The following is a 72,089-nucleotide window of genomic DNA, read 5'->3' as shown; positions in this document are numbered from 1 at the left end:
CAAGGAACTATCGTGAAATGAAAACTGGAAAGAGGCTTTGTGAGAAACTTCTCAGTGAAACGTGAATTCATCTCACAGAGTTCCCACTTAGTCTTCACGAAGCAGTTTGCTAACACCGTTTCCGTGGAATCTGCATAGTGCTATCTGGGAGCGCACTGAGGGCCCACGGTGAAAACGGAAACATCCTCAGGTCGTGACGAGAAAGAAGCTGTCTCCGAAATTGCTTTGTGATGTGTCAATTCACCACACAGAGATTCACCTTCCCTTCTTGTAGCAGTTGGCTAGCACTGTTTTCCTGGATTCCGCAAAGTGATATTTGGGAGCTCATTGAGGGCTACGGGGAAAAGGAAATAGCCTCCGATAAAAACTGGAAGGAAGCGTTCTGAGAAACTGCGTTGCGATGTGCGAATGCAACTCCCAGAGTGACACTTTTCTCTTCAGTGACCAGTTTGCTCACACAGTTTCCTTGAAATCTGCCTTGGGATGCTTCTTAGCGCAATGAAGCTTACGGGGACAAAGGAAATCTCCTCAGATCAAATGAAAAGAAGCTTTCTTAGAAACTGGTTTGTGATGTGTGAAATCATCTCCCAGCGTCACACCGGCGTTTCGTGGGGCAGTCGTTTAACACTGTCTCTCAGGAACCCGAGAAGGGCTACTTTGGATGGAATTGAGGCCTACGCTGAGGAAGGACATATCCCCAATTAAAAACGTGAGAGAAGCTTTGTGAGACACTTCTCTGTGCTACGTGAATTCAACACACAGAGTTACAGCTGAATCTTCAGGAAGCAGTTTGCTACCACTGGTTTCCTGGAATCTGCAAGGCGATATTTGGGGGCGCATTCAGGGCCCATGGTGCAAACGGAAACGTCCTCAGATGATAACTAGAGAGAAGCCGTCTCAGACATTGCTTTGTGATGTTGAATTCCCCACACGGAGCGTCACCTTTACCATCTTGTAGCAGTATGCTAACACTGTTTTCATGGATTCCGCAAAGGGATATTTGGGAGCTCATTGAGGCCTATGGTGAAAAGGGAAATGTCCTCAGACAAAAACAGGAAAGAAGTGTTTTGAGAAACGGCGTCGGGATGTGTGAATGCAACTCACGGAGTTACAGTTTTCTCTTCAGTGATCAACTTGCTAACACAGTTTTCCTGAAATCTGCCATGGCATATTTCTTAGCGCAATGAAGCTTACAGAGGACATATCCTCAGATAAAATGAGAAAGAAGCTGTCTTAGAAACTGGATTGTGATGTGAGAATTCATCTCACAGAGTTACACGCCCCTTTCATGGAAGAGTCATTTAACACGGTCTTTGAGGAACCTGAGGAGGGCTACTTTGGTTCGAATTCAGGCCTACGCTGAAATACCCTCGATGCAAAACGTGAGCGAAGCTGCGTGAGAAACTTCTCTGTGATACGTGAATTCATCACACAGAGTTACAACCGAGTCTTCAGGAAGCCGTTCGCTAACACTGTTTCCGTGGAATCTGCAAAGTGATATTTGGGGGCGCATTGAGGCCCATGGTGAACACGGAGACATCCTCCGATAATAACTAGAAAGAAGCTGTCTCAGAAATTGCTCTGTGATGTTGAATCCACCACACAGAGATTCACCTTTACCTTCTCGTAGCGGTTTGCTAACACCGTTGCCGTGGATTCTGCAAAGTGATCTTTGGGAGCTCATTGTGGGCTACGGGGAACAGAAAATATCCTCAGATAAGAACCGGAAAGAAGCTTTCTGAGAAACTGCCTTGCGGTGTGTGAATGCGCCTCACGGAGTTACACTTTTCTCTTCAGTGATCAGTTTGCCAGCACCTCGTTTTCTTGAAGTTTGCGACGAGATACTTCTCAGCGCTATGCAGCTTACGGTGACAAAGGAAATATCCTCAGATAAGAAATGAAAGAAGCTTCCTCGGGAATTGCTTTCAGATACGAGACTTCAGCTCCCGGAGTTGCATCACTGGGTCTTGGAGCCGTTTCCTAGCACGGTTTTTGTGGATTCTGAGAACTCACAATTTCGGATGGGCTTGAAGAGTATAGGGGGACAGGAACTATCCTCCGAGAAAAACCGGAAGGAAGCTCTCTGAGAAACTGCTTCGTGATGTGTGAATTCATTTCACAGGGTTACACCACTCCTTCCTGGAGGAGTTTGCTAGCACTGTGTTTGTAGAATCTCACGAGTGATATCTTGGATAGCGTTGAATCCCATGGTGAATCGTGAAATCTCGAGACTCAGACAAATCCGCAGGGAGGATTCTCCTCAGAAACTCAAAGGAGTTTCTCCTCAGAAACTCCTTTGCTGTGGGTGAATTCGGCTCACAGAGTTCTATCATTGTTTCCATGGAGAAGCTTGCTAACAGTGTTTTCGCAGAACCTGCTCTAAGACACATAGTGGAGCTCCGAGACCACAAATAACCTCAGCTCGAAAACAAAAATATAGAAGCTTTCTGAGAAACTGCTTTGTGATGTGTGACTTCAACTCACTGAATTACACCTGTGCTTCATGGAGCCGTTGGCTACCCCTGTTTCTGTGGAATCTGGAAACTGATATTTCAGACCCCTTTGAGGACTACGGGGCCAAAGGAAATATCCTCCGTTACAAAGGAGAGGGAAGCTTTCTGAGAAACTTCTTTGTGATCTGTGAATTCATCTCACAGAATTGCAGCTTTCTCCTCCTGAAGCCCTTCGCGAAGACTGTTCTCGTGGAATTTGCAAAGCGATATTTGGGAGCTCATTGAGGGCTCCGGTGAAAAGGAAATAGCCTCAGATGCACACTGGCAAGAAGCTTTGTGAGAAACTGCATTGCGCTGTGTGAGTGCACCTCACAGAGTTACACTTTTCTCTTCAGTGATGAGTTTGACAAGACCGTTTCCTTGAAATCCGCAATGGGAGACTTCTTGGAGCTACGCAGCTTACCGTGACAAAGGAAGTATCCTCAGATAAAAATGACAGAAGCTTCCTCAGAAATTGCTTTCAGATACGTGACTTCATCTGACCGAGTTACATCACTGTTTCTTGGAGCCGTTCCCCAGCGCTGTTTTTGTGGATTCTGAGAACCGATATTTCGGATGGGTTTGGAGAGTGTGGGGAGAAAGGGAATATCCTCCGAGAAAAACCGGAGTGCAGCTTTCTGAGAAACAGCTTTGTGACGTGTGAGTTCATTTCAAAGGCTTACACCACTCTTGGGAGCCCACGGAGGGATATGGTGAAAAGAGAAACGTCCTCAGATACAAACTGGAAAGAAGCCTTCGGAGAAACTGCATTGTGACATGTGAATGCGACTCCTAGACTTCCACGCACCTTTTCACTGACCCGTTTGCTAACACTGTTTGATTGCAATCTGCACTGGGCTATTTCTCAGCGCAATGAAGCTCATGGTGACCAAGGAACTATCGTGAAATGAAAACTGGAAAGAGGCTTTGTGAGAAACTTCTCAGTGAAACGTGAATTCATCTCACAGAGTTCCCACTTAGTCTTCACGAAGCAGTTTGCTAACACCGTTTCCGTGGAATCTGCATAGTGCTATCTGGGAGCGCACTGAGGGCCCACGGTGAAAACGGAAACATCCTCAGGTCGTGACGAGAAAGAAGCTGTCTCCGAAATTGCTTTGTGATGTGTCAATTCACCACACAGAGATTCACCTTCCCTTCTTGTAGCAGTTGGCTAGCACTGTTTTCCTGGATTCCGCAAAGTGATATTTGGGAGCTCATTGAGGGCTACGGGGAAAAGGAAATAGCCTCCGATAAAAACTGGAAGGAAGCGTTCTGAGAAACTGCGTTGCGATGTGCGAATGCAACTCCCAGAGTGACACTTTTCTCTTCAGTGACCAGTTTGCTCACACAGTTTCCTTGAAATCTGCCTTGGGATGCTTCTTAGCGCAATGAAGCTTACGGGGACAAAGGAAATCTCCTCAGATCAAATGAAAAGAAGCTTTCTTAGAAACTGGTTTGCGATGTGTGAAATGATCTCCCAGCGTCACACCGGCGTTTCGTGGGGCAGTCGTTTAACACTGTCTCTCAGGAACCCGAGAAGGGCTACTTTGGATGGAATTGAGGCCTACGCTGAGGAAGGACATATCCCCAATTAAAAACGTGAGAGAAGCTTTGTGAGACACTTCTCTGTGCTACGTGAATTCAACACACAGAGTTACAGCTGAATCTTCAGGAAGCAGTTTGCTACCACTGGTTTCCTGGAATCTGCAAGGCGATATTTGGGGGCGCATTCAGGGCCCATGGTGCAAACGGAAACGTCCTCAGATGATAACTAGAGAGAAGCCGTCTCAGACATTGCTTTGTGATGTTGAATTCCCCACACGGAGCGTCACCTTTACCATCTTGTAGCAGTATGCTAACACTGTTTTCATGGATTCCGCAAAGGGATATTTGGGAGCTCATTGAGGCCTATGGTGAAAAGGGAAATGTCCTCAGACAAAAACAGGAAAGAAGTGTTTTGAGAAACGGCGTCGGGATGTGTGAATGCAACTCACGGAGTTACAGTTTTCTCTTCAGTGATCAACTTGCTAACACAGTTTTCCTGAAATCTGCCATGGCATATTTCTTAGCGCAATGAAGCTTACAGAGGACATATCCTCAGATAAAATGAGAAAGAAGCTGTCTTAGAAACTGGATTGTGATGTGAGAATTCATCTCACAGAGTTACACGCCCCTTTCATGGAAGAGTCATTTAACACGGTCTTTGAGGAACCTGAGGAGGGCTACTTTGGTTCGAATTCAGGCCTACGCTGAAATACCCTCGATGCAAAACGTGAGCGAAGCTGCGTGAGAAACTTCTCTGTGATACGTGAATTCATCACACAGAGTTACAACCGAGTCTTCAGGAAGCCGTTCGCTAACACTGTTTCCGTGGAATCTGCAAAGTGATATTTGGGGGCGCATTGAGGCCCATGGTGAACACGGAGACATCCTCCGATAATAACTACAAAGAAGCTGTCTCAGAAATTGCTCTGTGATGTTGAATCCACCACACAGAGATTCACCTTTACCTTCTCGTAGCGGTTTGCTAACACCGTTGCCGTGGATTCTGCAAAGTGATCTTTGGGAGCTCATTGTGGGCTACGGGGAACAGAAAATATCCTCAGATAAGAACCGGAAAGAAGCTTTCTGAGAAACTGCCTTGCGGTGTGTGAATGCGCCTCACGGAGTTACACTTTTCTCTTCAGTGATCAGTTTGCCAGCACCTCGTTTTCTTGAAGTTTGCGACGAGATACTTCTCAGCGCTATGCAGCTTACGGTGACAAAGGAAATATCCTCAGATAAGAAATGAAAGAAGCTTCCTCGGGAATTGCTTTCAGATACGAGACTTCAGCTCCCGGAGTTGCATCACTGGGTCTTGGAGCCGTTTCCTAGCACGGTTTTTGTGGATTCTGAGAACTCATAATTTCGGATGGGCTTGAAGAGTATAGGGGGACAGGAACTATCCTCCGAGAAAAACCGGAAGGAAGCTCTCTGAGAAACTGCTTCGTGATGTGTGAATTCATTTCACAGGGTTACACCACTCCTTCCTGGAGGAGTTTGCTAGCACTGTGTTTGTAGAATCTCACGAGTGATATCTTGGATAGCGTTGAATCCCATGGTGAATCGTGAAATCTCGAGACTCAGACAAATCCGCAGGGAGGATTCTCCTCAGAAACTCAAAGGAGTTTCTCCTCAGAAACTCCTTTGCTGTGGGTGAATTCGGCTCACAGAGTTCTATCATTGTTTCCATGGAGAAGCTTGCTAACAGTGTTTTCGCAGAACCTGCTCTAAGACACACAGTGGAGCTCCGAGACCACAAATAACCTCAGCTCGAAAACAAAAATATAGAAGCTTTCTGAGAAACTGCTTTGTGATGTGTGACTTCAACTCACTGAATTACACCTGTGCTTCATGGAGCCGTTGGCTACCCCTGTTTCTGTGGAATCTGGAAACTGATATTTCAGACCCCTTTGAGGACTACGGGGCCAAAGGAAATATCCTCCGTTACAAAGGAGAGGGAAGCTTTCTGAGAAACTTCTTTGTGATCTGTGAATTCATCTCACAGAATTGCAGCTTTCTCCTCCTGAAGCCCTTCGCGAAGACTGTTCTCGTGGAATTTGCAAAGCGATATTTGGGAGCTCATTGAGGGCTCCGGTGAAAAGGAAATAGCCTCAGATGCACACTGGCAAGAAGCTTTGTGAGAAACTGCATTGCGCTGTGTGAGTGCACCTCACAGAGTTACACTTTGCTCTTCAGTGATGAGTTTGACAAGACCGTTTCCTTGAAATCCGCAATGGGAGACTTCTTGGAGCTACGCAGCTTACCGTGACAAAGGAAGTATCCTCAGATAAAAATGACAGAAGCTTCCTCAGAAATTGCTTTCAGATACGTGACTTCATCTGACCGAGTTACATCACTGTTTCTTGGAGCCGTTCCCCAGCGCTGTTTTTGTGGATTCTGAGAACCGATATTTCGGATGGGTTTGGAGAGTGTGGGGAGAAAGGGAATATCCTCCGAGAAAAACCGGAGTGCAGCTTTCTGAGAAACAGCTTTGTGACGTGTGAGTTCATTTCAAAGGCTTACACCACTCTTGGGAGCCCACGGAGGGATATGGTGAAAAGAGAAACGTCCTCAGATACAAACTGGAAAGAAGCCTTCGGAGAAACTGCATTGTGACATGTGAATGCGACTCCTAGACTTCCACGCACCTTTTCACTGACCCGTTTGCTAACACTGTTTGATTGCAATCTGCACTGGGCTATTTCTCAGCGCAATGAAGCTCATGGTGACCAAGGAACTATCGTGAAATGAAAACTGGAAAGAGGCTTTGTGAGAAACTTCTCAGTGAAACGTGAATTCATCTCACAGAGTTCCCACTTAGTCTTCACGAAGCAGTTTGCTAACACCGTTTCCGTGGAATCTGCATAGTGCTATCTGGGAGCGCACTGAGGGCCCACGGTGAAAACGGAAACATCCTCAGGTCGTGACGAGAAAGAAGCTGTCTCCGAAATTGCTTTGTGATGTGTCAATTCACCACACAGAGATTCACCTTCCCTTCTTGTAGCAGTTGGCTAGCACTGTTTTCCTGGATTCCGCAAAGTGATATTTGGGAGCTCATTGAGGGCTACGGGGAAAAGGAAATAGCCTCCGATAAAAACTGGAAGGAAGCGTTCTGAGAAACTGCGTTGCGATGTGCGAATGCAACTCCCAGAGTGACACTTTTCTCTTCAGTGACCAGTTTGCTCACACAGTTTCCTTGAAATCTGCCTTGGGATGCTTCTTAGCGCAATGAAGCTTACGGGGACAAAGGAAATCTCCTCAGATCAAATGAAAAGAAGCTTTCTTAGAAACTGGTTTGCGATGTGTGAAATCATCTCCCAGCGTCACACCGGCGTTTCGTGGGGCAGTCGTTTAACACTGTCTCTCAGGAACCCGAGAAGGGCTACTTTGGATGGAATTGAGGCCTACGCTGAGGAAGGACATATCCCCAATTAAAAACGTGAGAGAAGCTTTGTGAGACACTTCTCTGTGCTACGTGAATTCAACACACAGAGTTACAGCTGAATCTTCAGGAAGCAGTTTGCTACCACTGTTTTCCTGGAATCTGCAAGGCGATATTTGGGGGCGCATTCAGGGCCCATGGTGCAAACGGAAACGTCCTCAGATGATAACTAGAAAGAAGCCGTCTCAGACATTGCTTTGTGATGTTGAATTCCCCACACGGAGCGTCACCTTTACCATCTTGTAGCAGTATGCTAACACTGTTTTCATGGATTCCGCAAAGGGATATTTGGGAGCTCATTGAGGCCTATGGTGAAAAGGGAAATGTCCTCAGACAAAAACAGGAAAGAAGTGTTTTGAGAAACGGCGTCGGGATGTGTGAATGCAACTCACGGAGTTACAGTTTTCTCTTCAGTGATCAACTTGCTAACACAGTTTTCCTGAAATCTGCCATGGCATATTTCTTAGCGCAATGAAGCTTACAGAGGACATATCCTCAGATAAAATGAGAAAGAAGCTGTCTTAGAAACTGGATTGTGATGTGAGAATTCATCTCACAGAGTTACACGCCCCTTTCATGGAAGAGTCATTTAACACGGTCTTTGAGGAACCTGAGGAGGGCTACTTTGGTTCGAATTCAGGCCTATGCTGAAATACCCTCGATGCAAAACGTGAGCGAAGCTGCGTGAGAAACTTCTCTGTGATACGTGAATTCATCACACAGAGTTACAACCGAGTCTTCAGGAAGCCGTTCGCTAACACTGTTTCCGTGGAATCTGCAAAGTGATATTTGCGGGCGCATTGAGGCCCATGGTGAACACGGAGACATCCTCCGATAATAACTAGAAAGAAGCTGTCTCAGAAATTGCTCTGTGATGTTGAATCCACCACACAGAGATTCACCTTTACCTTCTCGTAGCGGTTTGCTAACACCGTTGCCGTGGATTCTGCAAAGTGATCTTTGGGAGCTCATTGTGGGCTACGGGGAACAGAAAATATCCTCAGATAAGAACCGGAAAGAAGCTTTCTGAGAAACTGCCTTGCGGTGTGTGAATGCGTCTCACGGAGTTACACTTTTCTCTTCAGTGATCAGTTTGCCAGCACCTCGTTTTCTTGAAGTTTGCGACGAGATACTTCTCAGCGCTATGCAGCTTACGGTGACAAAGGAAATATCCTCAGATAAGAAATGAAAGAAGCTTCCTCGGGAATCGCTTTCAGATACGAGACTTCAGCTCCCGGAGTTGCATCACTGGGTCTTGGAGCCGTTTCCTAGCACGGTTTTTGTGGATTCTGAGAACTCATAATTTCGGATGGGCTTGAAGAGTATAGGGGGACAGGAACTATCCTCCGAGAAAAACCGGAAGGAAGCTCTCTGAGAAACTGCTTCGTGATGTGTGAATTCATTTCACAGGGTTACACCACTCCTTCCTGGAGGAGTTTGCTAGCACTGTGTGTGTAGAATCTCACGAGTGATATCTTGGATAGCGTTGAATCCCATGGTGAATCGTGAAATCTCGAGACTCAGACAAATCCGCAGGGAGGATTCTCCTCAGAAACTCAAAGGAGTTTCTCCTCAGAAACTCCTTTGCTGTGGGTGAATTCGGCTCACAGAGTTCTATCATTGTTTCCATGGAGAAGCTTGCTAACAGTGTTTTCGCAGAACCTGCTCTAAGACACACAGTGGAGCTCCGAGACCACAAATAACCTCAGCTCGAAAACAAAAATATAGAAGCTTTCTGAGAAACTGCTTTGTGATGTGTGACTTCAACTCACTGAATTACACCTGTGCTTCATGGAGCCGTTGGCTACCCCTGTTTCTGTGGAATCTGGAAACTGATATTTCAGACCCCTTTGAGGACTACGGGGCCAAAGGAAATATCCTCCGTTACAAAGGAGAGGGAAGCTTTCTGAGAAACTTCTTTGTGATCTGTGAATTCATCTCACAGAATTGCAGCTTTCTCCTCCTGAAGCCCTTCGCGAAGACTGTTCTCGTGGAATTTGCAAAGCGATATTTGGGAGCTCATTGAGGGCTCCGGTGAAAAGGAAATAGCCTCAGATGCACACTGGCAAGAAGCTTTGTGAGAAACTGCATTGCGCTGTGTGAGTGCACCTCACAGAGTTACACTTTTCTCTTCAGTGATGAGTTTGACAAGACCGTTTCCTTGAAATCCGCAATGGGAGACTTCTTGGAGCTACGCAGCTTACCGTGACAAAGGAAGTATCCTCAGATAAAAATGACAGAAGCTTCCTCAGAAATTGCTTTCAGATACGTGACTTCATCTGACCGAGTTACATCACTGTTTCTTGGAGCCGTTCCCCAGCGCTGTTTTTGTGGATTCTGAGAACCGATATTTCGGATGGGTTTGGAGAGTGTGGGGAGAAAGGGAATATCCTCCGAGAAAAACCGGAGTGCAGCTTTCTGAGAAACAGCTTTGTGACGTGTGAGTTCATTTCAAAGGCTTACACCACTCTTGGGAGCCCACGGAGGGATATGGTGAAAAGAGAAACGTCCTCAGATACAAACTGGAAAGAAGCCTTCGGAGAAACTGCATTGTGACATGTGAATGCGACTCCTAGACTTCCACGCACCTTTTCACTGACCCGTTTGCTAACACTGTTTGATTGCAATCTGCACTGGGCTATTTCTCAGCGCAATGAAGCTCATGGTGACCAAGGAACTATCGTGAAATGAAAACTGGAAAGAGGCTTTGTGAGAAACTTCTCAGTGAAACGTGAATTCCTCTCACAGAGTTCCCACTTAGTCTTCACGAAGCAGTTTGCTAACACCGTTTCCGTGGAATCTGCATAGTGCTATCTGGGAGCGCACTGAGGGCCCACGGTGAAAACGGAAACATCCTCAGGTCGTGACGAGAAAGAAGCTGTCTCCGAAATTGCTTTGTGATGTGTCAATTCACCACACAGAGATTCACCTTCCCTTCTTGTAGCAGTTGGCTAGCACTGTTTTCCTGGATTCCGCAAAGTGATATTTGGGAGCTCATTGAGGGCTACGGGGAAAAGGAAATAGCCTCCGATAAAAACTGGAAGGAAGCGTTCTGAGAAACTGCGTTGCGATGTGCGAATGCAACTCCCAGAGTGACACTTTTCTCTTCAGTGACCAGTTTGCTCACACAGTTTCCTTGAAATCTGCCTTGGGATGCTTCTTAGCGCAATGAAGCTTACGGGGACAAAGGAAATCTCCTCAGATCAAATGAAAAGAAGCTTTCTTAGAAACTGGTTTGCGATGTGTGAAATCATCTCCCAGCGTCACACCGGCGTTTCGTGGGGCAGTCGTTTAACACTGTCTCTCAGGAACCCGAGAAGGGCTACTTTGGATGGAATTGAGGCCTACGCTGAGGAAGGACATATCCCCAATTAAAAACGTGAGAGAAGCTTTGTGAGACACTTCTCTGTGCTACGTGAATTCAACACACAGAGTTACAGCTGAATCTTCAGGAAGCAGTTTGCTACCACTGTTTTCCTGGAATCTGCAAGGCGATATTTGGGGGCGCATTCAGGGCCCATGGTGCAAACGGAAACGTCCTCAGATGATAACTAGAAAGAAGCCGTCTCAGACATTGCTTTGTGATGTTGAATTCCCCACACGGAGCGTCACCTTTACCATCTTGTAGCAGTATGCTAACACTGTTTTCATGGATTCCGCAAAGGGATATTTGGGAGCTCATTGAGGCCTATGGTGAAAAGGGAAATGTCCTCAGACAAAAACAGGAAAGAAGTGTTTTGAGAAACGGCGTCGGGATGTGTGAATGCAACTCACGGAGTTACAGTTTTCTCTTCAGTGATCAACTTGCTAACACAGTTTTCCTGAAATCTGCCATGGCATATTTCTTAGCGCAATGAAGCTTACAGAGGACATATCCTCAGATAAAATGAGAAAGAAGCTGTCTTAGAAACTGGATTGTGATGTGAGAATTCATCTCACAGAGTTACACGCCCCTTTCATGGAAGAGTCATTTAACACGGTCTTTGAGGAACCTGAGGAGGGCTACTTTGGTTCGAATTCAGGCCTACGCTGAAATACCCTCGATGCAAAACGTGAGCGAAGCTGCGTGAGAAACTTCTCTGTGATACGTGAATTCATCACACAGAGTTACAACCGAGTCTTCAGGAAGCCGTTCGCTAACACTGTTTCCGTGGAATCTGCAAAGTGATATTTGCGGGCGCATTGAGGCCCATGGTGAACACGGAGACATCCTCCGATAATAACTAGAAAGAAGCTGTCTCAGAAATTGCTCTGTGATGTTGAATCCACCACACAGAGATTCACCTTTACCTTCTCGTAGCGGTTTGCTAACACCGTTGCCGTGGATTCTGCAAAGTGATCTTTGGGAGCTCATTGTGGGCTACGGGGAACAGAAAATATCCTCAGATAAGAACCGGAAAGAAGCTTTCTGAGAAACTGCCTTGCGGTGTGTGAATGCGCCTCACGGAGTTACACTTTTCTCTTCAGTGATCAGTTTGCCAGCACCTCGTTTTCTTGAAGTTTGCGACGAGATACTTCTCAGCGCTATGCAGCTTACGGTGACAAAGGAAATATCCTCAGATAAGAAATGAAAGAAGCTTCCTCGGGAATTGCTTTCAGATACGAGACTTCAGCTCCCGGAGTTGCATCACTGGGTCTTGGAGCCGTTTCCTAGCACGGTTTTTGTGGATTCTGAGAACTCATAATTTCGGATGGGCTTGAAGAGTATAGGGGGACAGGAACTATCCTCCGAGAAAAACCGGAAGGAAGCTCTCTGAGAAACTGCTTCGTGATGTGTGAATTCATTTCACAGGGTTACACCACTCCTTCCTGGAGGAGTTTGCAAGCACTGTGTGTGTAGAATCTCACGAGTGATATCTTGGATAGCGTTGAATCCCATGGTGAATCGTGAAATCTCGAGACTCAGACAAATCCGCAGGGAGGATTCTCCTCAGAAACTCAAAGGGGTTTCTCCTCAGAAACTCCTTTGCTGTGGGTGAATTCGGCTCACAGAGTTCTATCATTGTTTCCATGGAGAAGCTTGCTAACAGTGTTTTCGCAGAACCTGCTCTAAGACACACAGTGGAGCTCCGAGACCACCAATAACCTCAGCTCGAAAACAAAAATATAGAAGCTTTCTGAGAAACTGCTTTGTGATGTGTGACTTCAACTCACTGAATTACACCTGTGCTTCATGGAGCCGTTGGCTACCCCTGTTTCTGTGGAATCTGGAAACTGATATTTCAGACCCCTTTGAGGACTACGGGGCCAAAGGAAATATCCTCCGTTACAAAGGAGAGGGAAGCTTTCTGAGAAACTTCTTTGTGATCTGTGAATTCATCTCACAGAATTGCAGCTTTCTCCTCCTGAAGCCCTTCGCGAAGACTGTTCTCGTGGAATTTGCAAAGCGATATTTGGGAGCTCATTGAGGGCTCCGGTGAAAAGGAAATAGCCTCAGATGCACACTGGCAAGAAGCTTTGTGAGAAACTGCATTGCGCTGTGTGAGTGCACCTCACAGAGTTACACTTTGCTCTTCAGTGATGAGTTTGACAAGACCGTTTCCTTGAAATCCGCAATGGGAGACTTCTTGGAGCTACGCAGCTTACCGTGACAAAGGAAGTATCCTCAGATAAAAATGACAGAAGCTTACTCAGAAATTGCTTTCAGATACGTGATTTCATCTGACCGAGTTACATCACTGTTTCTTGGAGCCGTTCCCCAGCGCTGTTTTTGTGGATTCTGAGAACCGATATTTCGGATGGGTTTGGAGAGTGTGGGGAGAAAGGGAATATCCTCCGAGAAAAACCGGAGTGCAGCTTTCTGAGAAACAGCTTTGTGACGTGTGAGTTCATTTCAAAGGCTTACACCACACTTGGGAGCCCACGGAGGGATATGGTGAAAAGAGAAACGTCCTCAGATACAAACTGGAAAGAAGCCTTCGGAAAAACTGCATTGTGACATGTGAATGCGACTCCTAGACTTCCACGCACCTTTTCACTGACCCGTTTGCTAACACTGTTTGATTGCAATCTGCACTGGGCTATTTCTCAGCGCAATGAAGCTCATGGTGACCAAGGAACTATCGTGAAATGAAAACTGGAAAGAGGCTTTGTGAGAAACTTCTCAGTGAAACGTGAATTCATCTCACAGAGTTCCCACTTAGTCTTCACGAAGCAGTTTGCTAACACCGTTTCCGTGGAATCTGCATAGTGCTATCTGGGAGCGCACTGAGGGCCCACGGTGAAAACGGAAACATCCTCAGGTCGTGACGAGAAAGAAGCTGTCTCCGAAATTGCTTTGTGATGTGTCAATTCACCACACAGAGATTCACCTTCCCTTCTTGTAGCAGTTGGCTAGCACTGTTTTCCTGGATTCCGCAAAGTGATATTTGGGAGCTCATTGAGGGCTACGGGGAAAAGGAAATAGCCTCCGATAAAAACTGGAAGGAAGCGTTCTGAGAAACTGCGTTGCGATGTGCGAATGCAACTCCCAGAGTGACACTTTTCTCTTCAGTGACCAGTTTGCTCACACAGTTTCCTTGAAATCTGCCTTGGGATGCTTCTTAGCGCAATGAAGCTTACGGGGACAAAGGAAATCTCCTCAGATCAAATGAAAAGAAGCTTTCTTAGAAACTGGTTTGCGATGTGTGAAATCATCTCCCAGCGTCACACCGGCGTTTCGTGGGGCAGTCGTTTAACACTGTCTCTCAGGAACCCGAGAAGGGCTACTTTGGATGGAATTGAGGCCTACGCTGAGGAAGGACATATCCCCAATTAAAAACGTGAGAGAAGCTTTGTGAGACACTTCTCTGTGCTACGTGAATTCAACACACAGAGTTACAGCTGAATCTTCAGGAAGCAGTTTGCTACCACTGTTTTCCTGGAATCTGCAAGGCGATATTTGGGGGCGCATTCAGGGCCCATGGTGCAAACGGAAACGTCCTCAGATGATAACTAGAAAGAAGCCGTCTCAGACATTGCTTTGTGATGTTGAATTCCCCACACGGAGCGTCACCTTTACCATCTTGTAGCAGTATGCTAACACTGTTTTCATGGATTCCGCAAAGGGATATTTGGGAGCTCATTGAGGCCTATGGTGAAAAGGGAAATGTCCTCAGACAAAAACAGGAAAGAAGTGTTTTGAGAAACGGCGTCGGGATGTGTGAATGCAACTCACGGAGTTACAGTTTTCTCTTCAGTGATCAACTTGCTAACACAGTTTTCCTGAAATCTGCCATGGCATATTTCTTAGCGCAATGAAGCTTACAGAGGACATATCCTCAGATAAAATGAGAAAGAAGCTGTCTTAGAAACTGGATTGTGATGTGAGAATTCATCTCACAGAGTTACACGCCCCTTTCATGGAAGAGTCATTTAACACGGTCTTTGAGGAACCTGAGGAGGGCTACTTTGGTTCGAATTCAGGCCTACGCTGAAATACCCTCGATGCAAAACGTGAGCGAAGCTGCGTGAGAAACTTCTCTGTGATACGTGAATTCATCACACAGAGTTACAACCGAGTCTTCAGGAAGCCGTTCGCTAACACTGTTTCCGTGGAATCTGCAAAGAGATATTTGGGGGCGCATTGAGGCCCATGGTGAACACGGAGACATCCTCCGATAATAACTAGAAAGAAGCTGTCTCAGAAATTGCTCTGTGATGTTGAATCCACCACACAGAGATTCACCTTTACCTTCTCGTAGCGGTTTGCTAACACCGTTGCCGTGGATTCTGCAAAGTGATCTTTGGGAGCTCATTGTGGGCTACGGGGAACAGAAAATATCCTCAGATAAGAACCGGAAAGAAGCTTTCTGAGAAACTGCCTTGCGGTGTGTGAATGCGCCTCACGGAGTTACACTTTTCTCTTCAGTGATCAGTTTGCCAGCACCTCGTTTTCTTGAAGTTTGCGACGAGATACTTCTCAGCGCTATGCAGCTTACGGTGACAAAGGAAATATCCTCAGATAAGAAATGAAAGAAGCTTCCTCGGGAATTGCTTTCAGATACGAGACTTCAGCTCCCGGAGTTGCATCACTGGGTCTTGGAGCCGTTTCCTAGCACGGTTTTTGTGGATTCTGAGAACTCACAATTTCGGATGGGCTTGAAGAGTATAGGGGGACAGGAACTATCCTCCGAGAAAAACCGGAAGGAAGCTCTCTGAGAAACTGCTTCGTGATGTGTGAATTCATTTCACAGGGTTACACCACTCCTTCCTGGAGGAGTTTGCTAGCACTGTGTGTGTAGAATCTCACGAGTGATATCTTGGATAGCGTTGAATCCCATGGTGAATCGTGAAATCTCGAGACTCAGACAAATCCGCAGGGAGGATTCTCCTCAGAAACTCAAAGGAGTTTCTCCTCAGAAACTCCTTTGCTGTGGGTGAATTCGGCTCACAGAGTTCTATCATTGTTTCCATGGAGAAGCTTGCTAACAGTGTTTTCGCAGAACCTGCTCTAAGACACACAGTGGAGCTCCGAGACCACAAATAACCTCAGCTCGAAAACAAAAATATAGAAGCTTTCTGAGAAACTGCTTTGTGATGTGTGACTTCAACTCACTGAATTACACCTGTGCTTCATGGAGCCGTTGGCTACCCCTGTTTCTGTGGAATCTGGAAACTGATATTTCAGACCCCTTTGAGGACTACGGGGCCAAAGGAAATATCCTCCGTTACAAAGGAGAGGGAAGCTTTCTGAGAAACTTCTTTGTGATCTGTGAATTCATCTCACAGAATTGCAGCTTTCTCCTCCTGAAGCCCTTCGCGAAGACTGTTCTCGTGGAATTTGCAAAGCGATATTTGGGAGCTCATTGAGGGCTCCGGTGAAAAGGAAATAGCCTCAGATGCACACTGGCAAGAAGCTTTGTGAGAAACTGCATTGCGCTGTGTGAGTGCACCTCACAGAGTTACACTTTTCTCTTCAGTGATGAGTTTGACAAGACCGTTTCCTTGAAATCCGCAATGGGAGACTTCTTGGAGCTACGCAGCTTACCGTGACAAAGGAAGTATCCTCAGATAAAAATGACAGAAGCTTCCTCAGAAATTGCTTTCAGATACGTGACTTCATCTGACCGAGTTACATCACTGTTTCTTGGAGCCGTTCCCCAGCGCTGTTTTTGTGGATTCTGAGAACCGATATTTCGGATGGGTTTGGAGAGTGTGGGGAGAAAGGGAATATCCTCCGAGAAAAACCGGAGTGCAGCTTTCTGAGAAACAGCTTTGTGACGTGTGAGTTCATTTCAAAGGCTTACACCACTCTTGGGAGCCCACGGAGGGATATGGTGAAAAGAGAAACGTCCTCAGATACAAACTGGAAAGAAGCCTTCGGAGAAACTGCATTGTGACATGTGAATGCGACTCCTAGACTTCCACGCACCTTTTCACTGACCCGTTTGCTAACACTGTTTGATTGCAATCTGCACTGGGCTATTTCTCAGCGCAATGAAGCTCATGGTGACCAAGGAACTATCGTGAAATGAAAACTGGAAAGAGGCTTTGTGAGAAACTTCTCAGTGAAACGTGAATTCATCTCACAGAGTTCCCACTTAGTCTTCACGAAGCAGTTTGCTAACACCGTTTCCGTGGAATCTGCATAGTGCTATCTGGGAGCGCACTGAGGGCCCACGGTGAAAACGGAAACATCCTCAGGTCGTGACGAGAAAGAAGCTGTCTCCGAAATTGCTTTGTGATGTGTCAATTCACCACACAGAGATTCACCTTCCCTTCTTGTAGCAGTTGGCTAGCACTGTTTTCCTGGATTCCGCAAAGTGATATTTGGGAGCTCATTGAGGGCTACGGGGAAAAGGAAATAGCCTCCGATAAAAACTGGAAGGAAGCGTTCTGAGAAACTGCGTTGCGATGTGCGAATGCAACTCCCAGAGTGACACTTTTCTCTTCAGTGACCAGTTTGCTCACACAGTTTCCTTGAAATCTGCCTTGGGATGCTTCTTAGCGCAATGAAGCTTACGGGGACAAAGGAAATCTCCTCAGATCAAATGAAAAGAAGCTTTCTTAGAAACTGGTTTGCGATGTGTGAAATCATCTCCCAGCGTCACACCGGCGTTTCGTGGGGCAGTCGTTTAACACTGTCTCTCAGGAACCCGAGAAGGGCTACTTTGGATGGAATTGAGGCCTACGCTGAGGAAGGACATATCCCCAATTAAAAACGTGAGAGAAGCTTTGTGAGACACTTCTCTGTGCTACGTGAATTCAACACACAGAGTTACAGCTGAATCTTCAGGAAGCAGTTTGCTACCACTGTTTTCCTGGAATCTGCAAGGCGATATTTGGGGGCGCATTCAGGGCCCATGGTGCAAACGGAAACGTCCTCAGATGATAACTAGAGAGAAGCCGTCTCAGACATTGCTTTGTGATGTTGAATTCCCCACACGGAGCGTCACCTTTACCATCTTGTAGCAGTATGCTAACACTGTTTTCATGGATTCCGCAAAGGGATATTTGGGAGCTCATTGAGGCCTATGGTGAAAAGGGAAATGTCCTCAGACAAAAACAGGAAAGAAGTGTTTTGAGAAACGGCGTCGGGATGTGTGAATGCAACTCACGGAGTTACAGTTTTCTCTTCAGTGATCAACTTGCTAACACAGTTTTCCTGAAATCTGCCATGGCATATTTCTTAGCGCAATGAAGCTTACAGAGGACATATCCTCAGATAAAATGAGAAAGAAGCTGTCTTAGAAACTGGATTGTGATGTGAGAATTCATCTCACAGAGTTACACGCCCCTTTCATGGAAGAGTCATTTAACACGGTCTTTGAGGAACCTGAGGAGGGCTACTTTGGTTCGAATTCAGGCCTACGCTGAAATACCCTCGATGCAAAACGTGAGCGAAGCTGCGTGAGAAACTTCTCTGTGATACGTGAATTCATCACACAGAGTTACAACCGAGTCTTCAGGAAGCCGTTCGCTAACACTGTTTCCGTGGAATCTGCAAAGTGATATTTGGGGGCGCATTGAGGCCCATGGTGAACACGGAGACATCCTCCGATAATAACTACAAAGAAGCTGTCTCAGAAATTGCTCTGTGATGTTGAATCCACCACACAGAGATTCACCTTTACCTTCTCATAGCGGTTTGCTAACACCGTTGCCGTGGATTCTGCAAAGTGATCTTTGGGAGCTCATTGTGGGCTACGGGGAACAGAAAATATCCTCAGATAAGAACCGGAAAGAAGCTTTCTGAGAAACTGCCTTGCGGTGTGTGAATGCGCCTCACGGAGTTACACTTTTCTCTTCAGTGATCAGTTTGCCAGCACCTCGTTTTCTTGAAGTTTGCGACGAGATACTTCTCAGCGCTATGCAGCTTACGGTGACAAAGGAAATATCCTCAGATAAGAAATGAAAGAAGCTTCCTCGGGAATTGCTTTCAGATACGAGACTTCAGCTCCCGGAGTTGCATCACTGGGTCTTGGAGCCGTTTCCTAGCACGGTTTTTGTGGATTCTGAGAACTCACAATTTCGGATGGGCTTGAAGAGTATAGGGGGACAGGAACTATCCTCCGAGAAAAACCGGAAGGAAGCTCTCTGAGAAACTGCTTCGTGATGTGTGAATTCATTTCACAGGGTTACACCACTCCTTCCTGGAGGAGTTTGCTAGCACTGTGTTTGTAGAATCTCACGAGTGATATCTTGGATAGCGTTGAATCCCATGGTGAATCGTGAAATCTCGAGACTCAGACAAATCCGCAGGGAGGATTCTCCTCAGAAACTCAAAGGAGTTTCTCCTCAGAAACTCCTTTGCTGTGGGTGAATTCGGCTCACAGAGTTCTATCATTGTTTCCATGGAGAAGCTTGCTAACAGTGTTTTCGCAGAACCTGCTCTAAGACACACAGTGGAGCTCCGAGACCACAAATAACCTCAGCTCGAAAACAAAAATATAGAAGCTTTCTGAGAAACTGCTTTGTGATGTGTGACTTCAACTCACTGAATTACACCTGTGCTTCATGGAGCCGTTGGCTACCCCTGTTTCTGTGGAATCTGGAAACTGATATTTCAGACCCCTTTGAGGACTACGGGGCCAAAGGAAATATCCTCCGTTACAAAGGAGAGGGAAGCTTTCTGAGAAACTTCTTTGTGATCTGTGAATTCATCTCACAGAATTGCAGCTTTCTCCTCCTGAAGCCCTTCGCGAAGACTGTTCTCGTGGAATTTGCAAAGCGATATTTGGGAGCTCATTGAGGGCTCCGGTGAAAAGGAAATAGCCTCAGATGCACACTGGCAAGAAGCTTTGTGAGAAACTGCATTGCGCTGTGTGAGTGCACCTCACAGAGTTACACTTTTCTCTTCAGTGATGAGTTTGACAAGACCGTTTCCTTGAAATCCGCAATGGGAGACTTCTTGGAGCTACGCAGCTTACCGTGACAAAGGAAGTATCCTCAGATAAAAATGACAGAAGCTTCCTCAGAAATTGCTTTCAGATACGTGACTTCATCTGACCGAGTTACATCACTGTTTCTTGGAGCCGTTCCCCAGCGCTGTTTTTGTGGATTCTGAGAACCGATATTTCGGATGGGTTTGGAGAGTGTGGGGAGAAAGGGAATATCCTCCGAGAAAAACCGGAGTGCAGCTTTCTGAGAAACAGCTTTGTGACGTGTGAGTTCATTTCAAAGGCTTACACCACTCTTGGGAGCCCACGGAGGGATATGGTGAAAAGAGAAACGTCCTCAGATACAAACTGGAAAGAAGCCTTCGGAGAAACTGCATTGTGACATGTGAATGCGACTCCTAGACTTCCACGCACCTTTTCACTGACCCGTTTGCTAACACTGTTTGATTGCAATCTGCACTGGGCTATTTCTCAGCGCAATGAAGCTCATGGTGACCAAGGAACTATCGTGAAATGAAAACTGGAAAGAGGCTTTGTGAGAAACTTCTCAGTGAAACGTGAATTCATCTCACAGAGTTCCCACTTAGTCTTCACGAAGCAGTTTGCTAACACCGTTTCCGTGGAATCTGCATAGTGCTATCTGGGAGCGCACTGAGGGCCCACGGTGAAAACGGAAACATCCTCAGGTCGTGACGAGAAAGAAGCTGTCTCCGAAATTGCTTTGTGATGTGTCAATTCACCACACAGAGATTCACCTTCCCTTCTTGTAGCAGTTGGCTAGCACTGTTTTCCTGGATTCCGCAAAGTGATATTTGGGAGCTCATTGAGGGCTACGGGGAAAAGGAAATAGCCTCCGATAAAAACTGGAAGGAAGCGTTCTGAGAAACTGCGTTGCGATGTGCGAATGCAACTCCCAGAGTGACACTTTTCTCTTCAGTGACCAGTTTGCTCACACAGTTTCCTTGAAATCTGCCTTGGGATGCTTCTTAGCGCAATGAAGCTTACGGGGACAAAGGAAATCTCCTCAGATCAAATGAAAAGAAGCTTTCTTAGAAACTGGTTTGCGATGTGTGAAATCATCTCCCAGCGTCACACCGGCGTTTCGTGGGGCAGTCGTTTAACACTGTCTCTCAGGAACCCGAGAAGGGCTACTTTGGATGGAATTGAGGCCTATGCTGAGGAAGGACATATCCCCAATTAAAAACGTGAGAGAAGCTTTGTGAGACACTTCTCTGTGCTACGTGAATTCAACACACAGAGTTACAGCTGAATCTTCAGGAAGCAGTTTGCTACCACTGTTTTCCTGGAATCTGCAAGGCGATATTTGGGGGCGCATTCAGGGCCCATGGTGCAAACGGAAACGTCCTCAGATGATAACTAGAAAGAAGCCGTCTCAGACATTGCTTTGTGATGTTGAATTCCCCACACGGAGCGTCACCTTTACCATCTTGTAGCAGTATGCTAACACTGTTTTCATGGATTCCGCAAAGGGATATTTGGGAGCTCATTGAGGCCTATGGTGAAAAGGGAAATGTCCTCAGACAAAAACAGGAAAGAAGTGTTTTGAGAAACGGCGTCGGGATGTGTGAATGCAACTCACGGAGTTACAGTTTTCTCTTCAGTGATCAACTTGCTAACACAGTTTTCCTGAAATCTGCCATGGCATATTTCTTAGCGCAATGAAGCTTACAGAGGACATATCCTCAGATAAAATGAGAAAGAAGCTGTCTTAGAAACTGGATTGTGATGTGAGAATTCATCTCACAGAGTTACACGCCCCTTTCATGGAAGAGTCATTTAACACGGTCTTTGAGGAACCTGAGGAGGGCTACTTTGGTTCGAATTCAGGCCTACGCTGAAATACCCTCGATGCAAAACGTGAGCGAAGCTGCGTGAGAAACTTCTCTGTGATACGTGAATTCATCACACAGAGTTACAACCGAGTCTTCAGGAAGCCGTTCGCTAACACTGTTTCCGTGGAAACTGCAAAGTGATATTTGCGGGCGCATTGAGGCCCATGGTGAACACGGAGACATCCTCCGATAATAACTAGAAAGAAGCTGTCTCAGAAATTGCTCTGTGATGTTGAATCCACCACACAGAGATTCACCTTTACCTTCTCGTAGCGGTTTGCTAACACCGTTGCCGTGGATTCTGCAAAGTGATCTTTGGGAGCTCATTGTGGGCTACGGGGAACAGAAAATATCCTCAGATAAGAACCGGAAAGAAGCTTTCTGAGAAACTGCCTTGCGGTGTGTGAATGCGCCTCACGGAGTTACACTTTTCTCTTCAGTGATCAGTTTGCCAGCACCTCGTTTTCTTGAAGTTTGCGACGAGATACTTCTCAGCGCTATGCAGCTTACGGTGACAAAGGAAATATCCTCAGATAAGAAATGAAAGAAGCTTCCTCGGGAATTGCTTTCAGATACGAGACTTCAGCTCCCGGAGTTGCATCACTGGGTCTTGGAGCCGTTTCCTAGCACGGTTTTTGTGGATTCTGAGAACTCACAATTTCGGATGGGCTTGAAGAGTATAGGGGGACAGGAACTATCCTCCGAGAAAAACCGGAAGGAAGCTCTCTGAGAAACTGCTTCGTGATGTGTGAATTCATTTCACAGGGTTACACCACTCCTTCCTGGAGGAGTTTGCTAGCACTGTGTTTGTAGAATCTCACGAGTGATATCTTGGATAGCGTTGAATCCCATGGTGAATCGTGAAATCTCGAGACTCAGACAAATCCGCAGGGAGGATTCTCCTCAGAAACTCAAAGGAGTTTCTCCTCAGAAACTCCTTTGCTGTGGGTGAATTCGGCTCACAGAGTTCTATCATTGTTTCCATGGAGAAGCTTGCTAACAGTGTTTTCGCAGAACCTGCTCTAAGACACACAGTGGAGCTCCGAGACCACAAATAACCTCAGCTCGAAAACAAAAATATAGAAGCTTTCTGAGAAACTGCTTTGTGATGTGTGACTTCAACTCACTGAATTACACCTGTGCTTCATGGAGCCGTTGGCTACCCCTGTTTCTGTGGAATCTGGAAACTGATATTTCAGACCCCTTTGAGGACTACGGGGCCAAAGGAAATATCCTCCGTTACAAAGGAGAGGGAAGCTTTCTGAGAAACTTCTTTGTGATCTGTGAATTCATCTCACAGAATTGCAGCTTTCTCCTCCTGAAGCCCTTCGCGAAGACTGTTCTCGTGGAATTTGCAAAGCGATATTTGGGAGCTCATTGAGGGCTCCGGTGAAAAGGAAATAGCCTCAGATGCACACTGGCAAGAAGCTTTGTGAGAAACTGCATTGCGCTGTGTGAGTGCACCTCACAGAGTTACACTTTTCTCTTCAGTGATGAGTTTGACAAGACCGTTTCCTTGAAATCCGCAATGGGAGACTTCTTGGAGCTACGCAGCTTACCGTGACAAAGGAAGTATCCTCAGATAAAAATGACAGAAGCTTCCTCAGAAATTGCTTTCAGATACGTGACTTCATCTGACCGAGTTACATCACTGTTTCTTGGAGCCGTTCCCCAGCGCTGTTTTTGTGGATTCTGAGAACCGATATTTCGGATGGGTTTGGAGAGTGTGGGGATAAAGGGAATATCCTCCGAGAAAAACCGGAGTGCAGCTTTCTGAGAAACAGCTTTGTGACGTGTGAGTTCATTTCAAAGTCTTACACCACTCTTGGGAGCCCACGGAGGGATATGGTGAAAAGAGAAACGTCCTCAGATACAAACTGGAAAGAAGCCTTCGGAGAAACGGCACTGTGACATGTGAATGCGACTCCTAGACTTCCACGCACCTTTTCACTGACCCGTTTGCTAACACTGTTTGATTGCAATCTGCACTGGGCTATTTCTCAGCGCAATGAAGCTCATGGTGACCAAGGAACTATCGTGAAATGAAAACTGGAAAGAGGCTTTGTGAGAAACTTCTCAGTGAAACGTGAATTCATCTCACAGAGTTCCCACTTAGTCTTCACGAAGCAGTTTGCTAACACCGTTTCCGTGGAATCTGCATAGTGCTATCTGGGTGCGCACTGAGGGCCCACGGTGAAAACGGAAACATCCTCAGGTCGTGACGAGAAAGAAGCTGTCTCCGAAATTGCTTTGTGATGTGTCAATTCACCACACAGAGATTCACCTTCCCTTCTTGTAGCAGTTGGCTAGCACTGTTTTCCTGGATTCCGCAAAGTGATATTTGGGAGCTCATTGAGGGCTACGGGGAAAAGGAAATAGCCTCCGATAAAAACTGGAAGGAAGCGTTCTGAGAAACTGCGTTGCGATGTGCGAATGCAACTCCCAGAGTGACACTTTTCTCTTCAGTGACCAGTTTGCTCACACAGTTTCCTTGAAATCTGCCTTGGGATGCTTCTTAGCGCAATGAAGCTTACGGGGACAAAGGAAATCTCCTCAGATCAAATGAAAAGAAGCTTTCTTAGAAACTGGTTTGCGATGTGTGAAATCATCTCCCAGCGTCACACCGGCGTTTCGTGGGGCAGTCGTTTAACACTGTCTCTCAGGAACCCGAGAAGGGCTACTTTGGATGGAATTGAGGCCTACGCTGAGGAAGGACATATCCCCAATTAAAAACGTGAGAGAAGCTTTGTGAGACACTTCTCTGTGCTACGTGAATTCAACACACAGAGTTACAGCTGAATCTTCAGGAAGCAGTTTGCTACCACTGTTTTCCTGGAATCTGCAAGGCGATATTTGGGGGCGCATTCAGGGCCCATGGTGCAAACGGAAACGTCCTCAGATGATAACTAGAAAGAAGCCGTCTCAGACATTGCTTTGTGATGTTGAATTCCCCACACGGAGCGTCACCTTTACCATCTTCTGGCAGTATGCTAACACTGTTTTCATGGATTCCGCAAAGGGATATTTGGGAGCTCATTGAGGCCTATGGTGAAAAGGGAAATGTCCTCAGACAAAAACAGGAAAGAAGTGTTTTGAGAAACGGCGTCGGGATGTGTGAATGCAACTCACGGAGTTACAGTTTTCTCTTCAGTGATCAACTTGCTAACACAGTTTTCCTGAAATCTGCCATGGCATATTTCTTAGCGCAATGAAGCTTACAGAGGACATATCCTCAGATAAAATGAGAAAGAAGCTGTCTTAGAAACTGGATTGTGATGTGAGAATTCATCTCACAGAGTTACACGCCCCTTTCATGGAAGAGTCATTTAACACGGTCTTTGAGGAACCTGAGGAGGGCTACTTTGGTTCGAATTCAGGCCTACGCTGAAATACCCTCGATGCAAAACGTGAGCGAAGCTGCGTGAGAAACTTCTCTGTGATACGTGAATTCATCACACAGAGTTACAACCGAGTCTTCAGGAAGCCGTTCGCTAACACTGTTTCCGTGGAATCTGCAAAGTGATATTTGGGGGCGCATTGAGGCCCATGGTGAACACGGAGACATCCTCCGATAATAACTAGAAAGAAGCTGTCTCAGAAATTGCTCTGTGATGTTGAATCCACCACACAGAGATTCACCTTTACCTTCTCGTAGCGGTTTGCTAACACCGTTGCCGTGGATTCTGCAAAGTGATCTTTGGGAGCTCATTGTGGGCTACGGGGAACAGAAAATATCCTCAGATAAGAACCGGAAAGAAGCTTTCTGAGAAACTGCCTTGCGGTGTGTGAATGCGCCTCACGGAGTTACACTTTTCTCTTCAGTGATCAGTTTGCCAGCACCTCGTTTTCTTGAAGTTTGCGACGAGATACTTCTCAGCGCTATGCAGCTTACGGTGACAAAGGAAATATCCTCAGATAAGAAATGAAAGAAGCTTCCTCGGGAATTGCTTTCAGATACGAGACTTCAGCTCCCGGAGTTGCATCACTGGGTCTTGGAGCCGTTTCCTAGCACGGTTTTTGTGGATTCTGAGAACTCACAATTTCGGATGGGCTTGAAGAGTATAGGGGGACAGGAACTATCCTCCGAGAAAAACCGGAAGGAAGCTCTCTGAGAAACTGCTTCGTGATGTGTGAATTCATTTCACAGGGTTACACCACTCCTTCCTGGAGGAGTTTGCTAGCACTGTGTTTGTAGAATCTCACGAGTGATATCTTGGATAGCGTTGAATCCCATGGTGAATCGTGAAATCTCGAGACTCAGACAAATCCGCAGGGAGGATTCTCCTCAGAAACTCAAAGGAGTTTCTCCTCAGAAACTCCTTTGCTGTGGGTGAATTCGGCTCACAGAGTTCTATCATTGTTTCCATGGAGAAGCTTGCTAACAGTGTTTTCACAGAACCTGCTCTAAGACACACAGTGGAGCTCCGAGACCACAAATAACCTCAGCTCGAAAACAAAAATATAGAAGCTTTCTGAGAAACTGCTTTGTGATGTGTGACTTCAACTCACTGAATTACACCTGTGCTTCATGGAGCCGTTGGCTACCCCTGTTTCTGTGGAATCTGGAAACTGATATTTCAGACCCCTTTGAGGACTACGGGGCCAAAGGAAATATCCTCCGTTACAAAGGAGAGGGAAGCTTTCTGAGAAACTTCTTTGTGATCTGTGAATTCATCTCACAGAATTGCAGCTTTCTCCTCCTGAAGCCCTTCGCGAAGACTGTTCTCGTGGAATTTGCAAAGCGATATTTGGGAGCTCATTGAGGGCTCCGGTGAAAAGGAAATAGCCTCAGATGCACACTGGCAAGAAGCTTTGTGAGAAACTGCATTGCGCTGTGTGAGTGCACCTCACAGAGTTACACTTTTCTCTTCAGTGATGAGTTTGACAAGACCGTTTCCTTGAAATCCGCAATGGGAGACTTCTTGGAGCTACGCAGCTTACCGTGACAAAGGAAGTATCCTCAGATAAAAATGACAGAAGCTTCCTCAGAAATTGCTTTCAGATACGTGACTTCATCTGACCGAGTTACATCACTGTTTCTTGGAGCCGTTCCCCAGCGCTGTTTTTGTGGATTCTGAGAACCGATATTTCGGATGGGTTTGGAGAGTGTGGGGAGAAAGGGAATATCCTCCGAGAAAAACCGGAGTGCAGCTTTCTGAGAAACAGCTTTGTGACGTGTGAGTTCATTTCAAAGGCTTACACCACTCTTGGGAGCCCACGGAGGGATATGGTGAAAAGAGAAACGTCCTCAGATACAAACTGGAAAGAAGCCTTCGGAGAAACTGCATTGTGACATGTGAATGCGACTCCTAGACTTCCACGCACCTTTTCACTGACCCGTTTGCTAACACTGTTTGATTGCAATCTGCACTGGGCTATTTCTCAGCGCAATGAAGCTCATGGTGACCAAGGAACTATCGTGAAATGAAAACTGGAAAGAGGCTTTGTGAGAAACTTCTCAGTGAAACGTGAATTCATCTCACAGAGTTCCCACTTAGTCTTCACGAAGCAGTTTGCTAACACCGTTTCCGTGGAATCTGCATAGTGCTATCTGGGAGCGCACTGAGGGCCCACGGTGAAAACGGAAACATCCTCAGGTCGTGACGAGAAAGAAGCTGTCTCCGAAATTGCTTTGTGATGTGTCAATTCACCACACAGAGATTCACCTTCCCTTCTTGTAGCAGTTGGCTAGCACTGTTTTCCTGGATTCCGCAAAGTGATATTTGGGAGCTCATTGAGGGCTACGGGGAAAAGGAAATAGCCTCCGATAAAAACTGGAAGGAAGCGTTCTGAGAAACTGCGTTGCGATGTGCGAATGCAACTCCCAGAGTGACACTTTTCTCTTCAGTGACCAGTTTGCTCACACAGTTTCCTTGAAATCTGCCTTGGGATGCTTCTTAGCGCAATGAAGCTTACGGGGACAAAGGAAATCTCCTCAGATCAAATGAAAAGAAGCTTTCTTAGAAACTGGTTTGCGATGTGTGAAATCATCTCCCAGCGTCACACCGGCGTTTCGTGGGGCAGTCGTTTAACACTGTCTCTCAGGAACCCGAGAAGGGCTACTTTGGATGGCATTGAGGCCTACGCTGAGGAAGGACATATCCCCAATTAAAAACGTGAGAGAAGCTTTGTGAGACACTTCTCTGTGCTACGTGAATTCAACACACAGAGTTACAGCTGAATCTTCAGGAAGCAGTTTGCTACCACTGTTTTCCTGGAATCTGCAAGGCGATATTTGGGGGCGCATTCAGGGCCCATGGTGCAAACGGAAACGTCCTCAGATGATAACTAGAAAGAAGCCGTCTCAGACATTGCTTTGTGATGTTGAATTCCCCACACGGAGCGTCACCTTTACCATCTTGTAGCAGTATGCTAACACTGTTTTCATGGATTCCGCAAAGGGATATTTGGGAGCTCATTGAGGCCTATGGTGAAAAGGGAAATGTCCTCAGACAAAAACAGGAAAGAAGTGTTTTGAGAAACGGCGTCGGGATGTGTGAATGCAACTCACGGAGTTACAGTTTTCTCTTCAGTGATCAACTTGCTAACACAGTTTTCCTGAAATCTGCCATGGCATATTTCTTAGCGCAATGAAGCTTACAGAGGACATATCCTCAGATAAAATGAGAAAGAAGCTGTCTTAGAAACTGGATTGTGATGTGAGAATTCATCTCACAGAGTTACACGCCCCTTTCATGGAAGAGTCATTTAACACGGTCTTTGAGGAACCTGAGGAGGGCTACTTTGGTTCGAATTCAGGCCTACGCTGAAATACCCTCGATGCAAAACGTGAGCGAAGCTGCGTGAGAAACTTCTCTGTGATACGTGAATTCATCACACAGAGTTACAACCGAGTCTTCAGGAAGCCGTTCGCTAACACTGTTTCCGTGGAATCTGCAAAGTGATATTTGGGGGCGCATTGAGGCCCATGGTGAACACGGAGACATCCTCCGATAATAACTAGAAAGAAGCTGTCTCAGAAATTGCTCTGTGATGTTGAATCCACCACACAGAGATTCACCTTTACCTTCTCGTAGCGGTTTGCTAACACCGTTGCCGTGGATTCTGCAAAGTGATCTTTGGGAGCTCATTGTGGGCTACGGGGAACAGAAAATATCCTCAGATAAGAACCGGAAAGAAGCTTTCTGAGAAACTGCCTTGCGGTGTGTGAATGCGCCTCAGGGAGTTACACATTTCTCTTCAGTGATCAGTTTGCCAGCACCTCGTTTTCTTGAAGTTTGCGACGAGATACTTCTCAGTGCTATGCAGCTTACGGTGACAAAGGAAATATCCTCAGATAAGAAATGAAAGAAGCTTCCTCGGGAATTGCTTTCAGATACGAGACTTCAGCTCCCGGAGTTGCATCACTGGGTCTTGGAGCCGTTTCCTGGCACGGTTTTTGTGGATTCTGAGAACTCATAATTTCGGATGGGCTTGAAGAGTATAGGGGGACAGGAACTATCCTCCGAGAAAAACCGGAAGGAAGCTCTCTGAGAAACTGCTTCGTGATGTGTGAATTCATTTCACAGGGTTACACCACTCCTTCCTGGAGGAGTTTGCTAGCACTGTGTTTGTAGAATCTCACGAGTGATATCTTGGATAGCGTTGAATCCCATGGTGAATCGTGAAATCTCGAGACTCAGACAAATCCGCAGGGAGGATTCTCCTCAGAAACTCAAAGGAGTTTCTCCTCAGAAACTCCTTTGCTGTGGGTGAATTCGGCTCACAGAGTTCTATCATTGTTTCCATGGAGAAGCTTGCTAACAGTGTTTTCGCAGAACCTGCTCTAAGACACACAGTGGAGCTCCGAGACCACAAATAACCTCAGCTCGAAAACAAAAATATAGAAGCTTTCTGAGAAACTGCTTTGTGATGTGTGACTTCAACTCACTGAATTACACCTGTGCTTCATGGAGCCGTTGGCTACCCCTGTTTCTGTGGAATCTGGAAACTGATATTTCAGACCCCTTTGAGGACTATGGGGCCAGAGGAAATATCCTCCGTTACAAAGGAGAGGGAAGCTTTCTGAGAAACTTCTTTGTGATCTGTGAATTCATCTCACAGAATTGCAGCTTTCTCCTCCTGAAGCCCTTCGCGAAGACTGTTCTCGGGGAATTTGCAAAGCGATATTTGGGAGCTCATTGAGGGCTCCGGTGAAAAGGAAATAGCCTCAGATGCACACTGGCAAGAAGCTTTGTGAGAAACTGCATTGCGCTGTGTGAGTGCACCTCACAGAGTTACACTTTTCTCTTCAGTGATGAGTTTGACAAGACCGTTTCCTTGAAATCCGCAATGGGAGACTTCTTGGAGCTACGCAGCTTACCGTGACAAAGGAAGTATCCTCAGATAAAAATGACAGAAGCTTCCTCAGAAATTGCTTTCAGATACGTGACTTCATCTGACCGAGTTACATCACTGTTTCTTGGAGCCGTTCCCCAGCGCTGTTTTTGTGGATTCTGAGAACCGATATTTCGGATGGGTTTGGAGAGTGTGGGGAGAAAGGGAATATCCTCCGAGAAAAACCGGAGTGCAGCTTTCTGAGAAACAGCTTTGTGACGTGTGAGTTCATTTCAAAGGCTTACACCACTCTTGGGAGCCCACGGAGGGATATGGTGAAAAGAGAAACGTCCTCAGATACAAACTGGAAAGAAGCCTTCGGAGAAACTGCATTGTGACATGTGAATGCGACTCCTAGACTTCCACGCACCTTTTCACTGACCCGTTTGCTAACACTGTTTGATTGCAATCTGCACTGGGCTATTTCTCAGCGCAATGAAGCTCATGGTGACCAAGGAACTATCGTGAAATGAAAACTGGAAAGAGGCTTTGTGAGAAACTTCTCAGTGAAACGTGAATTCATCTCACAGAGTTCCCACTTAGTCTTCACGAAGCAGTTTGCTAACACCGTTTCCGTGGAATCTGCATAGTGCTATCTGGGAGCGCACTGAGGGCCCACGGTGAAAACGGAAACATCCTCAGGTCGTGACGAGAAAGAAGCTGTCTCCGAAATTGCTTTGTGATGTGTCAATTCACCACACAGAGATTCACCTTCCCTTCTTGTAGCAGTTGGCTAGCACTGTTTTCCTGGATTCCGCAAAGTGATATTTGGGAGCTCATTGAGGGCTACGGGGAAAAGGAAATAGCCTCCGATAAAAACTGGAAGGAAGCGTTCTGAGAAACTGCGTTGCGATGTGCGAATGCAACTCCCAGAGTGACACTTTTCTCTTCAGTGACCAGTTTGCTCACACAGTTTCCTTGAAATCTGCCTTGGGATGCTTCTTAGCGCAATGAAGCTTACGGGGACAAAGGAAATCCCCTCAGATCAAATGAAAAGAAGCTTTCTTAGAAACTGGTTTGCGATGTGTGAAATCATCTCCCAGCGTCACACCGGCGTTTCGTGGGGCAGTCGTTTAACACTGTCTCTCAGGAACCCGAGAAGGGCTACTTTGGATGGAATTGAGGCCTACGCTGAGGAAGGACATATCCCCAATTAAAAACGTGAGAGAAGCTTTGTGAGACACTTCTCTGTGCTACGTGAATTCAACACACAGAGTTACAGCTGAATCTTCAGGAAGCAGTTTGCTACCACTGTTTTCCTGGAATCTGCAAGGCGATATTTGGGGGCGCATTCAGGGCCCATGGTGCAAACGGAAACGTCCTCAGATGATAACTAGAAAGAAGCCGTCTCAGACATTGCTTTGTGATGTTGAATTCCCCACACGGAGCGTCACCTTTACCATCTTGTAGCAGTATGCTAACACTGTTTTCATGGATTCCGCAAAGGGATATTTGGGAGCTCATTGAGGCCTATGGTGAAAAGGGAAATGTCCTCAGACAAAAACAGGAAAGAAGTGTTTTGAGAAACGGCGTCGGGATGTGTGAATGCAACTCACGGAGTTACAGTTTTCTCTTCAGTGATCAACTTGCTAACACAGTTTTCCTGAAATCTGCCATGGCATATTTCTTAGCGCAATGAAGCTTACAGAGGACATATCCTCAGATAAAATGAGAAAGAAGCTGTCTTAGAAACTGGATTGTGATGTGAGAATTCATCTCACAGAGTTACACGCCCCTTTCATGGAAGAGTCATTTAACACGGTCTTTGAGGAACCTGAGGAGGGCTACTTTGGTTCGAATTCAGGCCTACGCTGAAATACCCTCGATGCAAAACGTGAGCGAAGCTGCGTGAGAAACTTCTCTGTGATACGTGAATTCATCACACAGAGTTACAACCGAGTCTTCAGGAAGCCGTTCGCTAACACTGTTTCCGTGGAATCTGCAAAGTGATATTTGGGGGCGCATTGAGGCCCATGGTGAACACGGAGACATCCTCCGATAATAACTAGAAAGAAGCTGTCTCAGAAATTGCTCTGTGATGTTGAATCCACCACACAGAGATTCACCTTTACCTTCTCGTAGCGGTTTGCTAACACCGTTGCCGTGGATTCTGCAAAGTGATCTTTGGGAGCTCATTGTGGGCTACGGGGAACAGAAAATATCCTCAGATAAGAACCGGAAAGAAGCTTTCTGAGAAACTGCCTTGCGGTGTGTGAATGCGCCTCACGGAGTTACACTTTTCTCTTCAGTGATCAGTTTGCCAGCACCTCGTTTTCTTGAAGTTTGCGACGAGATACTTCTCAGCGCTATGCAGCTTACGGTGACAAAGGAAATATCCTCAGATAAGAAATGAAAGAAGCTTCCTCGGGAATTGCTTTCAGATACGAGACTTCAGCTCCCGGAGTTGCATCACTGGGTCTTGGAGCCGTTTCCTAGCACGGTTTTTGTGGATTCTGAGAACTCATAATTTCGGATGGGCTTGAAGAGTATAGGGGGACAGGAACTATCCTCCGAGAAAAACCGGAAGGAAGCTCTCTGAGAAACTGCTTCGTGATGTGTGAATTCATTTCACAGGGTTACACCACTCCTTCCTGGAGGAGTTTGCTAGCACTGTGTTTGTAGAATCTCACGAGTGATATCTTGGATAGCGTTGAATCCCATGGTGAATCGTGAAATCTCGAGACTCAGACAAATCCGCAGGGAGGATTCTCCTCAGAAACTCCTTTGCTGTGGGTGAATTCGGCTCACAGAGTTCTATCATTGTTTCCATGGAGAAGCTTGCTAACAGTGTTTTCGCAGAACCTGCTCTAAGACACACAGTGGAGCTCCGAGACCACAAATAACCTCAGCTCGAAAACAAAAATATAGAAGCTTTCTGAGAAACTGCTTTGTGATGTGTGACTTCAACTCACTGAATTACACCTGTGCTTCATGGAGCCGTTGGCTACCCCTGTTTCTGTGGAATCTGGAAACTGATATTTCAGACCCCTTTGAGGACTACGGGGCCAAAGGAAATATCCTCCGTTACAAAGGAGAGGGAAGCTTTCTGAGAAACTTCTTTGTGATCTGTGAATTCATCTCACAGAATTGCAGCTTTCTCCTCCTGAAGCCCTTCGCGAAGACTGTTCTCGTGGAATTTGCAAAGCGATATTTGGGAGCTCATTGAGGGCTCCGGTGAAAAGGAAATAGCCTCAGATGCACACTGGCAAGAAGCTTTGTGAGAAACTGCATTGCGCTGTGTGAGTGCACCTCACAGAGTTACACTTTTCTCTTCAGTGATGAGTTTGACAAGACCGTTTCCTTGAAATCCGCAATGGGAGACTTCTTGGAGCTACGCAGCTTACCGTGACAAAGGAAGTATCCTCAGATAAAAATGACAGAAGCTTCCTCAGAAATTGCTTTCAGATACGTGACTTCATCTGACCGAGTTACATCACTGTTTCTTGGAGCCGTTCCCCAGCGCTGTTTTTGTGGATTCTGAGAACCGATATTTCGGATGGGTTTGGAGAGTGTGGGGAGAAAGGGAATATCCTCCGAGAAAAACCGGAGTGCAGCTTTCTGAGAAACAGCTTTGTGACGTGTGAGTTCATTTCAAAGGCTTACACCACTCTTGGGAGCCCACGGAGGGATATGGTGAAAAGAGAAACGTCCTCAGATACAAACTGGAAAGAAGCCTTCGGAGAAACTGCATTGTGACATGTGAATGCGACTCCTAGACTTCCACGCACCTTTTCACTGACCCGTTTGCTAACACTGTTTGATTGCAATCTGCACTGGGCTATTTCTCAGCGCAATGAAGCTCATGGTGACCAAGGAACTATCGTGAAATGAAAACTGGAAAGAGGCTTTGTGAGAAACTTCTCAGTGAAACGTGAATTCATCTCACAGAGTTCCCACTTAGTCTTCATGAAGCAGTTTGCTAACACCGTTTCCGTGGAATCTGCATAGTGCTATCTGGGAGCGCACTGAGGGCCCACGGTGAAATCGGAAACATCCTCAGGTCGTGACGAGAAAGAAGCTGTCTCCGAAATTGCTTTGTGATGTGTCAATTCACCACACAGAGATTCACCTTCCCTTCTTGTAGCAGTTGGCTAGCACTGTTTTCCTGGATTCCGCAAAGTGATATTTGGGAGCTCATTGAGGGCTACGGGGAAAAGGAAATAGCCTCCGATAAAAACTGGAAGGAAGCGTTCTGAGAAACTGCGTTGCGATGTGCGAATGCAACTCCCAGAGTGACACTTTTCTCTTCAGTGACCAGTTTGCTCACACAGTTTCCTTGAAATCTGCCTTGGGATGCTTCTTAGCGCAATGAAGCTTACGGGGACAAAGGAAATCTCCTCAGATCAAATGAAAAGAAGCTTTCTTAGAAACTGGTTTGCGATGTGTGAAATCATCTCCCAGCGTCACACCGGCGTTTCGTGGGGCAGTCGTTTAACACTGTCTCTCAGGAACCCGAGAAGGGCTACTTTGGATGGAATTGAGGCCTACGCTGAGGAAGGACATATCCCCAATTAAAAACGTGAGAGAAGCTTTGTGAGACACTTCTCTGTGCTACGTGAATTCAACACACAGAGTTACAGCTGAATCTTCAGGAAGCAGTTTGCTACCACTGTTTTCCTGGAATCTGCAAGGCGATATTTGGGGGCGCATTCAGGGCCCATGGTGCAAACGGAAACGTCCTCAGATGATAACTAGAAAGAAGCCGTCTCAGACATTGCTTTGTGATGTTGAATTCCCCACACGGAGCGTCACCTTTACCATCTTGTAGCAGTATGCTAACACTGTTTTCATGGATTCCGCAAAGGGATATTTGGGAGCTCATTGAGGCCTATGGTGAAAAGGGAAATGTCCTCAGACAAAAACAGGAAAGAAGTGTTTTGAGAAACGGCGTCGGGATGTGTGAATGCAACTCACGGAGTTACAGTTTTCTCTTCAGTGATCAACTTGCTAACACAGTTTTCCTGAAATCTGCCATGGCATATTTCTTAGCGCAATGAAGCTTACAGAGGACATATCCTCAGATAAAATGAGAAAGAAGCTGTCTTAGAAACTGGATTGTGATGTGAGAATTCATCTCACAGAGTTACACGCCCCTTTCATGGAAGAGTCATTTAACACGGTCTTTGAGGAACCTGAGGAGGGCTACTTTGGTTCGAATTCAGGCCTACGCTGAAATACCCTCGATGCAAAACGTGAGCGAAGCTGCGTGAGAAACTTCTCTGTGATACGTGAATTCATCACACAGAGTTACAACCGAGTCTTCAGGAAGCCGTTCGCTAACACTGTTTCCGTGGAATCTGCAAAGTGATATTTGGGGGCGCATTGAGGCCCATGGTGAACACGGAGACATCCTCCGATAATAACTAGAAAGAAGCTGTCTCAGAAATTGCTCTGTGATGTTGAATCCACCACACAGAGATTCACCTTTACCTTCTCGTAGCGGTTTGCTAACACCGTTGCCGTGGATTCTGCAAAGTGATCTTTGGGAGCTCATTGTGGGCTACGGGGAACAGAAAATATCCTCAGATAAGAACCGGAAAGAAGCTTTCTGAGAAACTGCCTTGCGGTGTGTGAATGCGCCTCACGGAGTTACACTTTTCTCTTCAGTGATCAGTTTGCCAGCACCTCGTTTTCTTGAAGTTTGCGACGAGATACTTCTCAGCGCTATGCAGCTTACGGTGACAAAGGAAATATCCTCAGATAAGAAATGAAAGAAGCTTCCTCGGGAATTGCTTTCAGATACGAGACTTCAGCTCCCGGAGTTGCATCACTGGGTCTTGGAGCCGTTTCCTAGCACGGTTTTTGTGGATTCTGAGAACTCACAATTTCGGATGGGCTTGAAGAGTATAGGGGGACAGGAACTATCCTCCGAGGAAAACCGGAAGGAAGCTCTCTGAGAAACTGCTTCGTGATGTGTGAATTCATTTCACAGGGTTACACCACTCCTTCCTGGAGGAGTTTGCTAGCACTGTGTTTGTAGAATCTCACGAGTGATATCTTGGATAGCGTTGAATCCCATGGTGAATCGTGAAATCTCGAGACTCAGACAAATCCGCAGGGAGGATTCTCCTCAGAAACTCAAAGGAGTTTCTCCTCAGAAACTCCTTTGCTGTGGGTGAATTCGGCTCACAGAGTTCTATCATTGTTTCCATGGAGAAGCTTGCTAACAGTGTTTTCGCAGAACCTGCTCTAAGACACACAGTGGAGCTCCGAGACCACAAATAACCTCAGCTCGAAAACAAAAATATAGAAGCTTTCTGAGAAACTGCTTTGTGATGTGTGACTTCAACTCACTGAATTACACCTGTGCTTCATGGAGCCGTTGGCTACCCCTGTTTCTGTGGAATCTGGAAACTGATATTTCAGACCCCTTTGAGGACTACGGGGCCAAAGGAAATATCCTCCGTTACAAAGGAGAGGGAAGCTTTCTGAGAAACTTCTTTGTGATCTGTGAATTCATCTCACAGAATTGCAGCTTTCTCCTCCTGAAGCCCTTCGCGAAGACTGTTCTCGTGGAATTTGCAAAGCGATATTTGGGAGCTCATTGAGGGCTCCGGTGAAAAGGAAATAGCCTCAGATGCACACTGGCAAGAAGCTTTGTGAGAAACTGCATTGCGCTGTGTGAGTGCACCTCACACAGTTACACTTTTCTCTTCAGTGATGAGTTTGACAAGACCGTTTCCTTGAAATCCGCAATGGGAGACTTCTTGGAGCTACGCAGCTTACCGTGACAAAGGAAGTATCCTCAGATAAAAATGACAGAAGCTTCCTCAGAAATTGCTTTCAGATACGTGACTTCATCTGACCGAGTTACATCACTGTTTCTTGGAGCCGTTCCCCAGCGCTGTTTTTGTGGATTCTGAGAACCGATATTTCGGATGGGTTTGGAGAGTGTGGGGAGAAAGGGAATATCCTCCGAGAAAAACCGGAGTGCAGCTTTCTGAGAAACAGCTTTGTGACGTGTGAGTTCATTTCACAGGCTTACACCACTCTTGGGAGCCCACGGAGGGATATGGTGAAAAGAGAAACGTCCTCAGATACAAACTGGAAAGAAGCCTTCGGAGAAACTGCATTGTGACATGTGAATGCGACTCCTAGACTTCCACGCACCTTTTCACTGACCCGTTTGCTAACACTGTTTGATTGCAATCTGCACTGGGCTATTTCTCAGCGCAATGAAGCTCATGGTGACCAAGGAACTATCGTGAAATGAAAACTGGAAAGAGGCTTTGTGAGAAACTTCTCAGTGAAACGTGAATTCATCTCACAGAGTTCCCACTTAGTCTTCACGAAGCAGTTTGCTAACACCGTTTCCGTGGAATCTGCATAGTGCTATCTGGGAGCGCACTGAGGGCCCACGGTGAAAACGGAAACATCCTCAGGTCGTGACGAGAAAGAAGCTGTCTCCGAAATTGCTTTGTGATGTGTCAATTCACCACACAGAGATTCACCTTCCCTTCTTGTAGCAGTTGGCTAGCACTGTTTTCCTGGATTCCGCAAAGTGATATTTGGGAGCTCATTGAGGGCTACGGGGAAAAGGAAATAGCCTCCGATAAAAACTGGAAGGAAGCGTTCTGAGAAACTGCGTTGCGATGTGCGAATGCAACTCCCAGAGTGACACTTTTCTCTTCAGTGACCAGTTTGCTCACACAGTTTCCTTGAAATCTGCCTTGGGATGCTTCTTAGCGCAATGAAGCTTACGGGGACAAAGGAAATCCCCTCAGATCAAATGAAAAGAAGCTTTCTTAGAAACTGGTTTGCGATGTGTGAAATCATCTCCCAGCGTCACACCGGCGTTTCGTGGGGCAGTCGTTTAACACTGTCTCTCAGGAACCCGAGAAGGGCTACTTTGGATGGCATTGAGGCCTACGCTGAGGAAGGACATATCCCCAATTAAAAACGTGAGAGAAGCTTTGTGAGACACTTCTCTGTGCTACGTGAATTCAACACACAGAGTTACAGCTGAATCTTCAGGAAGCAGTTTGCTACCACTGTTTTCCTGGAATCTGCAAGGCGATATTTGGGGGCGCATTCAGGGCCCATGGTGCAAACGGAAACGTCCTCAGATGATAACTAGAAAGAAGCCGTCTCAGACATTGCTTTGTGATGTTGAATTCCCCACACGGAGCGTCACCTTTACCATCTTGTAGCAGTATGCTAACACTGTTTTCATGGATTCCGCAAAGGGATATTTGGGAGCTCATTGAGGCCTATGGTGAAAAGGGAAATGTCCTCAGACAAAAACAGGAAAGAAGTGTTTTGAGAAACGGCGTCGGGATGTGTGAATGCAACTCACGGAGTTACAGTTTTCTCTTCAGTGATCAACTTGCTAACACAGTTTTCCTGAAATCTGCCATGGCATATTTCTTAGCGCAATGAAGCTTACAGAGGACATATCCTCAGATAAAATGAGAAAGAAGCTGTCTTAGAAACTGGATTGTGATGTGAGAAATCATCTCACAGAGTTACACGCCCCTTTCATGGAAGAGTCATTTAACACGGTCTTTGAGGAACCTGAGGAGGGCTACTTTGGTTCGAATTCAGGCCTACGCTGAAATACCCTCGATGCAAAACGTGAGCGAAGCTGCGTGAGAAACTTCTCTGTGATACGTGAATTCATCACACAGAGTTACAACCGAGTCTTCAGGAAGCCGTTCGCTAACACTGTTTCCGTGGAATCTGCAAAGTGATATTTGGGGGCGCATTGAGGCCCATGGTGAACACGGAGACATCCTCCGATAATAACTAGAAAGAAGCTGTCTCAGAAATTGCTCTGTGATGTTGAATCCACCACACAGAGATTCACCTTTACCTTCTCGTAGCGGTTTGCTAACACCGTTGCCGTGGATTCTGCAAAGTGATCTTTGGGAGCTCATTGTGGGCTACGGGGAACAGAAAATATCCTCAGATAAGAACCGGAAAGAAGCTTTCTGAGAAACTGCCTTGCGGTGTGTGAATGCGCCTCACGGAGTTACACTTTTCTCTTCAGTGATCAGTTTGCCAGCACTTCGTTTTCTTGAAGTTTGCGACGAGATACTTCTCAGCGCTATGCAGCTTACGGTGACAAAGGAAATATCCTCAGATAAGAAATGAAAGAAGCTTCCTCGGGAATTGCTTTCAGATACGAGACTTCAGCTCCCGGAGTTGCATCACTGGGTCTTGGAGCCGTTTCCTAGCACGGTTTTTGTGGATTCTGAGAACTCATAATTTCGGATGGGCTTGAAGAGTATAGGGGGACAGGAACTATCCTCCGAGAAAAACCGGAAGGAAGCTCTCTGAGAAACTGCTTCGTGATGTGTGAATTCATTTCACAGGGTTACACCACTCCTTCCTGGAGGAGTTTGCTAGCACTGTGTTTGTAGAATCTCACGAGTGATATCTTGGATAGCGTTGAATCCCATGGTGAATCGTGAAATCTCAAGACTCAGACAAATCCGCAGGGAGGATTCTCCTCAGAAACTCCTTTGCTGTGGGTGAATTCGGCTCACAGAGTTCTATCATTGTTTCCATGGAGAAGCTTGCTAACAGTGTTTTCGCAGAACCTGCTCTAAGACACACAGTGGAGCTCCGAGACCACAAATAACCTCAGCTCGAAAACAAAAATATAGAAGCTTTCTGAGAAACTGCTTTGTGATGTGTGACTTCCACTCACTGAATTACACCTGTGCTTCATGGAGCCGTTGGCTACCCCTGTTTCTGTGGAATCTGGAAACTGATATTTCAGACCCCTTTGAGGACTACGGGGCCAAAGGAAATATCCTCCGTTACAAAGGAGAGGGAAGCTTTCTGAGAAACTTCTTTGTGATCTGTGAATTCATCTCACAGAATTGCAGCTTTCTCCTCCTGAAGCCCTTCGCGAAGACTGTTCTCGTGGAATTTGCAAAGCGATATTTGGGAGCTCATTGAGGGCTCCGGTGAAAAGGAAATAGCCTCAGATGCACACTGGCAAGAAGCTTTGTGAGAAACTGCATTGCGCTGTGTGAGTGCACCTCACAGAGTTACACTTTTCTCTTCAGTGATGAGTTTGACAAGACCGTTTCCTTGAAATCCGCAATGGGAGACTTCTTGGAGCTACGCAGCTTACCGTGACAAAGGAAGTATCCTCAGATAAAAATGACAGAAGCTTCCTCAGAAATTGCTTTCAGATACGTGACTTCATCTGACCGAGTTACATCACTGTTTCTTGGAGCCGTTCCCCAGCGCTGTTTTTGTGGATTCTGAGAACCGATATTTCGGATGGGTTTGGAGAGTGTGGGGAGAAAGGGAATATCCTCCGAGAAAAACCGGAGTGCAGCTTTCTGAGAAACAGCTTTGTGACGTGTGAGTTCATTTCAAAGGCTTACACCACTCTTGGGAGCCCACGGAGGGATATGGTGAAAAGAGAAACGTCCTCAGATACAAACTGGAAAGAAGCCTTCGGAGAAACTGCATTGTGACATGTGAATGCGACTCCTAGACTTCCACGCACCTTTTCACTGACCCGTTTGCTAACACTGTTTGATTGCAATCTGCACTGGGCTATTTCTCAGCGCAATGAAGCTCATGGTGACCAAGGAACTATCGTGAAATGAAAACTGGAAAGAGGCTTTGTGAGAAACTGCTCAGTGAAACGTGAATTCATCTCACAGAGTTCCCACTTAGTCTTCACGAAGCAGTTTGCTAACACCGTTTCCGTGGAATCTGCATAGTGCTATCTGGGAGCGCACTGAGGGCCCACGGTGAAAACGGAAACATCCTCAGGTCGTGACGAGAAAGAAGCTGTCTCCGAAATTGCTTTGTGATGTGTCAATTCACCACACAGAGATTCACCTTCCCTTCTTGTAGCAGTTGGCTAGCACTGTTTTCCTGGATTCCGCAAAGTGATATTTGGGAGCTCATTGAGGGCTACGGGGAAAAGGAAATAGCCTCCGATAAAAACTGGAAGGAAGCGTTCTGAGAAACTGCGTTGCGATGTGCGAATGCAACTCCCAGAGTGACACTTTTCTCTTCAGTGACCAGTTTGCTCACACAGTTTCCTTGAAATCTGCCTTGGGATGCTTCTTAGCGCAATGAAGCTTACGGGGACAAAGGAAATCCCCTCAGATCAAATGAAAAGAAGCTTTCTTAGAAACTGGTTTGCGATGTGTGAAATCATCTCCCAGCGTCACACCGGCGTTTCGTGGGGCAGTCGTTTAACACTGTCTCTCAGGAACCCGAGAAGGGCTACTTTGGATGGAATTGAGGCCTACGCTGAGGAAGGACATATCCCCAATTAAAAACGTGAGAGAAGCTTTGTGAGACACTTCTCTGTGCTACGTGAATTCAACACACAGAGTTACAGCTGAATCTTCAGGAAGCAGTTTGCTACCACTGTTTTCCTGGAATCTGCAAGGCGATATTTGGGGGCGCATTCAGGGCCCATGGTGCAAACGGAAACGTCCTCAGATGATAACTAGAAAGAAGCCGTCTCAGACATTGCTTTGTGATGTTGAATTCCCCACACGGAGCGTCACCTTTACCATCTTGTAGCAGTATGCTAACACTGTTTTCATGGATTCCGCAAAGGGATATTTGGGAGCTCATTGAGGCCTATGGTGAAAAGGGAAATGTCCTCAGACAAAAACAGGAAAGAAGTGTTTTGAGAAACGGCGTCGGGATGTGTGAATGCAACTCACGGAGTTACAGTTTTCTCTTCAGTGATCAACTTGCTAACACAGTTTTCCTGAAATCTGCCATGGCATATTTCTTAGCGCAATGAAGCTTACAGAGGACATATCCTCAGATAAAATGAGAAAGAAGCTGTCTTAGAAACTGGATTGTGATGTGAGAATTCATCTCACAGAGTTACACGCCCCTTTCATGGAAGAGTCATTTAACACGGTCTTTGAGGAACCTGAGGAGGGCTACTTTGGTTCGAATTCAGGCCTACGCTGAAATACCCTCGATGCAAAACGTGAGCGAAGCTGCGTGAGAAACTTCTCTGTGATACGTGAATTCATCACACAGAGTTACAACCGAGTCTTCAGGAAGCCGTTCGCTAACACTGTTTCCGTGGAATCTGCAAAGTGATATTTGGGGGCGCATTGAGGCCCATGGTGAACACGGAGACATCCTCCGATAATAACTAGAAAGAAGCTGTCTCAGAAATTGCTCTGTGATGTTGAATCCACCACACAGAGATTCACCTTTACCTTCTCGTAGCGGTTTGCTAACACCGTTGCCGTGGATTCTGCAAAGTGATCTTTGGGAGCTCATTGTGGGCTACGGGGAACAGAAAATATCCTCAGATAAGAACCGGAAAGAAGCTTTCTGAGAAACTGCCTTGCGGTGTGTGAATGCGCCTCACGGAGTTACACTTTTCTCTTCAGTGATCAGTTTGCCAGCACCTCGTTTTCTTGAAGTTTGCGACGAGATACTTCTCAGCGCTATGCAGCTTACGGTGACAAAGGAAATATCCTCAGATAAGAAATGAAAGAAGCTTCCTCGGGAATTGCTTTCAGATACGAGACTTCAGCTCCCGGAGTTGCATCACTGGGTCTTGGAGCCGTTTCCTAGCACGGTTTTTGTGGATTCTGAGAACTCACAATTTCGGATGGGCTTGAAGAGTATAGGGGGACAGGAACTATCCTCCGAGAAAAACCGGAAGGAAGCTCTCTGAGAAACTGCTTCGTGATGTGTGAATTCATTTCACAGGGTTACACCACTCCTTCCTGGAGGAGTTTGCTAGCACTGTGTTTGTAGAATCTCACGAGTGATATCTTGGATAGCGTTGAATCCCATGGTGAATCGTGAAATCTCGAGACTCAGACAAATCCGCAGGGAGGATTCTCCTCAGAAACTCAAAGGAGTTTCTCCTCAGAAACTCCTTTGCTGTGGGTGAATTCGGCTCACAGAGTTCTATCATTGTTTCCATGGAGAAGCTTGCTAACAGTGTTTTCGCAGAACCTGCTCTAAGACACACAGTGGAGCTCCGAGACCACAAATAACCTCAGCTCGAAAACAAAAATATAGAAGCTTTCTGAGAAACTGCTTTGTGATGTGTGACTTCAACTCACTGAATTACACCTGTGCTTCATGGAGCCGTTGGCTACCCCTGTTTCTGTGGAATCTGGAAACTGATATTTCAGACCCCTTTGAGGACTACGGGGCCAAAGGAAATATCCTCCGTTACAAAGGAGAGGGAAGCTTTCTGAGAAACTTCTTTGTGATCTGTGAATTCATCTCACAGAATTGCAGCTTTCTCCTCCTGAAGCCCTTCGCGAAGACTGTTCTCGTGGAATTTGCAAAGCGATATTTGGGAGCTCATTGAGGGCTCCGGTGAAAAGGAAATAGCCTCAGATGCACACTGGCAAGAAGCTTTGTGAGAAACTGCATTGCGCTGTGTGAGTGCACCTCACAGAGTTACACTTTTCTCTTCAGTGATGAGTTTGACAAGACCGTTTCCTTGAAATCCGCAATGGGAGACTTCTTGGAGCTACGCAGCTTACCGTGACAAAGGAAGTATCCTCAGATAAAAATGACAGAAGCTTCCTCAGAAATTGCTTTCAGATACGTGACTTCATCTGACCGAGTTACATCACTGTTTCTTGGAGCCGTTCCCCAGCGCTGTTTTTGTGGATTCTGAGAACCGATATTTCGGATGGGTTTGGAGAGTGTGGGGAGAAAGGGAATATCCTCCGAGAAAAACCGGAGTGCAGCTTTCTGAGAAACAGCTTTGTGACGTGTGAGTTCATTTCAAAGGCTTACACCACTCTTGGGAGCCCACGGAGGGATATGGTGAAAAGAGAAACGTCCTCAGATACAAACTGGAAAGAAGCCTTCGGAGAAACTGCATTGTGACATGTGAATGCGACTCCTAGACTTCCACGCACCTTTTCACTGACCCGTTTGCTAACACTGTTTGATTGCAATCTGCACTGGGCTATTTCTCAGCGAAATGAAGCTCATGGAGACCAAGGAACTATCGTGAAATGAAAACTGGAAAGAGGCTTTGTGAGAAACTTCTCAGTGAAACGTGAATTCATCTCACAGAGTTCCCACTTAGTCTTCACGAAGCAGTTTGCTAACACCGTTTCCGTGGAATCTGCATAGTGCTATCTGGGAGCGCACTGAGGGCCCACGGTGAAAACGGAAACATCCTCAGGTCGTGACGAGAAAGAAGCTGTCTCCGAAATTGCTTTGTGATGTGTCAATTCACCACACAGAGATTCACCTTCCCTTCTTGTAGCAGTTGGCTAGCACTGTTTTCCTGGATTCCGCAAAGTGATATTTGGGAGCTCATTGAGGGCTACGGGGAAAAGGAAATAGCCTCCGATAAAAACTGGAAGGAAGCGTTCTGAGAAACTGCGTTGCGATGTGCGAATGCAACTCCCAGAGTGACACTTTTCTCTTCAGTGACCAGTTTGCTCACACAGTTTCCTTCAAATCTGCCTTGGGATGCTTCTTAGCGCAATGAAGCTTACGGGGACAAAGGAAATCCCCTCAGATCAAATGAAAAGAAGCTTTCTTAGAAACTGGTTTGCGATGTGTGAAATCATCTCCCAGCGTCACACCGGCGTTTCGTGGGGCAGTCGTTTAACACTGTCTCTCAGGAACCCGAGAAGGGCTACTTTGGATGGAATTGAGGCCTACGCTGAGGAAGGACATATCCCCAATTAAAAACGTGAGAGAAGCTTTGTGAGACACTTCTCTGTGCTACGTGAATTCAACACACAGAGTTACAGCTGAATCTTCAGGAAGCAGTTTGCTACCACTGTTTTCCTGGAATCTGCAAGGCGATATTTGGGGGCGCATTCAGGGCCCATGGTGCAAACGGAAACGTCCTCAGATGATAACTAGAAAGAAGCCGTCTCAGACATTGCTTTGTGATGTTGAATTCCCCACACGGAGCGTCACCTTTACCATCTTGTAGTAGTATGCTAACACTGTTTTCATGGATTCCGCAAAGGGATATTTGGGAGCTCATTGAGGCCTATGGTGAAAAGGGAAATGTCCTCAGACAAAAACAGGAAAGAAGTGTTTTGAGAAACGGCGTCGGGATGTGTGAATGCAACTCACGGAGTTACAGTTTTCTCTTCAGTGATCAACTTGCTAACACAGTTTTCCTGAAATCTGCCATGGCATATTTCTTAGCGCAATGAAGCTCACAGAGGACATATCCTCAGATAAAATGAGAAAGAAGCTGTCTTAGAAACTGGATTGTGATGTGAGAATTCATCTCACAGAGTTACACGCCCCTTTCATGGAAGAGTCATTTAACACGGTCTTTGAGGAACCTGAGGAGGGCTACTTTGGTTCGAATTCAGGCCTACGCTGAAATACCCTCGATGCAAAACGTGAGCGAAGCTCTGTGAGAAACTTCTCTGTGATACGTGAATTCATCACACAGAGTTACAACCGAGTCTTCAGGAAGCCGTTCGCTAACACTGTTTCCGTGGAATCTGCAAAGTGATATTTGGGGGCTCATTGAGGCCCATGGTGAACGCGGAGACATCCTCCGATAATAACTAGAAAGAAGCTGTCTCAGAAATTGCTCTGTGATGTTGAATCCACCACACAGAGATTCACCTTTACCTTCTCGTAGCGGTTTGCTAACACCGTTGCCGTGGATTCTGCAAAGTGATCTTTGGGAGCTCATTGTGGGCTACGGGGAACAGAAAATATCCTCAGATAAGAACCGGAAAGAAGCTTTCTGAGAAACTGCCTTGCGGTGTGTGAATGCGCCTCAGGGAGTTACACTTTTCTCTTCAGTGATCAGTTTGCCAGCACCTCGTTTTCTTGAAGTTTGCGACGAGATACTTCTCAGCGCTATGCAGCTTACGGTGACAAAGGAAATATCCTCAGATAAGAAATGAAAGAAGCTTCCTCGGGAATTGCTTTCAGATACGAGACTTCAGCTCCCGGAGTTGCATCACTGGGTCTTGGAGCCGTTTCCTAGCACGGTTTTTGTGGATTCTGAGAACTCACAATTTCGGATGGGCTTGAAGAGTATAGGGGGACAGGAACTATCCTCCGAGAAAAACCGGAAGGAAGCTCTCTGAGAAACTGCTTCGTGATGTGTGAATTCATTTCACAGGGTTACACCACTCCTTCCTGGAGGAGTTTGCTAGCACTGTGTTTGTAGAATCTCACGAGTGATATCTTGGATAGCGTTGAATCCCATGGTGAATCGTGAAATCTCGAGACTCAGACAAATCCGCAGGGAGGATTCTCCTCAGAAACTCCTTTGCTGTGGGTGAATTCGGCTCACAGAGTTCTATCATTGTTTCCATGGAGAAGCTTGCTAACAGTGTTTTCGCAGAACCTGCTCTAAGACACACAGTGGAGCTCCGAGACCACAAATAACCTCAGCTCGAAAACAAAAATATAGAAGCTTTCTGAGAAACTGCTTTGTGATGTGTGACTTCAACTCACTGAATTACACCTGTGCTTCATGGAGCCGTTGGCTACCCCTGTTTCTGTGGAATCTGGAAACTGATATTTCAGACCCCTTTGAGGACTACGGGGCCAAAGGAAATATCCTCCGTTACAAAGGAGAGGGAAGCTTTCTGAGAAACTTCTTTGTGATCTGTGAATTCATCTCACAGAATTGCAGCTTTCTCCTCCTGAAGCCCTTCGCGAAGACTGTTCTCGTGGAATTTGCAAAGCGATATTTGGGAGCTCATTGAGGGCTCCGGTGAAAAGGAAATAGCCTCAGATGCACACTGGCAAGAAGCTTTGTGAGAAACTGCATTGCGCTGTGTGAGTGCACCTCACAGAGTTACACTTTTCTCTTCAGTGATGAGTTTGACAAGACCGTTTCCTTGAAATCCGCAATGGGAGACTTCTTGGAGCTACGCAGCTTACCGTGACAAAGGAAGTATCCTCAGATAAAAATGACAGAAGCTTCCTCAGAAATTGCTTTCAGATACGTGACTTCATCTGACCGAGTTACATCACTGTTTCTTGGAGCCGTTCCCCAGCGCTGTTTTTGTGGATTCTGAGAACCGATATTTCGGATGGGTTTGGAGAGTGTGGGGAGAAAGGGAATATCCTCCGAGAAAAACCGGAGTGCAGCTTTCTGAGAAACAGCTTTGTGACGTGTGAGTTCATTTCAAAGGCTTACACCACTCTTGGGAGCCCACGGAGGGATATGGTGAAAAGAGAAACGTCCTCAGATACAAACTGGAAAGAAGCCTTCGGAGAAACGGCACTGTGACATGTGAATGCGACTCCTAGACTTCCACGCCCCTTTTCACTGACCCGTTTGCTAACACTGTTTGATTGCAATCTGCACTGGGCTATTTCTCAGCGCAATGAAGCTCATGGTGACCAAGGAACTATCGTGAAATGAAAACTGGAAAGAGGCTTTGTGAGAAACTTCTCAGTGAAACGTGAATTCATCTCACAGAGTTCCCACTTAGTCTTCACGAAGCAGTTTGCTAACACCGTTTCCGTGGAATCTGCATAGTGCTATCTGGGAGCGCACTGAGGGCCCACGGTGAAAACGGAAACATCCTCAGGTCGTGACGAGAAAGAAGCTGTCTCCGAAATTGCTTTGTGATGTGTCAATTCACCACACAGAGATTCACCTTCCCTTCTTGTAGCAGTTGGCTACCACTGTTTTCCTGGATTCCGCAAAGTGGTATTGGGGAGCTCATTGAGGGCTACGGGGAAAAGGAAATAGCCTCCGATAAAAACTGGAAGGAAGCGTTCTGAGATACTGCGTTGCGATGTGCGAATGCAACTCCCAGAGTGACACTTTTCTCTTCAGTGACCAGTTTGCTCACACAGTTTCCTTGAAATCTGCCTTGGGATGCTTCTTAGCGCAATGAAGCTTACGGGGACAAAGGAAATCTCCTCAGATCAAATGAAAAGAAGCTTTCTTAGAAACTGGTTTGCGATGTGTGAAATCATCTCCCAGCGTCACACCGGCGTTTCGTGGGGCAGTCGTTTAACACTGTCTCTCAGGAACCCGAGAAGGGCTACTTTGGATGGAATTGAGGCCTACGCTGAGGAAGGACATATCCCCAATTAAAAACGTGAGAGAAGCTTTGTGAGACACTTCTCTGTGCTACGTGAATTCAACACACAGAGTTACAGCTGAATCTTCAGGAAGCAGTTTGCTACCACTGTTTTCCTGGAATCTGCAAGGCGATATTTGGGGGCGCATTCAGGGCCCATGGTGCAAACGGAAACGTCCTCAGATGATAACTAGAAAGAAGCCGTCTCAGACATTGCTTTGTGATGTTGAATTCCCCACACGGAGCGTCACCTTTACCATCTTGTAGCAGTATGCTAACACTGTTTTCATGGATTCCGCAAAGGGATATTTGGGAGCTCATTGAGGCCTATGGTGAAAAGGGAAATGTCCTCAGACAAAAACAGGAAAGAAGTGTTTTGAGAAACGGCGTCGGGATGTGTGAATGCAACTCACGGAGTTACAGTTTTCTCTTCAGTGATCAACTTGCTAACACAGTTTTCCTGAAATCTGCCATGGCATATTTCTTAGCGCAATGAAGCTTACAGAGGACATATCCTCAGATAAAATGAGAAAGAAGCTGTCTTAGAAACTGGATTGTGATGTGAGAATTCATCTCACAGAGTTACACGCCCCTTTCATGGAAGAGTCATTTAACACGGTCTTTGAGGAACCTGAGGAGGGCTACTTTGGTTCGAATTCAGGCCTACGCTGAAATACCCTCGATGCAAAACGTGAGCGAAGCTGCGTGAGAAACTTCTCTGTGATACGTGAATTCATCACACAGAGTTACAACCGAGTCTTCAGGAAGCCGTTCGCTAACACTGTTTCCGTGGAATCTGCAAAGTGATATTTGGGGGCGCATTGAGGCCCATGGTGAACACGGAGACATCCTCCGATAATAACTAGAAAGAAGCTGTCTCAGAAATTGCTCTGTGATGTTGAATCCACCACACAGAGATTCACCTTTACCTTCTCGTAGCGGTTTGCTAACACCGTTGCCGTGGATTCTGCAAAGTGATCTTTGGGAGCTCATTGTGGGCTACGGGGAACAGAAAATATCCTCAGATAAGAACCGGAAAGAAGCTTTCTGAGAAACTGCCTTGCGGTGTGTGAATGCGCCTCACGGAGTTACACTTTTCTCTTCAGTGATCAGTTTGCCAGCACCTCGTTTTCTTGAAGTTTGCGACGAGATACTTCTCAGCGCTATGCAGCTTACGGTGACAAAGGAAATATCCTCAGATAAGAAATGAAAGAAGCTTCCTCGGGAATTGCTTTCAGATACGAGACTTCAGCTCCCGGAGTTGCATCACTGGGTCTTGGAGCCGTTTCCTAGCACGGTTTTTGTGGATTCTGAGAACTCACAATTTCGGATGGGCTTGAAGAGTATAGGGGGACAGGAACTATCCTCCGAGAAAAACCGGAAGGAAGCTCTCTGAGAAACTGCTTCGTGATGTGTGAATTCATTTCACAGGGTTACACCACTCCTTCCTGGAGGAGTTTGCTAGCACTGTGTTTGTAGAATCTCACGAGTGATATCTTGGATAGCGTTGAATCCCATGGTGAATCGTGAAATCTCGAGACTCAGACAAATCCGCAGGGAGGATTCTCCTCAGAAACTCCTTTGCTGTGGGTGAATTCGGCTCACAGAGTTCTATCATTGTTTCCATGGAGAAGCTTGCTAACAGTGTTTTCGCAGAACCTGCTCTAAGACACACAGTGGAGCTCCGAGACCACAAATAACCTCAGCTCGAAAACAAAAATATAGAAGCTTTCTGAGAAACTGCTTTGTGATGTGTGACTTCAACTCACTGAATTACACCTGTGCTTCATGGAGCCGTTGGCTACCCCTGTTTCTGTGGAATCTGGAAACTGATATTTCAGACCCCTTTGAGGACTACGGGGCCAAAGGAAATATCCTCCGTTACAAAGGAGAGGGAAGCTTTCTGAGAAACTTCTTTGTGATCTGTGAATTCATCTCACAGAATTGCAGCTTTCTCCTCCTGAAGCCCTTCGCGAAGACTGTTCTCGTGGAATTTGCAAAGCGATATTTGGGAGCTCATTGAGGGCTCCGGTGAAAAGGAAATAGCCTCAGATGCACACTGGCAAGAAGCTTTGTGAGAAACTGCATTGCGCTGTGTGAGTGCACCTCACAGAGTTACACTTTTCTCTTCAGTGATGAGTTTGACAAGACCGTTTCCTTGAAATCCGCAATGGGAGACTTCTTGGAGCTACGCAGCTTACCGTGACAAAGGAAGTATCCTCAGATAAAAATGACAGAAGCTTCCTCAGAAATTGCTTTCAGATACGTGACTTCATCTGACCGAGTTACATCACTGTTTCTTGGAGCCGTTCCCCAGCGCTGTTTTTGTGGATTCTGAGAACCGATATTTCGGATGGGTTTGGAGAGTGTGGGGAGAAAGGGAATATCCTCCGAGAAAAACCGGAGTGCAGCTTTCTGAGAAACAGCTTTGTGACGTGTGAGTTCATTTCAAAGGCTTACACCACTCTTGGGAGCCCACGGAGGGATATGGTGAAAAGAGAAACGTCCTCAGATACAAACTGGAAAGAAGCCTTCGGAGAAACGGCACTGTGACATGTGAATGCGACTCCTAGACTTCCACGCCCCTTTTCACTGACCCGTTTGCTAACACTGTTTGATTGCAATCTGCACTGGGCTATTTCTCAGCGCAATGAAGCTCATGGTGACCAAGGAACTATCGTGAAATGAAAACTGGAAAGAGGCTTTGTGAGAAACTTCTCAGTGAAACGTGAATTCATCTCACAGAGTTCCCACTTAGTCTTCACGAAGCAGTTTGCTAACACCGTTTCCGTGGAATCTGCATAGTGCTATCTGGGAGCGCACTGAGGGCCCACGGTGAAAACGGAAACATCCTCAGGTCGTGACGAGAAAGAAGCTGTCTCCGAAATTGCTTTGTGATGTGTCAATTCACCACACAGAGATTCACCTTCCCTTCTTGTAGCAGTTGGCTACCACTGTTTTCCTGGATTCCGCAAAGTGGTATTGGGGAGCTCATTGAGGGCTACGGGGAAAAGGAAATAGCCTCCGATAAAAACTGGAAGGAAGCGTTCTGAGATACTGCGTTGCGATGTGCGAATGCAACTCCCAGAGTGACACTTTTCTCTTCAGTGACCAGTTTGCTCACACAGTTTCCTTGAAATCTGCCTTGGGATGCTTCTTAGCGCAATGAAGCTTACGGGGACAAAGGAAATCTCCTCAGATCAAATGAAAAGAAGCTTTCTTAGAAACTGGTTTGCGATGTGTGAAATCATCTCCCAGCGTCACACCGGCGTTTCGTGGGGCAGTCGTTTAACACTGTCTCTCAGGAACCCGAGAAGGGCTACTTTGGATGGAATTGAGGCCTACGCTGAGGAAGGACATATCCCCAATTAAAAACGTGAGAGAAGCTTTGTGAGACACTTCTCTGTGCTACGTGAATTCAACACACAGAGTTACAGCTGAATCTTCAGGAAGCAGTTTGCTACCACTGTTTTCCTGGAATCTGCAAGGCGATATTTGGGGGCGCATTCAGGGCCCATGGTGCAAACGGAAACGTCCTCAGATGATAACTAGAAAGAAGCCGTCTCAGACATTGCTTTGTGATGTTGAATTCCCCACACGGAGCGTCACCTTTACCATCTTGTAGCAGTATGCTAACACTGTTTTCATGGATTCCGCAAAGGGATATTTGGGAGCTCATTGAGGCCTATGGTGAAAAGGGAAATGTCCTCAGACAAAAACAGGAAAGAAGTGTTTTGAGAAACGGCGTCGGGATGTGTGAATGCAACTCACGGAGTTACAGTTTTCTCTTCAGTGATCAACTTGCTAACACAGTTTTCCTGAAATCTGCCATGGCATATTTCTTAGCGCAATGAAGCTTACAGAGGACATATCCTCAGATAAAATGAGAAAGAAGCTGTCTTAGAAACTGGATTGTGATGTGAGAATTCATCTCACAGAGTTACACGCCCCTTTCATGGAAGAGTCATTTAACACGGTCTTTGAGGAACCTGAGGAGGGCTACTTTGGTTCGAATTCAGGCCTACGCTGAAATACCCTCGATGCAAAACGTGAGCGAAGCTGCGTGAGAAACTTCTCTGTGATACGTGAATTCATCACACAGAGTTACAACCGAGTCTTCAGGAAGCCGTTCGCTAACACTGTTTCCGTGGAATCTGCAAAGTGATATTTGGGGGCGCATTGAGGCCCATGGTGAACACGGAGACATCCTCCGATAATAACTAGAAAGAAGCTGTCTCAGAAATTGCTCTGTGATGTTGAATCCACCACACAGAGATTCACCTTTACCTTCTCGTAGCGGTTTGCTAACACCGTTGCCGTGGATTCTGCAAAGTGATCTTTGGGAGCTCATTGTGGGCTACGGGGAACAGAAAATATCCTCAGATAAGAACCGGAAAGAAGCTTTCTGAGAAACTGCCTTGCGGTGTGTGAATGCGCCTCAGGGAGTTACACTTTTCTCTTCAGTGATCAGTTTGCCAGCACCTCGTTTTCTTGAAGTTTGCGACGAGATACTTCTCAGCGCTATGCAGCTTACGGTGACAAAGGAAATATCCTCAGATAAGAAATGAAAGAAGCTTCCTCGGGAATTGCTTTCAGATACGAGACTTCAGCTCCCGGAGTTGCATCACTGGGTCTTGGAGCCGTTTCCTAGCACGGTTTTTGTGGATTCTGAGAACTCACAATTTCGGATGGGCTTGAAGAGTATAGGGGGACAGGAACTATCCTCCGAGAAAAACCGGAAGGAAGCTCTCTGAGAAACTGCTTCGTGATGTGTGAATTCATTTCACAGGGTTACACCACTCCTTCCTGGAGGAGTTTGCTAGCACTGTGTTTGTAGAATCTCACGAGTGATATCTTGGATAGCGTTGAATCCCATGGTGAATCGTGAAATCTCGAGACTCAGACAAATCCGCAGGGAGGATTCTCCTCAGAAACTCAAAGGAGTTTCTCCTCAGAAACTCCTTTGCTGTGGGTGAATTCGGCTCACAGAGTTCTATCATTGTTTCCATGGAGAAGCTTGCTAACAGTGTTTTCGCAGAACCTGCTCTAAGACACACAGTGGAGCTCCGAGACCACAAATAACCTCAGCTCGAAAACAAAAATATAGAAGCTTTCTGAGAAACTGCTTTGTGATGTGTGACTTCAACTCACTGAATTACACCTGTGCTTCATGGAGCCGTTGGCTACCCCTGTTTCTGTGGAATCTGGAAACTGATATTTCAGACCCCTTTGAGGACTACGGGGCCAAAGGAAATATCCTCCGTTACAAAGGAGAGGGAAGCTTTCTGAGAAACTTCTTTGTGATCTGTGAATTCATCTCACAGAATTGCAGCTTTCTCCTCCTGAAGCCCTTCGCGAAGACTGTTCTCGTGGAATTTGCAAAGCGATATTTGGGAGCTCATTGAGGGCTCCGGTGAAAAGGAAATAGCCTCAGATGCACACTGGCAAGAAGCTTTGTGAGAAACTGCATTGCGCTGTGTGAGTGCACCTCACAGAGTTACACTTTTCTCTTCAGTGATGAGTTTGACAAGACCGTTTCCTTGAAATCCGCAATGGGAGACTTCTTGGAGCTACGCAGCTTACCGTGACAAAGGAAGTATCCTCAGATAAAAATGACAGAAGCTTCCTCAGAAATTGCTTTCAGATACGTGACTTCATCTGACCGAGTTACATCACTGTTTCTTGGAGCCGTTCCCCAGCGCTGTTTTTGTGGATTCTGAGAACCGATATTTCGGATGGGTTTGGAGAGTGTGGGGAGAAAGGGAATATCCTCCGAGAAAAACCGGAGTGCAGCTTTCTGAGAAACAGCTTTGTGACGTGTGAGTTCATTTCAAAGGCTTACACCACTCTTGGGAGCCCACGGAGGGATATGGTGAAAAGAGAAACGTCCTCAGATACAAACTGGAAAGAAGCCTTCGGAGAAACGGCACTGTGACATGTGAATGCGACTCCTAGACTTCCACGCACCTTTTCACTGACCCGTTTGCTAACACTGTTTGATTGCAATCTGCACTGGGCTATTTCTCAGCGCAATGAAGCTCATGGTGACCAAGGAACTATCGTGAAATGAAAACTGGAAAGAGGCTTTGTGAGAAACTTCTCAGTGAAACGTGAATTCATCTCACAGAGTTCCCACTTAGTCTTCACGAAGCAGTTTGCTAACGCCGTTTCCGTGGAAACTGCATAGTGCTATCTGGGAGCGCACTGAGGGCCCACGGTGAAAACGGAAACATCCTCAGGTCGTGACGAGAAAGAAGCTGTCTCCGAAATTGCTTTGTGATGTGTCAATTCACCACACAGAGATTCACCTTCCCTTCTTGTAGCAGTTGGCTAGCACTGTTTTCCTGGATTCCGCAAAGTGATATTTGGGAGCTCATTGAGGGCTACGGGGAAAAGGAAATAGCCTCCGATAAAAACTGGAAGGAAGCGTTCTGAGAAACTGCGTTGCGATGTGCGAATGCAACTCCCAGAGTGACACTTTTCTCTTCAGTGACCAGTTTGCTCACACAGTTTCCTTGAAATCTGCCTTGGGATGCTTCTTAGCGCAATGAAGCTTACGGGGACAAAGGAAATCTCCTCAGATCAAATGAAAAGAAGCTTTCTTAGAAACTGGTTTGCGATGTGTGAAATCATCTCCCAGCGTCACACCGGCGTTTCGTGGGGCAGTCGTTTAACACTGTCTCTCAGGAACCCGAGAAGGGCTACTTTGGATGGAATTGAGGCCTACGCTGAGGAAAGACATATCCCCAATTAAAAACGTGAGAGAAGCTTTGTGAGACACTTCTCTGTGCTACGTGAATTCAACACACAGAGTTACAGCTGAATCTTCAGGAAGCAGTTTGCTACCACTGTTTTCCTGGAATCTGCAAGGCGATATTTGGGGGCGCATTCAGGGCCCATGGTGCAAACGGAAACGTCCTCAGATGATAACTAGAAAGAAGCCGTCTCAGACATTGCTTTGTGATGTTGAATTCCCCACACGGAGCGTCACCTTTACCATCTTGTAGCAGTATGCTAACACTGTTTTCATGGATTCCGCAAAGGGATATTTGGGAGCTCATTGAGGCCTATGGTGAAAAGGGAAATGTCCTCAGACAAAAACAGGAAAGAAGTGTTTTGAGAAACGGCGTCGGGATGTGTGAATGCAACTCACGGAGTTACAGTTTTCTCTTCAGTGATCAACTTGCTAACACAGTTTTCCTGAAATCTGCCATGGCATATTTCTTAGCGCAATGAAGCTTACAGAGGACATATCCTCAGATAAAATGAGAAAGAAGCTGTCTTAGAAACTGGATTGTGATGTGAGAATTCATCTCACAGAGTTACACGCCCCTTTCATGGAAGAGTCATTTAACACGGTCTTTGAGGAACCTGAGGAGGGCTACTTTGGTTCGATTTCAGGCCTACGCTGAAATACCCTCGATGCAAAACGTGAGCGAAGCTGCGTGAGAAACTTCCCTGTGATACGTGAATTCATCACACAGAGTTACAACCGAGTCTTCAGGAAGCCGTTCGCTAACACTGTTTCCGTGGAATCTGCAAAGTGATATTTGGGGGCGCATTGAGGCCCATGGTGAACACGGAGACATCCTCCGATAATAACTAGAAAGAAGCTGTCTCAGAAATTGCTCTGTGATGTTGAATCCACCACACAGAGATTCACCTTTACCTTCTCGTGGCGGTTTGCTAACACCGTTGCCGTGGATTCTGCCAAGTGATCTTTGGGAGCTCATTGTGGGCTACGGGGAACAGAAAATATCCTCAGATAAGAACCGGAAAGAAGCTTTCTGAGAAACTGCCTTTCGGTGTGTGAATGCGCCTCACGGAGTTACACTTTTCTCTTCAGTGATCAGTTTGCCAGCACCTCGTTTTCTTGAAGTTTGCGACGAGATACTTCTCAGCGCTATGCAGCTTACGGTGACAAAGGAAATATCCTCAGATAAGAAATGAAAGAAGCCTCCTCGGGAATTGCTTTCAGATACGAGACTTCAGCTCCCGGAGTTGCATCACTGGGTCTTGGAGCCGTTTCCTAGCACGGTTTTTGTGGATTCTGAGAACTCATAATTTCGGATGCGCTTGAAGAGTATAGGGGGACAGGAACTATCCTCCGAGAAAAACCGGAAGGAAGCTCTCTGAGAAACTGCTTCGTGATGTGTGAATTCATTTCACAGGGTTACACCACTCCTTCCTGGAGGAGTTTGCTAGCACTGTGTTTGTAGAATCTCACGAGTGATATCTTGGATAGCGTTGAATCCCATGGTGAATCGTGAAATCTCGAGACTCAGACAAATCCGCAGGGAGGATTCTCCTCAGAAACTCAAAGGAGTTTCTCCTCAGAAACTCCTTTGCTGTGGGTGAATTCGGCTCACAGAGTTCTATCATTGTTTCCATGGAGAAGCTTGCTAACAGTGTTTTCGCAGAACCTGCTCTAAGACACACAGTGGAGCTCCGAGACCACCAATAACCTCAGCTCGAAAACAAAAATATAGAAGCTTTCTGAGAAACTGCTTTGTGATGTGTGACTTCAACTCACTGAATTACACCTGTGCTTCATGGAGCCGTTGGCTACCCCTGTTTCTGTGGAATCTGGAAACTGATATTTCAGACCCCTTTGAGGACTACGGGGCCAAAGGAAATATCCTCCGTTACAAAGGAGAGGGAAGCTTTCTGAGAAACTTCTTTGTGATCTGTGAATTCATCTCACAGAATTGCAGCTTTCTCCTCCTGAAGCCCTTCGCGAAGACTGTTCTCGTGGAATTTGCAAAGCGATATTTGGGAGCTCATTGAGGGCTCCGGTGAAAAGGAAATAGCCTCAGATGCACACTGGCAAGAAGCTTTGTGAGAAACTGCATTGCGCTGTGTGAGTGCACCTCACAGAGTTACACTTTGCTCTTCAGTGATGAGTTTGACAAGACCGTTTCCTTGAAATCCGCAATGGGAGACTTCTTGGAGCTACGCAGCTTACCGTGACAAAGGAAGTATCCTCAGATAAAAATGACAGAAGCTTCCTCAGAAATTGCTTTCAGATACGTGACTTCATCTGACCGAGTTACATCACTGTTTCTTGGAGCCGTTCCCCAGCGCTGTTTTTGTGGATTCTGAGAACCGATATTTCGGATGGGTTTGGAGAGTGTGGGGAGAAAGGGAATATCCTCCGAGAAAAACCGGAGTGCAGCTTTCTGAGAAACAGCTTTGTGACGTGTGAGTTCATTTCAAAGGCTTACACCACTCTTGGGAGCCCACGGAGGGATATGGTGAAAAGAGAAACGTCCTCAGATACAAACTGGAAAGAAGCCGTCGGAGAAACTGCATTGTGACATGTGAATGCGACTCCTAGACTTCCACGCACCTTTTCACTGACCCGTTTGCTAACACTGTTTGATTGCAATCTGCACTGGGCTATTTCTCAGCGCAATGAAGCTCATGGTGACCAAGGAACTATCGTGAAATGAAAACTGGAAAGAGGCTTTGTGAGAAACTTCTCAGTGAAACGTGAATTCATCTCACAGAGTTCCCACTTAGTCTTCACGAAGCAGTTTGCTAACACCGTTTCCGTGGAATCTGCATAGTGCTATCTGGGAGCGCACTGAGGGCCCACGGTGAAAACGGAAACATCCTCAGGTCGTGACGAGAAAGAAGCTGTCTCCGAAATTGCTTTGTGATGTGTCAATTCACCACACAGAGATTCACCTTCCCTTCTTGTAGCAGTTGGCTAGCACTGTTTTCCTGGATTCTGCAAAGTGATATTTGGGAGCTCATTGAGGGCTACGGGGAAAAGGAAATAGCCTCCGATAAAAACTGGAAGGAAGCGTTCTGAGAAACTGCGTTGCGATGTGCGAATGCAACTCCCAGAGTGACACTTTTCTCTTCAGTGACCAGTTTGCTCACACAGTTTCCTTGAAATCTGCCTTGGGATGCTTCTTAGCGCAATGAAGCTTACGGGGACAAAGGAAATCTCCTCAGATCAAATGAAAAGAAGCTTTCTTAGAAACTGGTTTGCGATGTGTGAAATCATCTCCCAGCGTCACACCGGCGTTTCGTGGGGCAGTCGTTTAACACTGTCTCTCAGGAACCCGAGAAGGGCTACTTTGGATGGAATTGAGGCCTACGCTGAGGAAGGACATATCCCCAATTAAAAACGTGAGAGAAGCTTTGTGAGACACTTCTCTGTGCTACGTGAATTCAACACACAGAGTTACAGCTGAATCTTCAGGAAGCAGTTTGCTACCACTGTTTTCCTGGAATCTGCAAGGCGATATTTGGGGGCGCATTCAGGGCCCATGGTGCAAACGGAAACGTCCTCAGATGATAACTAGAAAGAAGCCGTCTCAGACATTGCTTTGTGATGTTGAATTCCCCACACGGAGCGTCACCTTTACCATCTTGTAGCAGTATGCTAACACTGTTTTCATGGATTCCGCAAAGGGATATTTGGGAGCTCATTGAGGCCTATGGTGAAAAGGGAAATGTCCTCAGACAAAAACAGGAAAGAAGTGTTTTGAGAAACGGCGTCGGGATGTGTGAATGCAACTCACGGAGTTACAGTTTTCTCTTCAGTGATCAACTTGCTAACACAGTTTTCCTGAAATCTGCCATGGCATATTTCTTAGCGCAATGAAGCTTACAGAGGACATATCCTCAGATAAAATGAGAAAGAAGCTGTCTTAGAAACTGGATTGTGATGTGAGAATTCATCTCACAGAGTTACACGCCCCTTTCATGGAAGAGTCATTTAACACGGTCTTTGAGGAACCTGAGGAGGGCTACTTTGGTTCGAATTCAGGCCTACGCTGAAATACCCTCGATGCAAAACGTGAGCGAAGCTGCGTGAGAAACTTCTCTGTGATACGTGAATTCATCACACAGAGTTACAACCGAGTCTTCAGGAAGCCGTTCGCTAACACTGTTTCCGTGGAATCTGCAAAGTGATATTTGGGGGCGCATTGAGGCCCATGGTGAACACGGAGACATCCTCCGATAATAACTAGAAAGAAGCTGTCTCAGAAATTGCTCTGTGATGTTGAATCCACCACACAGAGATTCACCTTTACCTTCTCGTAGCGGTTTGCTAACACCGTTGCCGTGGATTCTGCAAAGTGATCTTTGGGAGCTCATTGTGGGCTACGGGGAACAGAAAATATCCTCAGATAAGAACCGGAAAGAAGCTTTCTGAGAAACTGCCTTGCGGTGTGTGAATGCGCCTCACGGAGTTACACTTTTCTCTTCAGTGATCAGTTTGCCAGCACCTCGTTTTCTTGAAGTTTGCGACGAGATACTTCTCAGCGCTATGCAGCTTACGGTGACAAAGGAAATATCCTCAGATAAGAAATGAAAGAAGCTTCCTCGGGAATTGCTTTCAGATACGAGACTTCAGCTCCCGGAGTTGCATCACTGGGTCTTGGAGCCGTTTCCTAGCACGGTTTTTGTGGATTCTGAGAACTCACAATTTCGGATGGGCTTGAAGAGTATAGGGGGACAGGAACTATCCTCCGAGAAAAACCGGAAGGAAGCTCTCTGAGAAACTGCTTCGTGATGTGTGAATTCATTTCACAGGGTTACACCACTCCTTCCTGGAGGAGTTTGCTAGCACTGTGTTTGTAGAATCTCACGAGTGATATCTTGGATAGCGTTGAATCCCATGGTGAATCGTGAAATCTCGAGACTCAGACAAATCCGCAGGGAGGATTCTCCTCAGAAACTCCTTTGCTGTGGGTGAATTCGGCTCACAGAGTTCTATCATTGTTTCCATGGAGAAGCTTGCTAACAGTGTTTTCGCAGAACCTGCTCTAAGACACACAGTGGAGCTCCGAGACCACAAATAACCTCAGCTCGAAAACAAAAATATAGAAGCTTTCTGAGAAACTGCTTTGTGATGTGTGACTTCAACTCACTGAATTACACCTGTGCTTCATGGAGCCGTTGGCTACCCCTGTTTCTGTGGAATCTGGAAACTGATATTTCAGACCCCTTTGAGGACTACGGGGCCAAAGGAAATATCCTCCGTTACAAAGGAGAGGGAAGCTTTCTGAGAAACTTCTTTGTGATCTGTGAATTCATCTCACAGAATTGCAGCTTTCTCCTCCTGAAGCCCTTCGCGAAGACTGTTCTCGTGGAATTTGCAAAGCGATATTTGGGAGCTCATTGAGGGCTCCGGTGAAAAGGAAATAGCCTCAGATGCACACTGGCAAGAAGCTTTGTGAGAAACTGCATTGCGCTGTGTGAGTGCACCTCACAGAGTTACACTTTTCTCTTCAGTGATGAGTTTGACAAGACCGTTTCCTTGAAATCCGCAATGGGAGACTTCTTGGAGCTACGCAGCTTACCGTGACAAAGGAAGTATCCTCAGATAAAAATGACAGAAGCTTCCTCAGAAATTGCTTTCAGATACGTGACTTCATCTGACCGAGTTACATCACTGTTTCTTGGAGCCGTTCCCCAGCGCTGTTTTTGTGGATTCTGAGAACCGATATTTCGGATGGGTTTGGAGAGTGTGGGGAGAAAGGGAATATCCTCCGAGAAAAACCGGAGTGCAGCTTTCTGAGAAACAGCTTTGTGACGTGTGAGTTCATTTCAAAGGCTTACACCACTCTTGGGAGCCCACGGAGGGATATGGTGAAAAGAGAAACGTCCTCAGATACAAACTGGAAAGAAGCCTTCGGAGAAACGGCACTGTGACATGTGAATGCGACTCCTAGACTTCCACGCCCCTTTTCACTGACCCGTTTGCTAACACTGTTTGATTGCAATCTGCACTGGGCTATTTCTCAGCGCAATGAAGCTCATGGTGACCAAGGAACTATCGTGAAATGAAAACTGGAAAGAGGCTTTGTGAGAAACTTCTCAGTGAAACGTGAATTCATCTCACAGAGTTCCCACTTAGTCTTCACGAAGCAGTTTGCTAACACCGTTTCCGTGGAATCTGCATAGTGCTATCTGGGAGCGCACTGAGGGCCCACGGTGAAAACGGAAACATCCTCAGGTCGTGACGAGAAAGAAGCTGTCTCCGAAATTGCTTTGTGATGTGTCAATTCACCACACAGAGATTCACCTTCCCTTCTTGTAGCAGTTGGCTACCACTGTTTTCCTGGATTCCGCAAAGTGGTATTGGGGAGCTCATTGAGGGCTACGGGGAAAAGGAAATAGCCTCCGATAAAAACTGGAAGGAAGCGTTCTGAGATACTGCGTTGCGATGTGCGAATGCAACTCCCAGAGTGACACTTTTCTCTTCAGTGACCAGTTTGCTCACACAGTTTCCTTGAAATCTGCCTTGGGATGCTTCTTAGCGCAATGAAGCTTACGGGGACAAAGGAAATCTCCTCAGATCAAATGAAAAGAAGCTTTCTTAGAAACTGGTTTGCGATGTGTGAAATCATCTCCCAGCGTCACACCGGCGTTTCGTGGGGCAGTCGTTTAACACTGTCTCTCAGGAACCCGAGAAGGGCTACTTTGGATGGAATTGAGGCCTACGCTGAGGAAGGACATATCCCCAATTAAAAACGTGAGAGAAGCTTTGTGAGACACTTCTCTGTGCTACGTGAATTCAACACACAGAGTTACAGCTGAATCTTCAGGAAGCAGTTTGCTACCACTGTTTTCCTGGAATCTGCAAGGCGATATTTGGGGGCGCATTCAGGGCCCATGGTGCAAACGGAAACGTCCTCAGATGATAACTAGAAAGAAGCCGTCTCAGACATTGCTTTGTGATGTTGAATTCCCCACACGGAGCGTCACCTTTACCATCTTGTAGCAGTATGCTAACACTGTTTTCATGGATTCCGCAAAGGGATATTTGGGAGCTCATTGAGGCCTATGGTGAAAAGGGAAATGTCCTCAGACAAAAACAGGAAAGAAGTGTTTTGAGAAACGGCGTCGGGATGTGTGAATGCAACTCACGGAGTTACAGTTTTCTCTTCAGTGATCAACTTGCTAACACAGTTTTCCTGAAATCTGCCATGGCATATTTCTTAGCGCAATGAAGCTTACAGAGGACATATCCTCAGATAAAATGAGAAAGAAGCTGTCTTAGAAACTGGATTGTGATGTGAGAATTCATCTCACAGAGTTACACGCCCCTTTCATGGAAGAGTCATTTAACACGGTCTTTGAGGAACCTGAGGAGGGCTACTTTGGTTCGAATTCAGGCCTACGCTGAAATACCCTCGATGCAAAACGTGAGCGAAGCTGCGTGAGAAACTTCTCTGTGATACGTGAATTCATCACACAGAGTTACAACCGAGTCTTCAGGAAGCCGTTCGCTAACACTGTTTCCGTGGAATCTGCAAAGTGATATTTGGGGGCGCATTGAGGCCCATGGTGAACACGGAGACATCCTCCGATAATAACTAGAAAGAAGCTGTCTCAGAAATTGCTCTGTGATGTTGAATCCACCACACAGAGATTCACCTTTACCTTCTCGTAGCGGTTTGCTAACACCGTTGCCGTGGATTCTGCAAAGTGATCTTTGGGAGCTCATTGTGGGCTACGGGGAACAGAAAATATCCTCAGATAAGAACCGGAAAGAAGCTTTCTGAGAAACTGCCTTGCGGTGTGTGAATGCGCCTCAGGGAGTTACACTTTTCTCTTCAGTGATCAGTTTGCCAGCACCTCGTTTTCTTGAAGTTTGCGACGAGATACTTCTCAGCGCTATGCAGCTTACGGTGACAAAGGAAATATCCTCAGATAAGAAATGAAAGAAGCTTCCTCGGGAATTGCTTTCAGATACGAGACTTCAGCTCCCGGAGTTGCATCACTGGGTCTTGGAGCCGTTTCCTAGCACGGTTTTTGTGGATTCTGAGAACTCACAATTTCGGATGGGCTTGAAGAGTATAGGGGGACAGGAACTATCCTCCGAGAAAAACCGGAAGGAAGCTCTCTGAGAAACTGCTTCGTGATGTGTGAATTCATTTCACAGGGTTACACCACTCCTTCCTGGAGGAGTTTGCTAGCACTGTGTTTGTAGAATCTCACGAGTGATATCTTGGATAGCGTTGAATCCCATGGTGAATCGTGAAATCTCGAGACTCAGACAAATCCGCAGGGAGGATTCTCCTCAGAAACTCAAAGGAGTTTCTCCTCAGAAACTCCTTTGCTGTGGGTGAATTCGGCTCACAGAGTTCTATCATTGTTTCCATGGAGAAGCTTGCTAACAGTGTTTTCGCAGAACCTGCTCTAAGACACACAGTGGAGCTCCGAGACCACAAATAACCTCAGCTCGAAAACAAAAATATAGAAGCTTTCTGAGAAACTGCTTTGTGATGTGTGACTTCAACTCACTGAATTACACCTGTGCTTCATGGAGCCGTTGGCTACCCCTGTTTCTGTGGAATCTGGAAACTGATATTTCAGACCCCTTTGAGGACTACGGGGCCAAAGGAAATATCCTCCGTTACAAAGGAGAGGGAAGCTTTCTGAGAAACTTCTTTGTGATCTGTGAATTCATCTCACAGAATTGCAGCTTTCTCCTCCTGAAGCCCTTCGCGAAGACTGTTCTCGTGGAATTTGCAAAGCGATATTTGGGAGCTCATTGAGGGCTCCGGTGAAAAGGAAATAGCCTCAGATGCACACTGGCAAGAAGCTTTGTGAGAAACTGCATTGCGCTGTGTGAGTGCACCTCACAGAGTTACACTTTTCTCTTCAGTGATGAGTTTGACAAGACCGTTTCCTTGAAATCCGCAATGGGAGACTTCTTGGAGCTACGCAGCTTACCGTGACAAAGGAAGTATCCTCAGATAAAAATGACAGAAGCTTCCTCAGAAATTGCTTTCAGATACGTGACTTCATCTGACCGAGTTACATCACTGTTTCTTGGAGCCGTTCCCCAGCGCTGTTTTTGTGGATTCTGAGAACCGATATTTCGGATGGGTTTGGAGAGTGTGGGGAGAAAGGGAATATCCTCCGAGAAAAACCGGAGTGCAGCTTTCTGAGAAACAGCTTTGTGACGTGTGAGTTCATTTCAAAGGCTTACACCACTCTTGGGAGCCCACGGAGGGATATGGTGAAAAGAGAAACGTCCTCAGATACAAACTGGAAAGAAGCCTTCGGAGAAACGGCACTGTGACATGTGAATGCGACTCCTAGACTTCCACGCACCTTTTCACTGACCCGTTTGCTAACACTGTTTGATTGCAATCTGCACTGGGCTATTTCTCAGCGCAATGAAGCTCATGGTGACCAAGGAACTATCGTGAAATGAAAACTGGAAAGAGGCTTTGTGAGAAACTTCTCAGTGAAACGTGAATTCATCTCACAGAGTTCCCACTTAGTCTTCACGAAGCAGTTTGCTAACGCCGTTTCCGTGGAAACTGCATAGTGCTATCTGGGAGCGCACTGAGGGCCCACGGTGAAAACGGAAACATCCTCAGGTCGTGACGAGAAAGAAGCTGTCTCCGAAATTGCTTTGTGATGTGTCAATTCACCACACAGAGATTCACCTTCCCTTCTTGTAGCAGTTGGCTACCACTGTTTTCCTGGATTCCGCAAAGTGATATTTGGGAGCTCATTGAGGGCTACGGGGAAAAGGAAATAGCCTCCGATAAAAACTGGAAGGAAGCGTTCTGAGAAACTGCGTTGCGATGTGCGAATGCAACTCCCAGAGTGACACTTTTCTCTTCAGTGACCAGTTTGCTCACACAGTTTCCTTGAAATCTGCCTTGGGATGCTTCTTAGCGCAATGAAGCTTACGGGGACAAAGGAAATCTCCTCAGATCAAATGAAAAGAAGCTTTCTTAGAAACTGGTTTGCGATGTGTGAAATCATCTCCCAGCGTCACACCGGCGTTTCGTGGGGCAGTCGTTTAACACTGTCTCTCAGGAACCCGAGAAGGGCTACTTTGGATGGAATTGAGGCCTACGCTGAGGAAAGACATATCCCCAATTAAAAACGTGAGAGAAGCTTTGTGAGACACTTCTCTGTGCTACGTGAATTCAACACACAGAGTTACAGCTGAATCTTCAGGAAGCAGTTTGCTACCACTGTTTTCCTGGAATCTGCAAGGCGATATTTGGGGGCGCATTCAGGGCCCATGGTGCAAACGGAAACGTCCTCAGATGATAACTAGAAAGAAGCCGTCTCAGACATTGCTTTGTGATGTTGAATTCCCCACACGGAGCGTCACCTTTACCATCTTGTAGCAGTATGCTAACACTGTTTTCATGGATTCCGCAAAGGGATATTTGGGAGCTCATTGAGGCCTATGGTGAAAAGGGAAATGTCCTCAGACAAAAACAGGAAAGAAGTGTTTTGAGAAACGGCGTCGGGATGTGTGAATGCAACTCACGGAGTTACAGTTTTCTCTTCAGTGATCAACTTGCTAACACAGTTTTCCTGAAATCTGCCATGGCATATTTCTTAGCGCAATGAAGCTTACAGAGGACATATCCTCAGATAAAATGAGAAAGAAGCTGTCTTAGAAACTGGATTGTGATGTGAGAATTCATCTCACAGAGTTACACGCCCCTTTCATGGAAGAGTCATTTAACACGGTCTTTGAGGAACCTGAGGAGGGCTACTTTGGTTCGATTTCAGGCCTACGCTGAAATACCCTCGATGCAAAACGTGAGCGAAGCTGCGTGAGAAACTTCCCTGTGATACGTGAATTCATCACACAGAGTTACAACCGAGTCTTCAGGAAGCCGTTCGCTAACACTGTTTCCGTGGAATCTGCAAAGTGATATTTGGGGGCGCATTGAGGCCCATGGTGAACACGGAGACATCCTCCGATAATAACTAGAAAGAAGCTGTCTCAGAAATTGCTCTGTGATGTTGAATCCACCACACAGAGATTCACCTTTACCTTCTCGTGGCGGTTTGCTAACACCGTTGCCGTGGATTCTGCCAAGTGATCTTTGGGAGCTCATTGTGGGCTACGGGGAACAGAAAATATCCTCAGATAAGAACCGGAAAGAAGCTTTCTGAGAAACTGCCTTGCGGTGTGTGAATGCGCCTCACGGAGTTACACTTTTCTCTTCAGTGATCAGTTTGCCAGCACCTCGTTTTCTTGAAGTTTGCGACGAGATACTTCTCAGCGCTATGCAGCTTACGGTGACAAAGGAAATATCCTCAGATAAGAAATGAAAGAAGCCTCCTCGGGAATTGCTTTCAGATACGAGACTTCAGCTCCCGGAGTTGCATCACTGGGTCTTGGAGCCGTTTCCTAGCACGGTTTTTGTGGATTCTGAGAACTCATAATTTCGGATGCGCTTGAAGAGTATAGGGGGACAGGAACTATCCTCCGAGAAAAACCGGAAGGAAGCTCTCTGAGAAACTGCTTCGTGATGTGTGAATTCATTTCACAGGGTTACACCACTCCTTCCTGGAGGAGTTTGCTAGCACTGTGTTTGTAGAATCTCACGAGTGATATCTTGGATAGCGTTGAATCCCATGGTGAATCGTGAAATCTCGAGACTCAGACAAATCCGCAGGGAGGATTCTCCTCAGAAACTCAAAGGAGTTTCTCCTCAGAAACTCCTTTGCTGTGGGTGAATTCGGCTCACAGAGTTCTATCATTGTTTCCATGGAGAAGCTTGCTAACAGTGTTTTCGCAGAACCTGCTCTAAGACACACAGTGGAGCTCCGAGACCACCAATAACCTCAGCTCGAAAACAAAAATATAGAAGCTTTCTGAGAAACTGCTTTGTGATGTGTGACTTCAACTCACTGAATTACACCTGTGCTTCATGGAGCCGTTGGCTACCCCTGTTTCTGTGGAATCTGGAAACTGATATTTCAGACCCCTTTGAGGACTACGGGGCCAAAGGAAATATCCTCCGTTACAAAGGAGAGGGAAGCTTTCTGAGAAACTTCTTTGTGATCTGTGAATTCATCTCACAGAATTGCAGCTTTCTCCTCCTGAAGCCCTTCGCGAAGACTGTTCTCGTGGAATTTGCAAAGCGATATTTGGGAGCTCATTGAGGGCTCCGGTGAAAAGGAAATAGCCTCAGATGCACACTGGCAAGAAGCTTTGTGAGAAACTGCATTGCGCTGTGTGAGTGCACCTCACAGAGTTACACTTTGCTCTTCAGTGATGAGTTTGACAAGACCGTTTCCTTGAAATCCGCAATGGGAGACTTCTTGGAGCTACGCAGCTTACCGTGACAAAGGAAGTATCCTCAGATAAAAATGACAGAAGCTTCCTCAGAAATTGCTTTCAGATACGTGACTTCATCTGACCGAGTTACATCACTGTTTCTTGGAGCCGTTCCCCAGCGCTGTTTTTGTGGATTCTGAGAACCGATATTTCGGATGGGTTTGGAGAGTGTGGGGAGAAAGGGAATATCCTCCGAGAAAAACCGGAGTGCAGCTTTCTGAGAAACAGCTTTGTGACGTGTGAGTTCATTTCAAAGGCTTACACCACTCTTGGGAGCCCACGGAGGGATATGGTGAAAAGAGAAACGTCCTCAGATACAAACTGGAAAGAAGCCGTCGGAGAAACTGCATTGTGACATGTGAATGCGACTCCTAGACTTCCACGCACCTTTTCACTGACCCGTTTGCTAACACTGTTTGATTGCAATCTGCACTGGGCTATTTCTCAGCGCAATGAAGCTCATGGTGACCAAGGAACTATCGTGAAATGAAAACTGGAAAGAGGCTTTGTGAGAAACTTCTCAGTGAAACGTGAATTCATCTCACAGAGTTCCCACTTAGTCTTCACGAAGCAGTTTGCTAACACCGTTTCCGTGGAATCTGCATAGTGCTATCTGGGAGCGCACTGAGGGCCCACGGTGAAAACGGAAACATCCTCAGGTCGTGACGAGAAAGAAGCTGTCTCCGAAATTGCTTTGTGATGTGTCAATTCACCACACAGAGATTCACCTTCCCTTCTTGTAGCAGTTGGCTAGCACTGTTTTCCTGGATTCCGCAAAGTGATATTTGGGAGCTCATTGAGGGCTACGGGGAAAAGGAAATAGCCTCCGATAAAAACTGGAAGGAAGCGTTCTGAGAAACTGCGTTGCGATGTGCGAATGCAACTCCCAGAGTGACACTTTTCTCTTCAGTGACCAGTTTGCTCACACAGTTTCCTTGAAATCTGCCTTGGGATGCTTCTTAGCGCAATGAAGCTTACGGGGACAAAGGAAATCTCCTCAGATCAAATGAAAAGAAGCTTTCTTAGAAACTGGTTTGCGATGTGTGAAATCATCTCCCAGCGTCACACCGGCGTTTCGTGGGGCAGTCGTTTAACACTGTCTCTCAGGAACCCGAGAAGGGCTACTTTGGATGGAATTGAGGCCTACGCTGAGGAAGGACATATCCCCAATTAAAAACGTGAGAGAAGCTTTGTGAGACACTTCTCTGTGCTACGTGAATTCAACACACAGAGTTACAGCTGAATCTTCAGGAAGCAGTTTGCTACCACTGTTTTCCTGGAATCTGCAAGGCGATATTTGGGGGCGCATTCAGGGCCCATGGTGCAAACGGAAACGTCCTCAGATGATAACTAGAAAGAAGCCGTCTCAGACATTGCTTTGTGATGTTGAATTCCCCACACGGAGCGTCACCTTTACCATCTTGTAGCAGTATGCTAACACTGTTTTCATGGATTCCGCAAAGGGATATTTGGGAGCTCATTGAGGCCTATGGTGAAAAGGGAAATGTCCTCAGACAAAAACAGGAAAGAAGTGTTTTGAGAAACGGCGTCGGGATGTGTGAATGCAACTCACGGAGTTACAGTTTTCTCTTCAGTGATCAACTTGCTAACACAGTTTTCCTGAAATCTGCCATGGCATATTTCTTAGCGCAATGAAGCTTACAGAGGACATATCCTCAGATAAAATGAGAAAGAAGCTGTCTTAGAAACTGGATTGTGATGTGAGAATTCATCTCACAGAGTTACACGCCCCTTTCATGGAAGAGTCATTTAACACGGTCTTTGAGGAACCTGAGGAGGGCTACTTTGGTTCGAATTCAGGCCTACGCTGAAATACCCTCGATGCAAAACGTGAGCGAAGCTGCGTGAGAAACTTCTCTGTGATACGTGAATTCATCACACAGAGTTACAACCGAGTCTTCAGGAAGCCGTTCGCTAACACTGTTTCCGTGGAATCTGCAAAGTGATATTTGGGGGCGCATTGAGGCCCATGGTGAACACGGAGACATCCTCCGATAATAACTAGAAAGAAGCTGTCTCAGAAATTGCTCTGTGATGTTGAATCCACCACACAGAGATTCACCTTTACCTTCTCGTAGCGGTTTGCTAACACCGTTGCCGTGGATTCTGCAAAGTGATCTTTGGGAGCTCATTGTGGGCTACGGGGAACAGAAAATATCCTCAGATAAGAACCGGAAAGAAGCTTTCTGAGAAACTGCCTTGTGGTGTGTGAATGCGCCTCACGGAGTTACACTTTTCTCTTCAGTGATCAGTTTGCCAGCACCTCGTTTTCTTGAAGTTTGCGACGAGATACTTCTCAGCGCTATGCAGCTTACGGTGACAAAGGAAATATCCTCAGATAAGAAATGAAAGAAGCTTCCTCGGGAATTGCTTTCAGATACGAGACTTCAGCTCCCGGAGTTGCATCACTGGGTCTTGGAGCCGTTTCCTAGCACGGTTTTTGTGGATTCTGAGAACTCACAATTTCGGATGGGCTTGAAGAGTATAGGGGGACAGGAACTATCCTCCGAGAAAAACCGGAAGGAAGCTCTCTGAGAAACTGCTTCGTGATGTGTGAATTCATTTCACAGGGTTACACCACTCCTTCCTGGAGGAGTTTGCTAGCACTGTGTTTGTAGAATCTCACGAGTGATATCTTGGATAGCGTTGAATCCCATGGTGAATCGTGAAATCTCGAGACTCAGACAAATCCGCAGGGAGGATTCTCCTCAGAAACTCAAAGGAGTTTCTCCTCAGAAACTCCTTTGCTGTGGGTGAATTCGGCTCACAGAGTTCTATCATTGTTTCCATGGAGAAGCTTGCTAACAGTGTTTTCGCAGAACCTGCTCTAAGACACACAGTGGAGCTCCGAGACCACAAATAACCTCAGCTCGAAAACAAAAATATAGAAGCTTTCTGAGAAACTGCTTTGTGATGTGTGACTTCAACTCACTGAATTACACCTGTGCTTCATGGAGCCGTTGGCTACCCCTGTTTCTGTGGAATCTGGAAACTGATATTTCAGACCCCTTTGAGGACTATGGGGCCAAAGGAAATATCCTCCGTTACAAAGGAGAGGGAAGCTTTCTGAGAAACTTCTTTGTGATCTGTGAATTCATCTCACAGAATTGCAGCTTTCTCCTCCTGAAGCCCTTCGCGAAGACTGTTCTCGTGGAATTTGCAAAGCGATATTTGGGAGCTCATTGAGGGCTCCGGTGAAAAGGAAATAGCCTCAGATGCACACTGGCAAGAAGCTTTGTGAGAAACTGCATTGCGCTGTGTGAGTGCACCTCACAGAGTTACACTTTTCTCTTCAGTGATGAGTTTGACAAGACCGTTTCCTTGAAATCCGCAATGGGAGACTTCTTGGAGCTACGCAGCTTACCGTGACAAAGGAAGTATCCTCAGATAAAAATGACAGAAGCTTCCTCAGAAATTGCTTTCAGATACGTGACTTCATCTGACCGAGTTACATCACTGTTTCTTGGAGCCGTTCCCCAGCGCTGTTTTTGTGGATTCTGAGAACCGATATTTCGGATGGGTTTGGAGAGTGTGGGGAGAAAGGGAATATCCTCCGAGAAAAACCGGAGTGCAGCTTTCTGAGAAACAGCTTTGTGACGTGTGAGTTCATTTCAAAGGCTTACACCACTCTTGGGAGCCCACGGAGGGATATGGTGAAAAGAGAAACGTCCTCAGATACAAACTGGAAAGAAGCCTTCGGAGAAACGGCACTGTGACATGTGAATGCGACTCCTAGACTTCCACGCACCTTTTCACTGACCCGTTTGCTAACACTGTTTGATTGCAATCTGCACTGGGCTATTTCTCAGCGCAATGAAGCTCATGGTGACCAAGGAACTATCGTGAAATGAAAACTGGAAAGAGGCTTTGTGAGAAACTTCTCAGTGAAACGTGAATTCATCTCACAGAGTTCCCACTTAGTCTTCACGAAGCAGTTTGCTAACACCGTTTCCGTGGAATCTGCATAGTGCTATCTGGGAGCGCACTGAGGGCCCACGGTGAAAACGGAAACATCCTCAGGTCGTGACGAGAAAGAAGCTGTCTCCGAAATTGCTTTGTGATGTGTCAATTCACCACACAGAGATTCACCTTCCCTTCTTGTAGCAGTTGGCTAGCACTGTTTTCCTGGATTCCGCAAAGTGATATTTGGGAGCTCATTGAGGGCTACGGGGAAAAGGAAATAGCCTCCGATAAAAACTGGAAGGAAGCGTTCTGAGAAACTGCGTTGCGATGTGCGAATGCAACTCCCAGAGTGACACTTTTCTCTTCAGTGACCAGTTTGCTCACACAGTTTCCTTGAAATCTGCCTTGGGATGCTTCTTAGCGCAATGAAGCTTACGGGGACAAAGGAAATCTCCTCAGATCAAATGAAAAGAAGCTTTCTTAGAAACTGGTTTGCGATGTGTGAAATCATCTCCCAGCGTCACACCGGCGTTTCGTGGGGCAGTCGTTTAACACTGTCTCTCAGGAACCCGAGAAGGGCTACTTTGGATGGAATTGAGGCCTACGCTGAGGAAGGACATATCCCCAATTAAAAACGTGAGAGAAGCTTTGTGAGACACTTCTCTGTGCTACGTGAATTCAACACACAGAGTTACAGCTGAATCTTCAGGAAGCAGTTTGCTACCACTGTTTTCCTGGAATCTGCAAGGCGATATTTGGGGGCGCATTCAGGGCCCATGGTGCAAACGGAAACGTCCTCAGATGATAACTAGAAAGAAGCCGTCTCAGACATTGCTTTGTGATGTTGAATTCCCCACACGGAGCGTCACCTTTACCATCTTGTAGCAGTATGCTAACACTGTTTTCATGGATTCCGCAAAGGGATATTTGGGAGCTCATTGAGGCCTATGGTGAAAAGGGAAATGTCCTCAGACAAAAACAGGAAAGAAGTGTTTTGAGAAACGGCGTCGGGATGTGTGAATGCAACTCACGGAGTTACAGTTTTCTCTTCAGTGATCAACTTGCTAACACAGTTTTCCTGAAATCTGCCATGGCATATTTCTTAGCGCAATGA

This window comes from Macaca nemestrina, chromosome Y (genome assembly GCF_043159975.1).
Source record: "Macaca nemestrina isolate mMacNem1 chromosome Y, mMacNem.hap1, whole genome shotgun sequence".
NCBI lineage: Eukaryota > Metazoa > Chordata > Mammalia > Primates > Cercopithecidae > Macaca > Macaca nemestrina.
Note: the sequence above shows the minus strand (reverse complement) of the source record.